At 42.1% G+C, this 55,563-nt stretch overlaps 2 protein-coding genes across 3 annotated transcripts; one reads left to right on the forward strand and one right to left on the reverse strand.

Annotated features, from left to right (window-relative positions):
- Positions 1 to 13,290: 13,290 nt before the first annotated feature.
- Positions 13,291 to 23,880, reverse strand: il17rel (interleukin 17 receptor E-like). 2 transcript variants are annotated; one of them, XM_086146163.1, is made up of 18 exons: positions 23,643 to 23,880; positions 22,405 to 22,432; positions 21,771 to 21,920; positions 20,635 to 20,741; positions 20,355 to 20,469; positions 20,099 to 20,143; positions 19,534 to 19,673; positions 19,170 to 19,241; positions 19,039 to 19,093; positions 16,939 to 17,102; positions 16,510 to 16,554; positions 16,217 to 16,274; positions 15,985 to 16,130; positions 15,387 to 15,449; positions 15,243 to 15,300; positions 14,805 to 14,936; positions 14,471 to 14,530; positions 13,291 to 14,390 (listed from the first exon to the last, which is right to left on the reverse strand). In XM_086146163.1, exons 1-18 carry the CDS (start codon positions 23,763 to 23,765, stop codon positions 14,272 to 14,274), a joined length of 1,680 nt encoding a protein of 559 aa, XP_086002289.1. In that variant the 5' UTR covers positions 23,766 to 23,880; the 3' UTR covers positions 13,291 to 14,271. The 2 variants fall into 2 exon arrangements, with proteins under 2 accessions (XP_086002289.1, XP_086002290.1); XM_086146164.1 differs by having other exon boundaries at positions 13,292 to 14,390; positions 22,408 to 22,432.
- A 4,691-nt stretch (positions 23,881 to 28,571) lies between these two features.
- On the forward strand, positions 28,572 to 44,444 carry LOC147234198 (protein phosphatase 1H-like). The gene is made up of 10 exons (XM_086147011.1): positions 28,572 to 29,305; positions 33,500 to 33,689; positions 35,864 to 36,235; positions 37,766 to 37,878; positions 38,126 to 38,210; positions 40,250 to 40,368; positions 41,521 to 41,584; positions 42,190 to 42,297; positions 42,946 to 43,097; positions 43,188 to 44,444. The coding sequence occupies exons 1-10, from the start codon at positions 28,704 to 28,706 to the stop codon at positions 43,333 to 43,335; spliced, it is 1,953 nt and encodes a 650-aa protein (XP_086003137.1). The 5' UTR covers positions 28,572 to 28,703; the 3' UTR covers positions 43,336 to 44,444.
- The last annotated feature ends 11,119 nt before the right edge of the window (positions 44,445 to 55,563 follow it).

Raw genomic sequence — 55,563 nt, forward strand, 5'->3', positions numbered from 1 at the left:
CTGAGAATTTGGGGGGGGGGGGGGGACTCGGATTTGTATGGTAATGCTTTTGGCCCCCGGCCAAGGTAGACCCTGCAGTTGAGTTATTCCACAACCACACGTACACACAAACACACACACACACACACGCCACGCCTTCACAGTGGGAAAATAGGGATGCCCTTTACTCTTTTGGATGGAAAAAGAAATATGTTTCAATTAGCAACTCAGTCCAAATACGCCACTGTAAACACAGTGTGAGTGTGTGTGTGTATGTGTGTGTGTGTTTGGTGTCTATGTGTGTGAATAAGGGGTTGGGGGGGCTTGTGAATAGGCCCATAGAGTCACTAACCACAGGCTGGCCATTACACCTAGTTACAGTCACCACTGGATCGACAAGGAGACAGACAGTCTGCAACACTGACAGAACTCCACTGTGTGTGTGTATGCATGTGTGTGTCAGTGTGTGCGCACGTGCTCGTGTCTTATATCAGGTAGGGGAACCCTTGAGTTGCCCCCGTCAGAACCACGTTTAATAGAAAATGTAAACGCTCCCAAACAGGGAACAAGGGACTGGACGAGGGAAAGGCGAGCTTTTCTCTTCCAGCAGAAAGAATCCTCTGTGACCTGCAGCTCGGGATTCTAGTCCGTCTCCTAGTCTTTCTCTGCGTCCACTGAAAGAACCTATTCACAAGTAAAGTGGTATGCTCATATAATATGAAGCAGTGAAGATACCAGTCATACTTACTGCTATATTTAATATGAGCGACCGTAAAGCAGCACTTTTTACTGGTATGCTCATCAACGGATGGATTGCATAACGGCCTTTCGGCTGATATTTTATATTCAATATTTAATTTTTCTATTACATTCATATTTAATTTTTGTAATCACTGATAATTACAAATTTCCGCTGTTTTTTTTTTTCATTATTGACATTGATTTTATTTTCATGAAATATATTTTAGAATTGAATTATCAAGCATTTCTATGCACATTTTATGAATTAAAAAGTGTCCCATGTAAATATAAGTGATATGCAATAAGAAAGATTTCAATACGATTCCACATGCACGGGGTTCAATTTGGACGGAGTCCTGGTATTTTGATATTACTCGAGTTTCCCTGCTAACATGAGCTTGTAATATTGCCGAGTAAGATACTAAGTCTGCAACCCGCCAAGGAGGATTTTGTGTTTTTTAAACTGGATCCGTAAACATACCTGTGTCCAAACCTGCTCTACTTCGATGAGAGTCAAACCCTGCTCGGCTCGAAGTGTTTTACTTTTGATTTTTCACCTCGGCGGTCAGGCCGGCCATTTAGACGGGCGGTTTTATTTAACGCAAGTTAATGCCAGTTAATGCTTTCCGCCTCATTCTCAGATAACCCGGCGTCGATAATGCGTCGGGCAACTGAATAAATCCACTGTTAATTGAGCAAAAACCATAATTTGCAAGAAAAAGCCGCAGGCGGAGGGAGAACGTGCACTCTTACCACGGGGGGAGATGATTGGTCGCGAATAGTATCAGTAGAAAATGACTGAATTAGTACCGTGATACGTTTTAATGGTATATAAGTCCACTTTACTCTTGGCTATAGGTTTTCGGCAAGTGAGGGTCAAATATTACATAAAACGTTTTTCCCTTGTCCAGTTATTTACCTGAACGATAACATCGACCGATCATTGATTGACCAAAACATGATTTCTTTAAAAAAAAAAGCCTGCTTTATTCCCTACCTTTTCGCCGTCATAAGACCTTAAAACACTTGATAGCCTTAATCTTGACACTTTATATTTTATTGTATTTCTTATTCTCCCTCCTTCCTTCTATTATCTATTATTGTTAAGTTTTTTTTTTTTGTTTTTGTTTTTTTTTTTGTTATGTTTTTGCTTGAAACTCTGGCACAACAATTTCCTTCGAGATAAATAAAGCTGTTCTCATCTCTTCTCATCTCATTTGAACATTTCAACAATGACCTTTGACCAAGTTCCTATAGGAAACATAGGTGGGCTCATGGTAACGCTGCTCTTCATAATAAAGATGACTCTTCTCCGCCTATATTTATAAACTGTGCATTTGTCCCCCCCCCACCCACCCCTGCATTTATTTTCCAGGCACAATATCACTATTCTTTCTGGTGAGTTTAACTGCTCTCCCCGGCTCTATTTATACACAGTGTTACTGTTCCCTCTCTTGGCTCTTTTAAGAGCCTCTTGCTCTTGGACACGGCCTTAAATGGAAAGTCTATACATGCTGCCTGTTTGTGAGGGCCAAAGAACTCTGTTCAACAGCTGAGCATTTATAATGGTTTGTTTATGTCTAAAAGGGCTTTCCACAGTAACCCACTGTCATGTGCGGAGCCTGGTGGGCAACCGTCGCGACGACTGCACACACACACACACACACATGGACAAATACACACACACGCTGTTTAGCTTGAGAGCCTCTGCGATATGGATTTAATTAGTCTTATTATTCTAAGCATTGGCTGTGCATGACAAGCTGAGCCACTAGAATGGGAGAAGGCGGGAGGTGAATTGGTGAGAGGGGGTCGTGGGGGGTCAGGAAAAAACAATTGGGAGGGACGGCAAGGTTGAAAAGGACTACTTTTTTTTTTGTAGTTGTTGTTGTTGTTGTTGTTGTTGGCTTTTTGCACCCGATCAGGTAGATAGTGAGGTTGTTATTGGCCGATTGGACTTCTGGAAGCGTTGCACGTGTTCCATCCAGGAAAAAGAAGAAAAATCACATTCTTCTCCATGTGCATGTTTGAGTGAAACCCCCATGCATTTAATTGGATTTATATTGTACATTACATTACATTACATTGCATTTGGCAGACGCTTTTATCCAAAGCGACTTACAATAGAGGACATAGGGACTGCAAATACACTTGCAAATACACGATGCACAGGAAATATACAGAACAGTAAGCTTGGGTTAGTGAGTTGTTTTTTTTTTGTTGTTTTTTTTGACAGAGACACACAAACGTACACACACACACACACTGCATAGGCTAACTTGCTGCCAACCAAGTCCTGATATTTATGGAGATTTTTTTTTTTTTTTTTTTTTTTTGGATTGGCAGGTGTTGTTGTGCCTCCCTGCTCTTGTCTCCAGCATCATTAATGCAGCTGTGAACATAAGCGATAAGTGTGTGTGCGCATCTGGATGGAGTGGTCCTCATTCACCCAGTTTAGAGGTGAGTGGCTCATGTGGATGGAGTACCTCCTCCCTGCAACGCCATTAATTGCCCCCACCCTCAAGCCGCCGGGGGGGGGGGGGGGGGGGGGGGGCGACAGGGCACCGTCCGCCATCTGCTCTGACTCCTGACCCCACCCCCCGACTGCATTCGCTCCACGTGTCCGGCCGTTTTCACCACCCACGGAGGGTCGTTTCCTTTATTTCATCGTAACAAGTGTTTTTGTTGCTCGTGAACAACTAGGTCGGGCCTCAAGTACGTCGTTTTCACCACGACGCGCACGTGGCCTCTCGTGGGGTTAATCGGAAAAATAAACCGGTCTTTCTAACGCGGCAGTGTGTCTTTCGGGAGGGGGGGGTTGAAAAGACGGGTGGAAAAATTCATCCCTCGTCGAAAGGGGTCAAGGAAAATGAATGAATGGAGGGATGCGAGATTTGACAAAAAAAAAGGGAGGGGAAAAGTAAGGAGGGGGAAGGCAAGGAAGAAAAAGAGCGGCAGAGAAAGAGGTAACAAGTGTCTGGCTCTTTTTGTCTTGATGTATTGTTCCAGTAGCAGAAGGAGACAGTCTGTCTTGACTGGTGATTGACAACTAGATGAATTGTGAATCAGCCAGAAAATAGGTTGCCCAGCTGTGTGCGTGCACGTGTGCGCGCGCGTGTGTCCGCACACATGCACGCTCCATTACCGAGAAGCCATTCATCCATTATTGACACGGAGCTGTCACTGTGACTTGGTTTTAAAATGCCATATTCTGTCTTGACAATATAGGAAGGAGCAGAATAGAAGGGAATATGATTGTCAGCTGTGACTGCCGGCTCCTGCAGCCCAAGGTTTGATTACTGCTTACGTCCCCACAAAGGATATGACAAGGCTTCCTCTAAGGAAATAGAACCACCAAGTCAATAAATTAGTTAAAACCATATGTCGCAGGTTAGTTCAGATATGTTTTTCTTATTGATTTTCCTTAATACAAATATTGATTCATAATATCAATGTCTTAGCAAAATATATGCCTGCACAGAGTACGGGAATTATCGGAAAATCACTTTAGTACAATGTGAAACATACACACCTGATTTTTAAAAAAAAATTCTAAATATTTTGGGCTTTACGTAATCTGGATGTCAGGTCGAGAGATTCTTATTTTTAGGAAATGTATTTTTTGACATCAATATTATGCCATTAAATGTGACATATTTAATGTCATATATAAATACAATAAACAATATGTTTATATTATATTTATAATATATAATTCATTCTGTTCTACTTCTTCCATCCTTGTTGTTCATTGTGTTATCCATTCTTGTTGCTGTCATCCTGTTACTTTTTATTTTATTTTATTATTTATTTATTTATTCATTTATTTTTTTTACTCCTGTTGTTGTTATTACATCCTCATCTGCTGTTGTGACAAATTTCTCCTATGGGGCTCAATAAAATATTGTCTTATCTTATTTTAATATAAGATATATATATATATTTATATATATTTTTCAAATAAAATATTATGAAAGGACACATACTGTACATAGCTTCCCATCTCTATGCAAATACAGTCTGCAAAAAATTAATGAGTCAGTATAAAATGTATGGTCTGTTTTTCTTTTTTTCTTTTTTCAAAATTAAACTAATAACTAGCAAAAAGCTGACGGGCATCAGCCTTGCATCCTTCTCTGACCCCCCACCCACCCACCCGTCAGACCGGGTGTGGGGGTGGTTTTAAATGTATTCATCTAAAATGAAAACCCATAAAAAAAACTGTAGGTACATGACGTATGTGTGTCTAAAAACGGGCCTCTAAATGCAAGCTCAGCATCTCTTTACCGAAGGTGGTTCGTCGCCCCTCCTCCCAAAACCTACGGCCCTCCAAAATGGCAATTACCAACAGTCCATCAGCGCTCTGGCATTAATGGGCAAGCCGGTTCACCCCATGGGTATTGTAGTATAATTACAGGGCATTCACCCTTAGGGCTACTTCTGATGTCTGTGCTAAGAGCGTCCCCCAACAGCGGCATTGCGAAACACGCTGACGGGCCTTCCGGCATCCGCCCGACGCCCTCGGCATCAGTCATACGGATTTTTCTTAAACTAAACAGCGGTGAATTGGACGTAGGAATTACCGCAGGAGCCGCGGACGCACGCATTACAATGAATTGTACGAGTTGTAGCTCTGCGCTCCCCGGGGACGCACTCCTCGGAAAGGTCCGAGGGCCAACGGGGCCAAACGCGGCCCCTAAGGTGACAATAATAATCAAAGCGCGGAGGGGGGTTGTGTGATATGTGCGATGGGGAAGGGGGGGGGATCCAACTGTCATGATTACAGCGGGACTGAATTCCCACGGGGGCCCTATATGCGAGGGGTTGGAATATAGGCCAACCATATGGATACGCTGCGATGATGAAAGACATTACTTTGGAAGTGTACAATGCATCCCTCCAGCAAAACAATGCAACGTTTCCCTTTTTTTTTCCATTAGTCATTTACTACATAAAGGCCAACGGGTTCGCGGGCCGTAGCGCCACGGCTGCTGTGTGACTCCAATGTGAGGCGGCTGTCCAGGCGCGCTGCCAGCGCGGATTGTATATCCTCATGTACAGAGAGGACGGAAATATTGGATGCATTCCAGGCTTTGGTCGCGAGTTTGATTTGCCTCAAAGAGATGGACCTCGGTGGGCAGGCGCATTTTTCATGTCTGATGGATAGATAGATAGATAGATAGATAGATAGATAGATAGATAGATAGATAGATAGATAGATAGATAGATGGATGGATGGATGGATGGATGGATGGATGGATGGATGGATGGATGGATGGATAGATAGATAGATAGATAGATAGATAGATAGATAGATAGATAGATAGATAGATAGATAGATAGATAGATAGATAGATAGATAGATAGATAGATAGATAGATAGATAGATAGATAGATAGATAGATAGAATGGTTGGTTGGTTGGTTGGTTGGTTGGTTGGTTGGTTGGTTGGTTGGTTGGTGGATGGATGGATGGATGGATGGATGGATGGATGGATGGATGGATGGATGGATGGATGGATGGATGGATGGATGGATGTGTCTTTTCTGAAATGGCTTATAATTGTTCCAACACTGTCCTCCGCCCTTTTTCTCATTTTCATCACATGGGTTGAACCCAGTCACCTCCTTTGTTACTCGCTTACACACACACACGCGCACGCACTCACACACACACACACACACATACACTTATCTCTCATCTTTCGATGAAGATATCCTGGTATCTTGTTTAGAAAATTACCAAGGCTTGATGCAGTGGGCCTGTTCTGACAAATGCCATTGTGCACAGTGGGGGGTTGGCAGATCCCTCTGAAGCTATGCCAATTCCTGTGCCAGCCGTGCACGTGCACACACACGCACAAACACACGCGTACACACAACCACTCACGCACACCCCCACCAGTGATTATGAAGCAAAGCCTGACAAGTGGGGAGCTTATAGAACTACAGGAAGGGCCTGGCACTCATCCACAGGCCTCTTACCCCCCTCCCCCAACCCTCACTGCTTAGTACACAGTGGGGGGGGTCATCTCACACACACACACACACACACACACACACACACACACACACACACACACACACTTGCCATCCATCCATCTATCCCCTGCAGAAAAAGGCGCATCTGTATTGTTTTCCTGTCTTATCACAACCACCACCCTCCACCCGGCCAATCACAGCTCCACAGGAAGAGCATGTGTGATTCAGCAATGCTTTCACTCCAAAAAAAATAATATTAAATAAAATTAAAAAAAACACATCAGAAGGATCATGGTGACTCAGGCGTGCAGGAAACATACGATGCTGCACTCGTGCTGAATCACAAACATATGCTCTTTCTGGGCGACGCGATTGCAGTCCAGCACAACCACATTTGGTTGTGCCAAAAGACATTCTATGTTACTCACAAAAGGAAATGTAGATGTTTTTATTTACTAATTCTGGAGTTTAAATTCAGTATCGGAACATGTGACTTGATGAACAACCAACTGATGATTACGATTCAGTCACGATCCCGGAAAAACAAATCAAGTGCTATTTTGATCATAAATTGTCCCACCATTAGCATTTCAGCGGCATCACCGAGGGCTTTTTGAACTATTTATATCAGTTTCTAATAATTCATGCACTTGTAACAAATCAATGAATCAATTCAAATGAAGCATGGATTGATCGATGATGCAAAGTAATCATTTGGACCCGGAGGGTTATATTGATATTGAAACTGAAATGGGTACAATTTACAGTTCAACGGTTGTTTATCTTTTTTGGAAGGTTGTGTACGTTATTCAATTTTTATTCTTTTTTTTATATATATTTTCCTTTTATCTCATTCAAGAATTTATTCTTATTTTATTTAAAGGTATCTCATTTATCTATTTTATTTGCATTATTTTTATTCATTTATAATTTCATTCAACAAATAAAACAAACCAAAAAAAACAACAAAACCAAACACGGAAAAAGGGCAGTTGACACTGAACAAAAAGGACAACAAAATGCAACACTATAAATAATAAATGAAAATTCATTTTTAATCATATTTATATATTTTGTATTTTTTATGTGTTTCTACATATATGGGTATACAAACATGCATACATGCATACATAGATGCCTATATTTAAATATACAGGTATGTATGTATGCATGTAAGGATGTATATATATTTGGGTACAATAATGCAGTATTTCGTAAAAATATCTGGCCTATTCTGGCATCACAGTGAAATTGTGACTCCTGTCAGCCATATTGTCACCACGCTCTTTGCCCTCTCTTTTAGCAACAATGCTTGTGCTGAGTTGGCTTATTGTATCCTGCTGCTGCCTTTGACATTGTTTTGTTTGTCTTTATAGAGCCGTACTGTCACTCTTACCCACCTGCCTATTTCTCACACATGCACACACACTCACGCACTCACACACACATAGGAGCGTGGAACCATCGCAGCTGGGCGGTTGGCACATGGCTTGACCTTCAGCTATTGAAATGTCAAGGGTCACAGGTTGCCTTCCACCAGATGACTTTGTGAATGTGTATGTGTGCGCCTGTGCGTGCATGTGTGTGTGTGTGTGTGTGTGTGTGTGTTTGTGCGTGCGCACACTGCAGGGTTGATTGTTGGTGTGTACTCATATGGCTTTAACGTGACAACAAACACAACCCAAATTACGCACTGGGAGTTGGGAGCGGGCCTGGCGTGTGCCGGGGTCACAGCGGGTCAAAGGTCAACAGAGCTGACAAAGGCCAGCAGGTCCACAGAGGTCAGGAGATCAGGGCGCCTTTCGGCCGTTCTCCGTGTTTTATTGCTGAGCTACCGGCGACCCGGCATTTACGGCACAACCCCCGAAGATTTGATCCGAGCGATGTCAGAAAAGGCAGTGAGGCTATTAATTAAAAAAAAGCAGAAAGTATTGTAATGACTATGTGTGAGGTACAAATCAGATATAAACACTGGATTAGGGATTTTGTGTTTAAAAGGAGGTCCCATTTGACAAATATTCTTGTATTTGGGGGATTCATTCACTCCGATACATACCGTTCATTCATTCATTTATGTCAACTACACCGCTAATCCTGCAGGCAGTGACACGGTGGGGGCGGAGCTTATCTAGAGGGATAGATGTCAATACATGAAGAATTAAAGAAACTGATGGAAAACTCTTTTGCCATGTGTAGGTTGAGAAAGAGTTACCGGTGTGAGAGAGAGACTGAGAGGGGAGGATTTGGAGGGACAGCGGAGGGGTGACAGAGATAGGAGGCCATGGAAAAGGACTTGTTTGCCAGCTGGGAGAGGCATGAGATCATTGCCCCGTGCTACTCCGCGCCATTATCCCCTTAAACCCTGCACTCCTCCTGTCTCTGCCTTCTATTATCCCCCCCGACACACACACACACACACACACACACACACACACACACACACACACTCATCTGACTGTTCTGTTTATTGATGACTCAAGTTTGCCGTTTCTTTCCGGATACACAGTCAACACTGGAGCTCCGCACCTCGGGGCCTAATAGACTGATTTCGACTGTTTACAGCTGTGCCCTTTCTAGAATGACTCACAAAGGAACAAAGAGGCCTCTGTGTGTGTGAGAGAGCTTTTCCTATTCTCGCGAACGGGACCCACCGAGGCGCACTGTACTTTTCTTCGAAAGTCCTCCCGCCTCTGTCTTTTTTTTTTCCCCCCTCCATCCTTTCAACGTGACAATCCCGGCATGTCATCCTTTCATCCGCAGGAGCTTCCCTTCATCCGTCACCGCCACAACCCACGGTTCCACCACCCCCTCCCCCTTATCTCTTTATCCCTTCACCTTACTCCTTCCTCCCCCCACCTTGTCATCTTTTTTGTTTGCTTTTTTTCCACCCCTGTTAACAAAAGTATCTGCTGAGCATACAAGTCTGGCCCTGGAGTCTCTACTCAAATCGTCCTATTCATTTGCTGATTCAAAAACGGGGTGATTTTTTTTTTTTATGGCCAGAAAGAAAAATAAGAATCTTTCTCTCGCCCTTAAGCCGGCTGAAAATCCCCCCCATCCCCTTTTCTCTTTCAACCTTGAACCTTTCACCTTTGTCCCCGTTACCAGCTCCCCCTCCTGCACGCTTTCAGAGATCTTTCCACGGGTACGTAGGTCCGTGAGTGCCTCGCTGCGTCGCCGGCTAACGTAGAATTTCCACTCGCTGCTGCTCTAAAAGGCCCGTGTTTGTTTGTTTAGCGCAAAGCTCGGGCGCGAGCTCCGTGTCTAGCGCTCACCGATTAACCCGCCCCGGGAACAACACCCCATAGGAATGTCTGGAATTCTACACAACAAGGATTAGCTCATCCCTGTCTGTTGTCTCTGGCCTCTGTGTTTGTCATTCTTTCACCGCGCAGGCTTAGAGACGGATGGACTGATAGATAGACACAGAGATGGAGGGGAAAAGAGACAGCGGCGGCACCTGAAGGCCCCAAAGCGTCCCTCCCGGTCTTAACAAGATTTCCCTTGTTTCGGTGCCCGCCAAATTTCCTGTTGTTTTCGGGAAAAAAAAAATACCGGCGAAAGCGCTCCCTGGCACTCTACCTGCCTGTTTATCCTGGCGGATAACCGTTCCGGCTTAGGCAGCATGACATCACCCTCGGATCTTTCCAGCGCAACTACAATAGAAAAAAAAAAAAGAAAAAAAAAATTGAATCGGAGGCGTCATCTACACGATCGAAAAGAGGAGAATTCATAAGAAATAAGAAAGTCCCGAGGGGAGGTTTTAGTCTTCCCACCTGTCTGCCGATAGCAGCCCCGCCACAAAGGCTGTTTACTGAAGCCTATCTAGAGGTCAACAAGAGGAACTCCAGGAAGTCAAAGTCCAAAAAAAAAGGCGAGATCATCGGTTATAAATCAAAGATTATATCCCTGTCCGTTTTATTGTTCAGTTCCCGTTATTGCTTCTGGGGATCGTTGCCTCGACGATGTGTTTTTTGGATTTTGGTGTGTCATCAGTAGCAGCTCCACTCGGAGCCAGCTGTCATACAATACTTTAATATAGTCACCACTCTGGCTTCTCTCGTTTAAAATTCACTGCTGTCATCAGAATCAGATTTTCCACTGACTTTTTCACCATTTTTTTTTCTCCATGAGCCTGTTTGTCACTCCCCCCCCCAACCGCCTTAACTCCGAACCCACAAGCCTTAGCGGAGAGCGCCATCCAGTGGTCAACTTTTTTTTTTTGTGCTCGGAGCGTCTGTTGAGCCGTGAGTCACGCAAGACAATGTAAACAATGACACCATTTAGAGGCAGCAGAACATGTTTTAGATGCAACAATGCTAATCTGTGCGGCTTCAGTTTCCTTTAGTGAACTTTACAGCAGTTCTGTTAATCGGGAAGTCATTACTACCCTTCTCAGTTCCTGATCCTGACCTCTGACCTCCCCATGACTGAGGCAGTGACACATTTTCAATTAATTCAATATCATTGTTTTCGCCTTTGGAATCCTCACTGTTCCAACCGATGGTATTTCTGAACGTTCTCATTCACCCTCTCATTCACACATCATATTGACGTACAACCATTCACTTTCTCACTATTGGTGCTTGTATTTAGATGGTGGGAGGAAAGCAAGGAACATACAATCTCCTCACAGAAAGGCTGGAATTGACCCTGTGGCCTTCTTGTCGCAGTATGGGTTTGAATGTATGTACACATGCATTTACGCACGTATGTATACAGGGCTGTTCCCGAAAATTAGAATATTGTGATAAAGTTCTTTATCTTCTGTCGTGCAATTAAAAAAACAAAAATTATTCATTCATGATATTCTATGATAGGATTTTTGAGTTTTTTTTTAAGATGTAAGCCATAATCAGCAATATTAAAATCATAAAACGCTTGCAATATTTCAGTTGATTTATAATGAATCCAAAATTTATGACGTTTTGTTTTTGTAATTGCATTGCAGAAGATAAAGAACTTTATCGCAATATTCTAATTTTCGGGAACAGCCCTGTATGTATACATGGACATGTATACGTGCATGTATAACTTTATATATAAAATTGATCACAACAGTGCCGCCCCTCGCATTCATTTAAATGAAAATAGTTCTCCGATCTAAGATCAACACTTTACAGTATTGATACATATATTCTATATTTTTTTTTTTTCATTTATTTATTTGTATTTTTCTATTATTCATTTTCATTTTTTCAACCATGCATTATTGTACTTCACCCTATGTTTCCAATGACGCTTATCTTCTAAATGCCTGACGCGACATGGATTCCATTCGTGTGTGTGACGCAGTGAGGTATGGCGGGGAAACCCCATATGTCATTTTCTTTTATTATTAGAATAATAATAAAGGATAGCATCATAGTCTCCTTATGTGTCCTGTGTACCAATAAGGAAAAGTTTAGTCATATTTAGCAGTTTTAAAAAATACCTGATGGATGTTTCTTACATCTACCGGATGGATACGCTGATGTTTCTAAATATTGGAGCCCTGTTGTCTGCAGGGACGAACGTGCAGAAAGAATAACTCAGGTAGTTCTGAGAGTAGCGATTAGCCATCTAGCTGAGAAGGTTAGATTTTTAGGATAAGTACGAAATGTAATCTCTGATTGGGGTTTTGCTTCGTGATCGTGAGTAACACTAGTGAATGACATGACAGAACTTTGTCCTCCATGAGTCATTTACTTATTATGTCAAGCTGATATGAAGATCAATAGCTCATTCACATGTGCTCTGAATATATGTAAACACAGTTTGCTTATTTTCACTAAAAGGAAGTCCAGTGTGTGTTTTGGAAAGGGTTACGCCAATCCACGCCTGTATACTGAAACCTTTAAACCGACGCTAAATTTCCATCGCACCACTTCCTGTAAGGCGACTATTAGCATTAGTTTCTTTTCACCTTTTGCTTTTGACACTCCTTTTGCCCGTAGACATTATTATATGATTTCACACCGCGCACTCAAAACAAAAGCACAAGGAAACGTTTGGTATTGTGTCCCTCATCCTCATATCGTAGAACTCACTCATACATTTACAGCTTTGCAGTAAAATTCCTTGAGTTCCTTGTTTGTAAAAGTCACGTGTTTTCCGCGTGTTCCTTTCCTTTGCTACACTTGACCATCGTCGTTTCTCTACGTCAACAAAGTGGAGGCTCGTTCCACAGAAATACCTTGAGAAAGCCACTGAAGTCAGATGGAGAAGCGTTGATTGGGTCATTCTTTCTGTCTAAGACATTGCTTAAAAGTTCTGCCCGAAGGCACTGGACTAAAATCAATGAGAACAGCTGTCCCGGGAAACGGTAGGGATGAGCTTGCACAAGTCGGCTCGTTCATTTTTGTTGTAATAGTATCTTGATCCACAAGATGCGGCTCTTGCAGAGCTCCGCAGGTAAGGATTAGGAGACTATCCCCAGACGTCATTGGGCGTTAGGCAGGATTTCCCCCGGATCGATCACGAGGCCACATATGGAGACATACAACCATTCCCACTGTCATTGGCATGTCTGAAAACATTGTGTAATTTTTTTTTTTTTTTTTGAGTTGGAGGAACCCAGAGACGTGAAGCTGCATGAGTTTGACCCACCTTGAATTTTAACATGAATTAATTTTTCATTATTTTATCAATTTAGATGTGAATTAAATAATATTGTGTGTTTGTGTGTGTGTGTGTGTGTGTGTGCAGACCCCTAGCCCCAGCATTACGACTCTGCCTCAGTACCTGTACAGATTTATTTCAAAAAAATAGCAACTATATATGTAGCGTCACACAAATATATGCAAAAGGATCAATGTAAGGCTATGATAACAGAAAATAAAACATCCTGTGTGCCATAAAGTGATGTGATAGGTTTTCAGTCTTTAGACTAATTGTTTTTTCAGTTTGTTGTTGCTATTATATGAGCCTCAGGTAAATGTAGGCCCTTCCAGTAAATGAGTGTGTGTTTCTGCTCCAGAGCTGCCATAACTGTAAAAGCAAACAAAATGTAGGTGGAGGATGTAAAAAGACATATGAGAATTTTGTAAAGGGATAAGGAAGTGAACTTTTCATAGAAGGAAGTTCGCAAAGGGAAACACATATTTCTTTGAACAAACATTGTGGTATTTAAAAAGTCACACTAAAAATACAATAGCACGCCAAACTATTGCAGGTTTCGGTGTTTGAAGAGAAAAAAATAAAAAAACCGCAGATATTAAATATACCTTTGTTGACAATGCATCTAAAAATATATATTATGTATATTTAGAAGGAATGAAAAACAGCTGAAAATCTTTAACTGTGTCTTAAAGATGCCTTTGGACATAAAGTTGTGAGAGAAGATAGTTGTTGTGTATTTAGGGTTTTAGCTGCAAGATTAATTCACATTGTCAAATTAAAATCTGACATGTTCTCACTTCTATTCAAACAAATGCTCAGAAAAAAAATCACCACACATATGCTCACATGCATTCATGTTAAATATCTTAAATTTAACCAGGACGGTGTAACATCCCTAAGGATGGGCATAGCTTTGGGAATTTTTTTTTTTTGTTTTGTTTTTTTTTTGTTTTTTTGTTTGGGGGGGCAGTTAAGAGAGCAAACTGTCCTTTTCAGATTTTCCACACGGCGGGGAATCAGGTATGATGAGTCCGCTGCCAGCCGCAGACTGCTGCGGGAACACCGGGACCACAAATTCTGGACTGGAAACTGCAGAAGTAGAAGAAATGTAGAGGCTGAATTGTCACCAAATGTAAAAGATGATCCATAGTTAGTTATAATAATCTCACCTCCTTGTTCCTTTGCAGCACAGCCGCTTTGCTTTCTCGCTTGTTTCCTCCTCTGATAAACTAAGGGCAGAGGCGGTTAAAGTAATGAGGAAATAGCTTGAAGAAAGGCAGCCACCCAATATTGTAAGCCAGTCATGCAAATCCACTTGACTGAATAACTGAGTCTCCTAAAGGCTTTAATTGGAATACGGAAAAGGCGCAACACCCAGCCAGTTGCGTTGGATTGGGAGTTTCCCAATCGAGAGCGTGAGAAAGGTGTGTGAGGGTGGACGCGCGATTCGTTACAAATAAAAGATAAGTGTGGCCCTTGACCTGATTGTGATTGTGTCCTTACCGGTTAATACTATGTGCAATACTAGAGCAACAAAAATGAGGGCAGACAGGATAATGCCAATGGGCGTGATGACCCAGGTCAAGTCTTTGGCGGCCCTTGAGGAAGGCAGAGCCTCCATCGCCGGCGAGAAATCTGCAGGGAGAAATGGCAGAGCTTGAAGATGTGTGTTTGCAGGAGTCAGAGAAAGACATCGGTTAAAAAATACTAAAAATCATAACTCTGATAACCTCGCAGCACAAGTGGATGGTGATGGTTTTGGAGTATTTTCGTCGCCCGATATGAGGTTTTATGTTTTCATGAGCTCTCAAGGCTCACTTGAAAAAAAGAACAGAAGGTTTTGTTCTTTCGCTTTTTTTACAAGATCCTCTTTTTTTAAACAGATATAAACAAAGTGTACTTTATTTTTATGAGTGTTCCTGGAAAAAGAAGAGAACTCACCACATTGCTCAACACAGTGAGTGAACGTGGCGGCGTACTTCACGTCCAGCCTCTTCACCTGCAAAATAAACGAACGTCAGCGCGGTTGGAAATGTAAAACCCCCGCAGTGAGCCTCTTGGGGTTTATTTACGTGGCAAACTCACATGGATGCAGGAGTTCTCCAGGCACAGATCCGTCAAGTTCAAGGCAACAACTGTATTTCCCTCCTGAGAAGAGATACAAGATTCAAAACCCTGAAGGCGTTGTTGTCTTTTGTCAGTTTTATACCTGTCTTGCAGGAATACGGGCTAGGTTTTGACTGACAGACGAAAACTAAATGCAACAAGAAGCAACATTTTCTGTTTTGGACACCTGTGCACCCTGACATTAACACAGAGGCGTCAGATTCCCGTCAAATTTCCTTCAACTGCAGGGAATTTAGGATCTCCAACAAACCTCTGGCATGCTTTTGGGACTGTGGGAGGAAAATGGAGAACCCAAAGGAAACCAATGGAGACAACGGAGAGAACATGCAGAAAAACACCCCTGTCAAATTTGAGGCCAAGCCCTTCTTGCTGGGAGAAAGAAGCGCTAACAACCTTGCAACCCAGCAGATTTTATGAAATACCGCAAAGGCAACCATCTACTGCTTTGACTGCTCTAAAATTATCTCTAAAAGACTTCTCCAGTGACAGTAGTGACTCCCGGACCATCTTGCGATCACCTTGTATTGACTTTTCCCGCAGAGTTTGCTTCACCTACCACTTGGACGATCCGTGTTTCGGTAAGATGGCATTCGGGTCCCTCCGCAGATTTCACGCACAAGCCCACCGAGAACGTCGCAGCCACCTGGGACAGCATTGTCAGTTCTTCGCGGCCCTCATGTCTCTCCGAGGCCACCTCCCACACTGTGAATGATATCGTGCCGCTGTCAGTCTCCACGGTCTTGTCCAGCTTTCAAAATCATGTCATTCTGGCGTGAGAGAGGCGGCACCTTGGAATTGTCCACCGACGAAGGGGCACCTCGTCCAGAACTGATGACCTGCTGTGAACTGAACAAAATATTAAATACCGTTTAAACAATGTCTCACTTCAGGATGGAACATTCATTCGATGGCCACTGCTTAGCATGCATATAGCATCGCTCTAACTAAACGCTTAAAATTCTGAAATGAGTTTTGAAAATGCAATGCATATACTTTCTGCAACAACAAAAAAAAAGCCCAGTGACCCCCGAACACATTAATCTGAGAGGAAATGATTGTGAAATACAAACGGGGTCAGTACCTTCAAGCACAGTTCGGGGTGGGGATCCACTTTGCTGAATATTATCTGCGAAGCGAGACAGCATTCGTGAGAGAAATGGCCTCCTGGATGGCGAACTCGAAACATGACGCCTCGGGACTTTTTGCGGTTTAGTGACATAACAGGTTGCACAAAATCAGCACTCAGATTGATGAGACGTGCCAACGGGGGGATTTCTACACACAAAATCCTTAAAGGCCCCCGTATTGTCTTTTGGACTCAGCCGCAGATGTCACGATATGTGGGATAATATTATTTTGTACTTACATCAACACAGTTAAGAGTGATGAGGTGTTGCCTTGAGTCGAATTAGCATCACGATCTCACGTATGCGACGGGCTGATCGTTTTGTTCCGAGACTATTCTTTATGATTTTAGATTCACGATCATGATCTCATGAGGTGCGTTTACCTTTTCTCTGCTGACGTTGTGCAGGGAGTCGGGCAGATCCACACAGACGTCGTCTTTTCCTTTCTGACACATGGTCACCACCGCGTCCACCGGGCATAGAGGCTCCCAGGACAGCGAGGATTCCAACGGGTCGAATGCAATCCCGTACCAGAGCTCCTCCAGACCTGCGGGTCAACGCCGGTGAGTCCCATCGAAGTCACTCATCTGATTTTTACTTTAATCGGGAAGACGTTGATGTGGCAATCTCATAAACAATGTAGCGGAAGTAGCCTATTTGTCATTGGGCCAGAGACGGGATACACCTTTGACCGGTCGCCAGTCGATCACATGGTCAGATACTGAGACAAACAACTATTCATTCAATCATATAAACCAGTGGTCCCCAACCCCCGGTCCCCATTTGGTACTGGTCCATTAATAAAATTTTTCTTGATTCCAAGTTTTTTCATTAGACCTTCCGGATCTTATTTTGAAAGACAATTGCTTCTGCCTTCGCCTTACTGCTGCAGCTAATATTGTAATTGCCTAATATAAAGTGTTATCATTGTATTCAGGTTTTGAGCCCCAGCGCCTCTAAACGATCAGCGGAAACATTTTCATGTATAAAACCGGTCCCTGGTACAAAAAAGGTTGGGGACCGCTGATTTAAATATCTAATAAACATACAACTATTCACCCTCTCATTCATATTTCATATAGAGACCTTCAGCCATTCACCCTTTCAGTAGGGATAGACCCTAAACCGGTCACCAGTCAATCTTTGGGCCATTTATTGACACAAACAACCATTAATTCACTAATTCACACGTCATTTTGACATACCACCATTCACTCTGTCATTGATACTTCATATAGAGACATACAACCATTCATCCTTTTCATATGATAGACCCTTGACCAGTCACCTGTCAATCATGGGGCCATTAAAAGACAAATAAAGCCTGTCACCTGCTCCTCCAGACCTCCCGATCAACGGCGGTGAGTCCCTTCAAAGTTACTCATTACTCTGTCTTCGCTTAATTGCAGTACGCTGACGTAGCAACCTCACACACAATGTAACCAAGTCAGACGTCATCGTCATTTACTCATTCATTCATTGACAAAATTGCTTATCTTGTGCTCAGGGTAGCTAGAGAGGCTGGAGCCTATCCCAATTGTCATTGTCCGAGAGGACAACTTACATACAACGCTGCAATAGGATCAATAGATAAACACACCCGGACAATGTGCACCCTAAATAACCAGGAAGGATCCAAGTTGTACCTTTGTTCCCACCATAGGTGCAACTCCCCCCCCAAAGGTACAACTTTTGGGGATTTACTTAATTGGAATGTAAGAAGGTGAAGCCAAACTTCTCAGAATGTGACACAAAGGAATGAAACCTGTTGGATAACATGGACTCATAACATGTTGGATGACATGGACTCATAACATGTTGGATAACAGGCTCAAGTGGAACCGGGGACAAGTTAGGTGCTGGAGGGTGCAGATGGGCCTGGTCCATCTTGATGTTGATCCCAGTACGTTGTTGTATGTGGTTTATACAACGTCGTACAGGGCGTTGCATGTATGTTGTACGGTGGTTCCTCAACTAATAATCAGCATAACAACTTCCTTTGACCTGGTTTCTGCAAATCAACTATCCCATTAGCATAAATGGGTATCGTAATCTACACCTGCCCACAACCCCAATGGTTACATTCAGAAACTCCCAACAGGCCATTAGAACTGAAGGAGCCTCTCAGGTGAGGGGTGAAACATCTTCAAGTGATGAAAATCAAGCCCAGTTCACCCTCTCACTCGCACATTTAGAGTTTCCAATGCATATTTTTGGACAGTGGGATGAACCTCGAGAACCCCTCGGAACCCCACATAGACACATGGAGGCTCCACACAGAAAGGCCCCCTTGTCCAACCACAGATTTTGTTGCAGAAGGGCTAACTGCTAAGCTACCTTAAGTATTAATGTCTTAGACAGAAATAAAGGCCATCCATATTTAAAAGTTTCCATCAGGTGGGTCTAGTATTTAGTCTTGAAAAAGCACATAAGAAATAATTATGACACTTCTACTGGTGACGGAGGACGGTGGAGTGACTCACGCTCTCGGAACGGGCAGACCTGGATTCTGGAGGCGTCCGTAACATCAGACCAGCCCTGCGGAGAATTCACTGATGAACTCATGAGATCATCTGCGCTAGAACAAAACAACGTGCGATTTGGAAACACTTACCTGTATGCAAAGACAGGGAAGAGGCCTGGAAAATGACAGTGTTGCACTTTTTATCTCCTGGTCCATCTTTATCTGCATGGTAGAAGAGCAGGTTTCACAGAACTTTACCTTACTCAGTCGCTATCAAAATGTGGCCTGGAGATTCCCAGGATTCCACTGGTCCAACACCTGAGCGTTAGCTACTATTCACCAAACTGGATGACTCATGGAATTTACTGAGACAGTGGAAATGAGTGGTATATGTCAGCCTGACTCACACATACGCACAAATACATGGTCAGACACGCAAAATATAATTGCATGCTTGTATCTTGTCATTTTCTTTTTTTTCTATTCTGCTAGGCTTTGTAGAAGCAAGGGTTACCAAGGCATTTGCATCCGCGCCAACACAGATGTAGTCGTTGTAACACAGGCGGAGATAGTAGTTGTGATCTTCCAGCATGTCCGTCACGGTGACGCCTATTTCCTTCTTCTCCAGGTTGACCTCATATGAAAGCCTGCCAGCTGGAAGAGGGGAAAGATCACAGTGGGTGAGAGGGGAATCATCTGAAACCCTGTGAATTAAGCTCAAGTCAAAAATAAGAAAGTGTCTGACATTAAATGATTAATATTTAATGTTCCCTGGACTTTGGAGCTTTGATAAAACCATATGTTAGAGCTAATATCATAAACTGGCGTATGGGGTATTATCTAATTTTATTTTATTTTATTTTATTTTATTTTATTTTATTTTATTTTATTTTATTTTATTTTATTTCATTTTATTGTTTTTTTGCTTTTAATTGTTTTTAAATTATCTCTAATACATTCATTAAAAATGAATGTATTAAAATTCCTTTTTATTCGAATGTACCTCAGTGTTTCGAAATGGTCTACTTTGATAACAAATACATGCTTTTTTTCATTTTGAGAAACAAAATTTCACCTACTGATGCATTCCGGGACGTGGCTTCTCAAATCATCGCTGCTGCAGTCTGTAATGAGAAATTACAATGGAAAAACTGCATGTACATTTTGAATATAAGGAAATACATGATGTATTCCATGACCAGAGAGGGTTTTTTTATGCTTAACCTTCAGTGACAAGGAAGTACTTGATGGATTACACATTGCCTGCCACAATTTCTGCAGTCTCATATCAATGACTGTGTTAACATAATATTCAGATTTGCTCGGCAGTCGTACCCGGGGAAAAATATGTGCTGGACAAAGTTCCGCCACAATAGTTTGGCGATGTTTGCACTTTTACTTGCACTTGTTGGTTGGGAGAAATACCCATGCAGTCATTTTCGATTTCAACCTATAGAAAACAACAAGATTAGGTGTTACTACGTCATTGAGATGGATTTTGTTCTTATTTTAACACAGAATATATATGAAGAAATATAGGATATGTGCAAACTCCGGCATTCACTCAAGTGAATTATACAATTATGCAATTGTATAGTTGTAGTACTGTATGCACCTGCATCTCAGACGAATTCTGTCTTAATGACTTGGAGATGCTGAAGAGCCGGCATTTCTGCAGCATCATTGGCATCTGCGTACAGATGAACAAGCCCTGGATGGACTCTGCAAATAAATGGGTCAGGAGCACAAGAAAAACAAACTGTCAAACAGCCCTGAAACATATTAATCTTTCCACGTTTTTATATTGCAATCATTTGACCTTGTTTCCAACAAAGGAAATGAAATCAAAAATGATGAAATGAAAGACACTCCCGTGGATTTTTACACAAATTTCAGTGTAAGATAGAAAGATTTTATTTAAACAAACATTAAGAATGTGTGGAAAAACCACATATGTGCCATTGATAATGTTAATTTTCATGTCCAGTCACGGCCTGGTCCGTGCCTTGCATGGCATCTCTGCAACCATCATTGCGTGAGTGTGTGAGTGTGTGTGTGTGAATGGGTGAATGGAATCAAGTGTAAAGTGCAATGAAACCGAAAGGTGTAAAGGCATTTTATGAGTTGGGACCATTATTATTCTTTTATTGGTGTTATTATTATTGTTGTTATTACTGCTGCAGTGATTTTTATCATTATTGTTATTAATATTGTTGTTGTTGTTTTTGTTGCTGTTGCTGTTGCTGTTGCTGTTGCTGTTGCCGTTACTGTTGGTGATGGTGGTGGTAATGTTATTCTTATTTTGTTGTTGTTGTATTTCATTTTCGTTAATGCTATTATTATTATTCTTGTGTCTTTTGTGTTAACATGCTTGCTATTGTTATTATTGTTGTTGCTGTGGTTATGATTGTTATTTTTGTTATTTTATCTGCGTTATTGTTGTTGCTGTTTTTTTTATGTTATTTGTATTAACATCATCGTAATTGTTCTTATTATTATTGCTGTTATTGTTATTATTTCATTGGTGTTAATGCTATTATTATTATTCTTGTGTCTTTTGTGTTAACATGCTTGCTATTGTTATTATTGTTTTTGTATGACTGTTATTGCTGTTATTTTATCTGTGTCATTGTTGTTGCTGTTGTTGTTATGTTATTTGTATTAACATCATTGTAATTGTTCTTATTATTATTGCTGGTTTTTTTTTCAGTTTCAATATCTCCGAATGAAGTGTGGCACAAAATCACGTACCAGTAATGCGTAATGTGACTTTCACTCTGAGGTGGAGGAAGCACCTCTGCCGGCCCTCACACCTCATGACCGTGGAGAGGCTGATGTTCTGGAGCGCAGACAAGGTGTTCGAGATATCAGTTGGCTTCTGACATTGAGGCAGGAACCAGACTGCAGGGGGGGGCAGAAGAAAAAGAAAATGTCAAAAAGTTATTTTTACTTTTTAATGTTGAAGTTGCACCCAAAAAAGCATACAGTCAGACAGTATTCAGAATATCTCAGGAAAAAATCATGACCTAATCACCAGTGATTTGGATAGCATTGACACGAGACTCCAAAAATTGAAACCCCTCAAACCATTCGTCATCCGTTCACATTTTTGCATCACATCAGTATGACATAGAAATATGTGCCGGGTGCCGTAATGCAAAACCTGAAACATTGTTACCACCCTGACATTTGGGAGTTTCAGACATGCTTTGAATATTCAAAACTCTCAAATGCATTGTAGAGGCGTTTGGAATTATGATCGCTGCAACGGTTTCCTCACGTCAGGCTGTTCAAGTGTAATCCGGATGAGATTGAGGAAGTTTGTTTTATGTGCTAAACCCTATCCTATCTGGATGCGTGAGTGCAAATGTGTGTTTACTCTTACAACCTGGCCTGGTCCTGCAGTGGAGGCCCTGTGAGGAGACAGGAAGCAGAAAGATAGAAATTCAATTATTTGCTGTAGATTCACTTATCACATGATATAAATGGCATTAGTAAGGATAATGTAAATGAAAATAATTTCAGAAAGGTCCAAACTGTGTTTATTGCTCTCAAACCCATCATAACAGTGGAACAATCATTAAAAAAGCCCTTGAAATTAACCAGATAAAATTGATTTCGTTGAATAAAATCATCCTAAACAGTTTAAGGTAAACACCAACTCCTCACCAGCCAGTACCGTTAAACGTTAAAGCCAGTTTCCTGTATTGCATCTGGGATATCAGCTAAAGGTTAATCTGAAGTGATGTGTTGTCATTCTAGATAAAGCGGCTCTTAATTAGCGTCAGGGAAACAAAATCTGATGCACATAATGCTCACGAAGTTAAGAGTAGGAGTGATCTCAGTGGGGAAAGAAGTAAACACAGTTAATCGATGTTATATCTCTCAAATGAGCTGCCTAGATTTCCTCTTTAGCTGTGAGTCAACAATGAGATAGACGGACGCGGTGGGAACTGGAAGATATCTGCTTCGACATATTCCTCAGTAAAGTGAGAGTTTCGTCGTCACGGCAATCCAAGTTGTCGAAGATGGATTTGGACGCAAGTAAAACCAGACTTGTTTTAACCAAAGCTAAACTGAATAAATAAACTGAAATCCCACAGATTTCCTTATCTAGAAAAAGCATTACAAAACATAAATAGAATCACTCTTGGGGCAATTTGGATTGCACTTTATTTAAGCAAAATGGGTCAAACTATTTATATCATCTTCAGTTCAAAGTCAGCTTTATTATCAATTTCTCCGCATGTACTGGACGCAAAGAAGAACCCAGAAGACGTTTCTTATAATCCCCAGTGACATGAAATTAATAAAATAAGAGTGCAAATTAACAGTAGGGCGCACTGTTGCATTCAACAGTAAACATTGACGTAGGAAGTCTAAAGTGCACGTAGATACAAACTGATATTCGAAAGCATGAGATAGTAGCAGCGGAGCTTTTTGGAAACAGACGAAATCTGAAATTAAAGAGTAATAGCGTCACTAATAATTGAACTGTAGTATGGTTGGACTATATTGCAGTTCTATATAGTCATACTATACTGCACAGGAAGACTTCAAGTGTTTTGTTTTTTTTGTTTTGTTTTGACCCTTTTTGTTTTGTTTTGACCCTTTCGCCCTTACCTGGGAACACTTGGTGCTGCACGTCTCTATCCTCTCCAGCGCCGCCGGTTCATCCAAAGCTCCACCGTAACCGAAGCAACAGGGCGCCAGCAGCAAAGCGGCCCACAGGATCATCTCCATCATCTTGAAACTGCTAACAGACGTCTTTCTTTCCTTTCCTTTTCCTCGGCGGCCGTGTTGAAATGCAGGGTCGGAGGTAAGATGCCGGGTAGCTTCCTTTGCCCTGAATGCAGCTGGATCCAGTCAAAGAGTGATGGGGAAGAAACCAAGCTCACCAAGTGCGTTTATCTAAGAGGGTGGGGCCTCCAGGCAGAGAGTATCACTGGATGAGGGTGGGAGGGATTTTCCTTGTCATCAACATTCCACTCAGTCCTGATCGCTTGACTAATTATATTTTTATCTAACATTTAATTTCACTGTGCCGAGAACTAGCTCCTTGCTTTACCCAACAGCTCAGGGGACTAATAAATAAATATGGAAGCTGCTTTTTTTGAGCTTCAAGGAAGCTTTCGCTAAGAGTCAAGCGCCTGGTTTTAATCTATTTGTTATTCAGGTGGCGTAAATCTATTGCTGTAAAGTCAATTTATTTAGACTCTTAGCTCTACTATTAATTCATTCATTCTGAAAAAAATACATTTGTCAAGAGTTTTAGGAAATATTCAAATGTATTTTTTTTCCAAAAGGGAACTGATTACCATTAAGAATTTAGAGTAAAATAAAAGTGATCAAAGTTATACTATCATAAATAATTTAGTTGAGTTCAATAGAAATTTTCTTTGATTCTAACCAAAAGGCATTTACCAGTAAGCTGCTTAGCCCTTATAAAGTTCATTTTTGTGATTCAAGGAAGCCTTTGCTCACAATCAAGCACCTGGTTTTAATCTGTATTTGTTATTCAGGTGGTGTGAACACATTACTGCAAAGTCAATATAGTAAGCAAGTTAACTCTAAAATTAATTCATCTAAAAGAATACATTTGTTTAAATTTTCAGAAAGTATTTAGATTTTTTTTTTTTTGCAAAAGGAACTGGTTGCTGTTGAGAATTTAGAGTAAAATGAAAGATATACCGTCATAAATAATTTAGTTGAGTTCAATAGAAATTTTCTTTGAATGTAACCAAAAGCCTTTTAACACCTTGAAAATACCAGTAAGTCACTTAACCCTCATAAAGTTCATTTTTGTGATTCAAGGAAGCCTTTGCTAAGAGTCAAGCATCTGGCTTTAATCTGTATCTGTTATTCAGGTGGTGGAAACTCACCACTGTAAAGTCAACATATTAAGCAAGTTAGCTTTACTATTGAGTTCTAAAAAAGTAGATTTGTTGAGATTTGGGGGAATTTTTTACATAAATATTTAAGATAATTTCCTTTTTTTGTTTTGCAAAAAGGAGCCTATAAGAAGTTAGAATAGGACTCAGAATTATACCTTCATAAATGATTTAGTTGAGTTCAAGAGGTTTTCTTTAATTCTAACCAGTTCTAAACCAACTTACATGATCCCTTTAACCAGTAACTCGCTTAACCCTCATAAAGTCTGTCAAAGTTTACAGTATAGTAGATGTGAACATTCAGATGCCTTGTCACCAACATACTCGATACCTGAAAAATCAGAATTGAATTGAATTTTACCATCCGCAAAAATAAAAATTTGAGATAAAACAAATACACTGAAATGTTGACATCTCAAAGGTTGAAAAAAACTTTTGTCACTGCTGAAAATGACCTTTTAAGATCATCATCATCATTGCCAGAGGGACTTTCTGGAACTGTCTGGAAAGGAGTGAGCAATCTTTTATGGGTAATCTTTACTTTCTCTGTTGTTTTTCCAGTAACAAAAAGTTTGAGTATTTGTTCCTGGAAAATGCTGTTTTAAAATCTACAGTCTACTTTAGTCATTTCAAAACTGGAAATACCATTGGTGTGAAACACACACGCTAATTTAGCTTATAGATGTGTAAATTCTTATCATTATCATGTCTTTTCCTGGTGGGAAATAAGATAAGATAAGATAAGATAAGATAAGATAAGATAAGATAAGATAAGATAAGATAAGATAAGATAATACTTTGTGTTCCCCATCGGGGAAATTTGTTTGTCTCAGCAGTGCAACAATAACAATATCAAGAATATAGATAAAATAAAATAGTAAATACCATCAGTTACTAGAAGCAGTTTGCACAAGTCAAAATGTTAAATCCCATATACGTTGTGCTACAAATCGACAGAACTAAAAAAAAAAAAAATTGTGGCAATGTGTGAATTTCCCAAAAGCCTAATGGTGGAACTCAAGAGTGGAAAACATTCCCGTGCAGATTCCATGACTAAGATTCAGCACGGGTTTGATATGGGCGCTTAAAAAGTCAGCCAGGTGTGAGTCAGCACTGGTTGGAAATTTAATTAACATAGAATGAGAGACAGGAAAACTGCAACTACTTGTGTGTCATCCTGTAGTTTAAAATTGCGCAAAAGCATCAATGCAAAAAATTGGCACACAAGCTGACTGATGCTAAATATTGACGTTCGTCTGTGGCTGGAATGTGATCCTTACCAAGGTGATACAATAACCAGTAGAAAAATAATACACACTGTGTGAGTAATATGCCATCTTACAATAACTCACACACCCTTGCGACGTATTGGCTTTTGTTGGTACAAACAAAGAAACTCCAACTGCGTATCAATGATGATAAAGACGAGGAAACACGTTAATTTGAATAGAAAATACATGTGGGTTGACTCTCGCCACCTTATCAGAACACCCTAAAAAAAAACCAGAGGGCTACGGGAATAGAACACTGTCATGAAAGTTGATCGAAAGTTGATGGTGAAGGAATTGTGCAAAACTAAGATGTAAGAAATACATATGTATATATATATATATATATATATTAACTGCAAAATCTTGTTTGCAGAGGACCTCGTGTACTGAAGTGATTCTGCGAGGACCAAACAGATTCCCTTGTCAAACACTGCAAGAAAAGTCCTTTCATTTGCAAGCAGTCAGACTTTTTGATGCCACCTTCTGGGATTCAGGTGCGTTGCAGTGACTGTTGTTAGTTTGTGTGTTCTTTTGTGTTGTTTGTTTCATGGCAGTGGATTTACTCACGTAAATGAAACATTGCATTATAATGGCTCAGTAAATCACACTGGCTGTTGCTAATCGATGTAAGAATGCTAAATTAAAGCATTTAGATGCAAATATTTCAACATTCGCAATTTATAAACTAAAAGCAAACTATTAAATATCCTAAAAGGCCCTTGGAACGGTTGCAAAACATGCAAATGTTGTCAGTAAAACCGGACATCCCGGTTCATTCAAAAAACAAAGAGGAATCTTGTGTAGACAGCACTCTAAATAATAACAGACGTAAACAAGATCTTCAAATTAAAATGGAAAGGAATTTGGATTATTTTACCGCCCGTGGTTATTAATAGCATAATTTAAGTCAACAAATAATAAGGAAGTTGTGCAGGTGAAGGGCAGGTGAGGTGAAGTGCATATTCAATCTGCGGATGATTGATGAGAAAGACAGAAAGAAGGAAAAGAAACATGTTTTTTTTATGCAATAAAACAAGGACATTTCAGCAATTTGTTCACATTTTCTGTAACACCCTGAATATTTGAAAATGTAAATAATTGCGAAATTACAGCCATTTATCAAATGCAATACTAGGAAGGGATATAAAAATAGGGAGTCTTTACACACAGAAGAAGGACGTTGTCTAGTGCTCCCCGATTGCGTTTGTGATGAATTAATCTTATGTCTCCCACTCTTGGAGGTTAAAAGACTAACAGGCTTATAATAATGATGCTTTATTTAAGAGATGCAAAGATAAGATGAATCCACTGGACCTCTCTCCACTTAATTACAGCGCATGTAAACGCTGAGAGTCTGCTCAGCAAATTATTTGCATATACTGATCAAATCAGATTTTTAATCATTGAAGTCCTTTTCCTGTCTTTTTTTTATTTCTCATTCCTGCAGTTGGATGCTAAAGCTTTCCTTTGTGGACTGGGTTGTGCAATACCCCCCTCACCACTAGCGGGCCCCATGTCAGCGGTAAGACAGGGTGATGAGTCTGAATTTTTTATTTTTACAGAAAATGTGTCTATGTAAACATGCAACAAACGGTTTGTCAGAATACTACCCAACTCCATTGCTCTGGTCAATAACACAGAAACAAGAAACAAGGCGTCTAATACGGCATCAAAAAGAATAAATCCATCTGGGTAAGAGAACAAAATAATAAGAAAATACACAGGGAACCGTCGCAGGGTAGTTAAGGGAAGTTTTACTTTTTTTAATGATGAAAATATCTTGAATCTTATCTTAAATTTTCTCTAAAGGTCTTGTGTTACATATAAAGGTTCCTCGCCACCTAAACGGTAGCAGTAGTGTAACCTTGTGTTCCAAGTATTCTTGGTGCGAGTCTGTTTTCATTTTCATTTTAAGACCTTATTTACATAATTTAAAATAAACATATTTGAGGAACGCTGCTTCACTTTGGTTTATTGACACATAGAGGAGCCATGTTGTTTACCTTGTATTATCATCGCTAATACAAAGTCAGTAATGTTTGATTTTAATATAAGGGGTGGTTTCTGTGACTTTAAACCGCTTCCCTCTAAAAATGCATCCCATTATAATGATAATGATAACATTAATGATAACGCATTTTATTTAAGAGGCTTTACTCGACACCCAAGGTCACAAAAAGGGACACGTATACAAAACAATACAGATTTTAAAAAATGAAAAAGTGACAAAGTGGTAAAATAAATAAATTGTAAAAATATTGCATCTTTGTGGATGTATTTAGGAACCTATCCCTTTTAACTCTGCAAAATAGGGGCCCCCGGAACAGCATCTTGCATTGGGCCCCCCACATGGCTAGAAACTGCCCTGGATATCAAGGCGAATGGGGGAATATTTTTCTTTTTTTATCATGTTATCATTTTTCTCAAAATGAAATGAGGTAATAAAGTGCATTTTAAAAGGAAAATAAAAATAAAATAAAAACGATCGGTGTGTATTTAAAAAAAAAAAAAGCGTTTAATCCATGCTTGTTTGTATGCGGGGGCGCTCGTGCAATCACTTTTTGCAGCGTGCCTCCGCGGGCGCGTCACGTGACCAGTTAATCGCTCGCGCATTTCCGCGTTCACGCGGGCCGAGATGTCGTCCCTCTGCGGAGCCGCGCGGGGCCCCGTCGCCGCTTTCCTCCATCCCTCCGCGGCCGCCCAGCGCGAATGAGTCGGTGACCTCCCGAGGGCTCTCCTCCTCCTTCCCCAGCCTCCGCCTCCTCTTCCGCCGCCGCCTACTCCTCCGTTCGTCGAGCACCGCGGCCGCGCTGGGGGGGAATCCGGGCAAAGGTAGCCGCGGCGCCGCGCACAGGCCGACGGACACTCCGCCGCGACGCGCCACCAACATGCTCACGCGGGTCAAGTCCGCCGTGGCCGGCTTCATGGGCGGCATCATGTCCGGCGGCGGTTCCGGAGGAGGGGGGAACCCCGGTTCCGAGCTGCCGCTCAAATTCCCCTACGTGCGGCCGGAGTTCCTGGGACTGTCTCCGGATGAAATCGAGTGCTCGGCGGACCACATTGCGCGGCCCATCCTCATCCTGAAGGAGACCCGGAGATTACCCTGGGCCACCGGATACGCCGAGTGAGTATCCCTCCGCGGTTCGGTTCGGTTCGGACCACCGCTTCCGCGGGGAAAACTAGTGCGCCGCCGCGGGTGAAGTCCGGCGATCGAACGGCCGCTCGGAAGATAAGCTGCACCTGTTGTTTGACCTACATCCACCGACCCCACCCCTCTCCACCCTCCGCGCATCGCATCCGGGGCTTTAACCGTTGTCTTGCGTGCACCGGTCTGTTGCGTGTTTGGGTTGGTTTTTTTTTTAATCTCACGTTAAAAAAAACGAGCTTTGTTTGTTGTTGTTGTTTTTTTCGCATGCAACCGTACCGTCAGCCGGGCGGTGCCCGCGGGGGTAACGCGGAGATTTTACCGGAAGGCACCTGAGACCGTCCGGTGACCGGAAGGGATGCGGCCCGGAACCGGAGGGATCGATGAGATCATTTGATCCGTGGTAAAATAGTTCGTGTTACGTTCACGGACCCCACCTTTGCGTTCTCCCGAGCCTTTTGTTAGATGCAGACTGAATTAAAATGAATTATTGATCAGCAGATTCATGAAAGTGCGGACGTTTATTACTTGCAGGGGGTTGGTTTGAATGACCGGTTGGATGGATTTGGGGATTTTAATTTTGTTTTGTTGTTAAAATGACATTTAACTCACAGTGCTCAGCATGGGGGACTTTGCTTTCTACTGACACTTCAGACACCTCTCCCCGCTTATTGCCTTCCAAGATTTTATTTAATAAAAAGATTCCAAAGGGGATTAAACCAACAGCAAAATATATATATGAGTAAAAGGATGCACAACAGAATGTGCCAGGAGCTCTGGCCGAGCAGAAGTTGTCTATCTCGTCCAATCTGAAATATATTCCATATATGAGAAATATGTTTCCAGGGAACCTGCATGTTGGATGATTTTCAGAATTTTCTGCAGACATGCACTCCCTTTTCACTTTTGTTTTTCTGCTGCAGCTGCAAAACCGATTCAAGTTTGTGTGTTTTGTTTTGTTTTTTAATTTCTCCTGAAACGTCCAGTTGAAATCTAACCGCAGATTTCAGGATTAAAATCTAGGAGGCGAGTAAGAAACTGACGCAAGCGATAATGTCGAGCCGCGCAACCGGCCAAATGCTGCATCATCAGGATCTGAAGCACAACAGATGATAGACGTGTAACATTTACATCACAGCTTCTCAGACAGGATGTGATTTTTTTTTTTTCTTTTAGTGAACTCGCTGAACGTGTCTGTTATCAAGGGAAAGATCAATGCAATCCAATCAGGCGGCTCCACATTTCCCACTGAATCAGCTCTCGTGCCCCGTTAATGCTCCTCTTTGTCCATTTCGCTTGAGAATCTTTCCCTCGGCAACAGCCCGTCCTTAAGAGCTATCATATGTTTTTCAAATAATTGAGAAGGAGACTCGGTACACAGCCCCTGCAAGAATGAGGACATTTTTTGATTGCTGTGATAGTGTTGCGTCACGTATATTTCATTTACAGCTATTATTTATACACATTGTTAACACCATTTGAGCTTTGCGGTTCTAGTAAAGTTCACACGTTTGTAAAAATAAAAGGAAAACCTTTTACACTCATGTAAATAGTCTCCCCTTAGGCAACATAATTGCAGATTAAAACAAATTAGAAATTGCAATTACATATATTGCCTTTGGTCTTTTGATTTTGCTGTTGGGCCGACAGTCGAGTCATATTTTTTTGATTCGGTCCCAATTTTAAAACGATTTACAGAAAGACAACATTGAGCAGAGACCTCGGACCGATACCGGCAGGGCAGCCTTCTGCCTCGACTTGAAATGCAAAGAGAGAGAGAGAAAGAGGGAGAGAAAGCAATAATGCGATGGAGACAGGGGGGAGGTTGGGGAGACACAAATGATCTCTTTCTGCTAACACCGGTAAGCGCTGGCAGTTACACGGCTCTAGCTGACGTGATATGATAATAGCTTTAGTGTTCATAAAAGAAATAATGGCGGGTGCCTGGCAGGAGCGCCGTAGAAGATCAAGCAACCACCACCCCCACCCCCGGGAAGCTGCGAAATGAGAGCAAGTCCCATCCCTAAAACAGACACACACATTGACAGAACGGAGACTCTCTTTGGGAACGGTGAGGCTAATGAGATCAGCCCTTCGATGTAATTAAAGCCTGCCATATTGTAATTACGCCGATGGTTGTTCCTCACCTCTCCTCCTGCTCGCTCCTGGGAACGATAGTGTAGTGAGTCGCTGCCCTACAGGTGGGGCGGCCCCGGGTCTGGACATCAGACCTGAAGCCGCATAGACCTGATACTCGTGTCTGTCTAGGCCGATTACGCTTTTGGTGGCCATCGCATATTTTCAATTTGGCCTGGATTTGCATGACACAACACTGAATATCACTACTTCCAGCTATTTAATCAAATGTTGTGTTTTAATGCTCCATTTAAACCCCATCGTTTTAGCCCAAGCTGTCCAGTAACTCTTCTAAACTAATGAAAACAGTCAAATGAAAAATGTTTAGTTGTAGCGGATATATTCACTGATCAGGGTCCAAAATAGAAAGCTAGGCCGCAGGGCTCAACTGAATCAATGTATCTCTGTTGAGCTTGTATTTATTTTGCGTTTTGCATTCCAAAGTAAAGTAATTTCATTACTTTTATTTGAAACCTATGACAACTCCCCCCCCGCTCCAGCCGCCATTCTCTACATCACTTTTAGCTTATTCCACTCGTTTTGCTAGGAAATGAGCGCGAAACCTCAGACTCAACACATTTTAATGCAAAGTCACATTTGGATTTTAGCTTTTATTTAGTTCCAACAATTTTAGACAGTGAGTAGGACAGATGTTTGGCAGCCATCATATCGTGTTGAAAAGGAAACATGCGCAAAGCTTGCGTCAATATTATGTCTGTTTGTGTTTTGGGAGCATTCTGATCTCAAAGATTTCAGATGTTGAATAATTCTGTGAACATTTTCCTTAAAAAAAAAAAAAAATCCCAGCTTGGAGGTCAGCAATCGTGTGAGAATCAATAGAGCCGCCCGGCAGAAAACAACCCACGGTCTGCCTCTATAAATAGTCATTCCAGTTTCTCCTCTCTCTCACACACACACACACACGTCACCCTCAAGAGGTATCTGTCAGACTCACGGGAGATTTTTCCCACAGTTTTTTTTTTTCCCCCCATCATTTTATGGCATATTGAGGTCCTTTCTCACATTCACTTTCTCATTCCAGTCTTAATGTGAAAAATATTTGTTTGTTGTTAATTTTTAGGTTATTATTACGCTCATTCATTTGAACTGACATGTTATCGTGACTCATTTCTCTGCAGCATGTGCAAATCAACATGTTGTTTGTGTTTTTTTTCACCACATATCACATTGATATACCCCGAGACATATGAGCCACATTTTCATGTATCAGAAATGCATGATAAATACATCTCATGTATATTATTCCCTGATTTCAGTGTCATTCACTACTCAGTATATTACATTGCTAACACGTAGCAACAGAGGCATCCTTGCATTTTTAAAACTGAGAATAAAAAAATATGAAAATATTATAATTGATTAATTTCATTTTCCTTACCAAAATCTTCACTGATTCAATAAATACTGCTTGTATTTTTCTATTATTATGTTTTTTTTAATAGTATCCATCTCACTGCAGATACCTCTGACTGCAGCCGGAGGATCCTTGAAACCAATGAAAATGGTGTACTTTGACTAAAATAAACACAGATTACACAGTTTGCCAAATAAAATGTAATTCAGAGAAGTGTGGAGAATTTTAATCCCCTCTGACCTCGATACATCCAGTGCCGGTGCACTTCCCCTCCTGCGGCAGAATACCGGAACGGACATGGCAACAGAGAGCTTTGCATGATGATAGCGTGTTGGGGGGGGGGGGGGCGCAGTTAAAGATCTGAAAGATCTGTTCAGTTTTGCGTGTACCGTAAAGAATTATATATCGGTCACATATGAATCAGAGACGAAGGATTCCCCCTGAAGATCTGGATGCCCCCGGTCTCTGAAACGTCAGGCTCTGACTCATCGAGTCGTAACGACTACGAAAGTGCATTTTGACCTGGTCAAAAAAAAGCATCTGATATCGGCTTTCCTTTCTGTCGTCAGACTGCAAAGTAACGTTTAATCCACAGAAGATGAAGAATCTTTCAATTTTTTTCAACCGCATTTATGACTCGGTATTCCCTTGTCCTCCCGCAGGGTGATCAACGCCGGTAAGAGCGCTCTGAACGAAGACCAGGCATGCTGCGAGGTGGTGGTGGCGAGGAGGAGGCCCATGAGCTACTGCCCTCCCTCGACGCCCAGCAAGACCCCCACCGCCAAGAGACGCAACTCCCTGCCCAACGGAGAGAGTCTTGGGTTGCGCATGGAGCACGGCAGGCTGGGAGAGGTACACCGACACCACCCGCACATGTAGCGCACTCAGATATACACTAGTCCCTCGCCATGTTGCGGTCTCACTGTGTCGTGGGTTTTTAAATCTTAATGTATGTGATTTTATATCAGATTGCTCGCTATACCGTGTGTTTTTGGGGCGTAAATATTTTTTGAAATATATTTTTATTTGAATTAATTTGATGGTAAAATTAAAAAAAACCTACGGTTGCAACCAACCAGAGCACCGGCATAAATGTATTTTTATATATTTATCATTTAAATGATTGTTAGGGTAAAATATGCATTTTTTTATGCTGCCGACCAACCAGAGCATGGTGTTCTGCACCCTGGGCTCTGATTGGCTCAGTGACTGTAGCATCATTCTGTGCATCTCGCGCACATAGCATGCTTTCAGCAGGTGTTGTATTTGTGTGAATTTTATAAGACTATGGGAAAGGTTAATAAGGTCTGGGGAAGGTCGGGAGCTTGTCAGCTGTATGATAAGAACATGGAAGTGTTTGGGAACGACAGCAACTCAACCATGAAGTGGTAGACCACGTAAACTAATGGAATGGGGTCAGCGGAAGCTGAGGCACATAGTGCCAAGAGGTCGGCAGCTTTCTGCAGTTAATCACTAAAGACCTCCAAACTTCATGTGGCCTTTCAGATTAGATCAAGAACAGCGTGCAGAGAGCTTCATAGAATGGGTTTCCATGGTCGAGCAGCTGCATCCAAGCCACACATTACCAAGTGCAATGCAAAGCATCGGATAAAGTGGTGTAAAGCACGCCGCCACTGGACTCTAGAGCAGTGGAGATACGTTCTCTGGAGTGTGATGAATCACGCTTCTCCATCTGGCAATCTGATGAACGAGTCTGGGTTGGGCATACCAGGAGAATGGTACTTATCTGACTGCATTGTGCCAAATGTGAAGTTTGGTGGCGTGGGGGTTGGTTTTCAGGAGCTGGGCTCAGCCCCTTAGTTCCAGTGAAAGGAACTCTGAAAGCTTCAGCATGCCAAGACATTTTGGACACTTCCATGCTCCCAATTTTGTGGGAACAGGTTGAAGCCGGCCCCTTCCTTTCCAACATGAGGATGAATTAGAGCGGAGACTGAGAGCCTGGCCGTCTCGTCCAACATCAGTGTGTGACCTCACAAATGCGCTTCTGGAAAAATGGTCAAAAATTCCCTTAAACACACTCCTGAACCTTCTGGACAGCCTTCCCAGAAGAGTTGAAGCTGTCAAAGCTGCAAAGGGTGGACCGACGTCATACTGAACCCTATGGATTTGGAATGGGATGTTATTGAAGTTCATGTGCGAGTAAAGGCAGGTGAGCGATTACGTTTGGCCATATGGTGTATATATAATTCCTCAAATATTTAAATATGCTCGCTGCTTTGTGGATTTCTGTTTATAGCTGCTGGCTCTGGTGCCATCTTTAGTCCCAGCGTTGGTATTTATTCATGACAAATAATGTCAGAGGGTCACCATGTTGAGTAACAGACATTTTTATGGCTGTTATTTCCACCGAACTGGGGACCCTCAGGGGAATTGACCAGCAGTCATTGCAGGAGAGAAGGGGGTTCAAGTTCACAGAGTACATATTTTCCTCTCAATAAAGAAATGTAGGATTAGATAAAACTGCATAAATAAAACGTTTTGTACTTCTTAAACCTCCTCTTACCCCAATAGCTCTGCGCCGTATTTTGCAAAACTGGGACGGCATTTTAATGGTGAAATGAAATTGGAGCTTAGAAGATTTGTCTTGGTTGTCAGGCTACCACTTTCACTAATTGTCAACAAAAATGCAAAAATCTACTGCTGTAAGTTTTTACTATTATTGTTTTGGTATGTATATCACTTTACTGGCCAATCAGAGGAACCTCCTGATCTCAAATTTGATGATACGACATAGAGAGGGAGCACCTGGTGTTGGTTTTATGAAAATATCAATCCAAATTAGTGAGACATTAGCCCATCTGCGCACGTGTGTGCATGCGTGCGTGCATGTGCCTCTAGCTTTTGCATGTCCCTCTGGAGGACTGTATGGGTTCTGAGTTGTTTGGCGCCTCAATTTTGGAGCTCAGCATCTGAAATTTGGGAGCACAGGGATTCTATTGGCTGGGGATGTCAGGATGTTTAAGTAAGACAACACACATTTTTGTTCCTTGTCACTTTGTCTGTAGGACAGCGAGGGACTGGTGTTCCACTACTGGGCCTTGTTTGATGGCCACGCTGGTTCCGGCGCGGCGGTGGTGGCCTCCCGCCTGCTGCAGCACCACATCGCCTGCCAGCTCCAGGCCGTCATCGAAATCCTGCGCAACCTGGCCTCGCCGCCCCCGACCATCCTGGGGGAGGAGCCCGACTGCGTCCCCTACATGCAGGGGAGCACCCCAGGCCCTCACCGCGCCCTGACCAGGGCCGCTTCACTGCGCGGCGCCGCCGGTGCACCGGGCTCCCCGTGCAGCACGCCACCCCCACCTCGCTTCTTCACGGAGAAGAAGATCCAGCACGAGAGCCTGGTGATCGGAGCCATAGAGAACGCCTTCAAAGAAATGGTGAGGGTGAAGGTCACATTGTAAGTGTCAAACAGCGGCCATGTGTGGCTCTCATAACAGACCACATGTTTGCAACATGACGGTAAAAAGAGTCTTCCGTCAAACCCAAAACATGCAGCTGGTGGATTCGATACTATAAACTGCCCAGACGTGTGAATTTATGAATGAATTAGTGAGTGGTCGCATGTCTCGACATGACATATGACCTGTTACATTCATGAATACGCAGGACAAGATGTCACTGACCTTTGTGCCAAAATCCAAGGCACGACACATCTAGAGGCCCCAACTCAGATCTTAAAGAAGCAAACGAGCACCACAACAAATAACAGCCACACTACCAGCAAGCTAACAACCTCATAAATAATATTCCATCACCAACGACCGACCGCAGCCAACAGCAGTCTGAAGTTTGTCGTTGGAGTTTTCAAGTGGGCACGTCCTTTCACCGACGTTTTCATTTAGCCAGGCCCAACACCTCAAGAAGGCGCAACGGTGAAATCCGGCGTCCTGAAAACACCCCACTTCATGGTACACAGCCGATCTTAATGGTTGCTTGTCTCTATATATGAACCTGTGATTGACCAGCAACAGATCCAGCGTGACCCCTGCCATTTTGCCCATGACAGCTAAGATAGGCCCCACCCTACAAGCATGAGTGCAATGTAAGCGGTAGATAATGGATGAATGAATCCCTCTTGATGTTTCCAGGTCTAATCGCAGCGGCCACTAGATGGCGATAGGAGCCCCTGTGGAAGCCGGACCCTGTTGGAGGGAAACGATAGTTTCTCCCGTCAGATCTTTTTTTCGCAGGCAGATTTTGTCGTCACTCCCGCTAAGCAAAGCTTTAAACAGTTTCTCAGCAGCACGCGACCCCGCGGGAGGTCTAAGAGCATGTCTGAAACGGGGGAAAAAAAACCTCGCGATAGAAACGTAAAAGGACTCAATAGATGCCGAGGTAGTGAGTCCATACCAATGCATGGGGTCGGGTGATCCACGGGTCAGGGAAATGATTTTGTGTCCATTTATGAACTGTAAAATGTAACCTTTTAACACAGGTACCGATGTTTACATCGCAAGTTGACAGTCCATTTTGTATCCGTTGGAACTTGGAATTTTAGCCGTAAACAAAATAGCAGAATATAGGAAAAAAAAGAAATGAATGAGAATAGAAAACCCGATGATCCGCCAAGATGTATACGTCTCTATGTGGTGTGAATGAAAGTTGCATGAATTGTTGCATATAGATTGCAACATAATGAATATAATTCCATAATGAATATAATTTTGCCTATCGGGTCCCAATAATTCTATAACGCCGAGTGAGTCTTCGGACAAGATGCAGACATACGTGGACACCCGGTCCGTATTTCCATCAAAAGTCAGCCCAGAATGTGAGGTCCTTGGAGGTCAAATAAGTCTTTCCTCACTCTCCCTTCTTATTGTCTCGCCCTTTTTGTCTCTCCATTGCACGCTTGCATGAGTGTTCCTGTCTCGCCGTCAGCAAAGCTTGTCTGTCTGTCTCCTAAGGATGCCCAGATTGAGAGGGAGAAGCACGGCTACAACATCACTGGAGGATGCACCGCTCTCACTGTGGTCTACTTGCTGGGGAAGCTGTATGTGGGCAATGCCGGCGACAGCAGGTGTGTGTGTGTGTGTGTGTTATTACATCTCTCTCTCCTTGTGTGGAGTATAGTGATAATTATGCATCAAAAGCCTCTGGGATCCTGACGTACGATATCGACATGCTGAGACAGACTCGACTCAACATAAATGCAGGGCAAGCTAACAATTCTCACTTTGTGTGTGTGTCTGTCTGTCTGTGTGTGTGTGTGTGTGTGTGCGCCCTCGCACATGCATGCCTGTGTGCATGTGTGTGTTCCTCTACAGGGCTATCATTATCAGGAACAATGAGATCATTCCAATGTCAACAGAGTTCACACCGGAGTCTGAGCGACAGCGACTGCAGTTCCTGGTGAGGAGCCACCATTTGCTTTTTAGACGACAAAAAAGAAAAGGAATCATGCCTGTGGCCTGAAACGTGACTCCGGACAAACATTTCGTCCGGAGTCACAAAGGAACACAGACAAAACATCTGTAACTTTAGATCTCAGGCTGTGAGTAATTTTGACCGACGTTTTTTGGGTTGTTGTTTGGTTTTTTTTTCGCCTTTACATTCACATGACAAGCTACACAATCAGCAGCGCCTTCCCATGTTTAGCCGCGACTAACGTGAGAGGGCTCACCAAGGGACAGCCGGCCGGGATCTTTTTTACATTTATTTATTTTTCTCCTCAACGGCGCCCCTTAACAGCAGAGCAGCTCCCAATGTTTCCCCTTTTCACCATGAAGAAAATGTTTGGAAGCTGTTTGGATAAACAATTTAGTCTGAGGCCGGAATTTCAGTGGTAGCTGTTGAGAGATTGTTTTCTTTATTTTCTTTATGTTTTTCCATAATGACCGAATACCAGATACTGTGTGAAGGGAAATGGGACCCGAGCATTCCAGCTGCCTGACTCATGGTTTGGGGTTATCTCTGATATATCGTCAGCAGACACAATGTTTTGCATCGATTGGTCTGAAATCCAGTTTTCCAGATGTCTTTTTCAATGAAACTTCCCGTTTACGCTGATCAAAAGGGGTTATTTTTTGTTTTGTTTTGTTTTTCCAAAACCAAAAGAGGATAAAAAGTCATTGTGAAAAGTGGATCGCAATGAGGATTCCAGCAACACTTAGTGGTCCGTGTCAAAATAACCTGTAGGAACCTGGTTTGCATGTCCAAGGGTTCCCGACCTTTTTTCCTGCAGAAAAATAAAAGCCCGATGCAACAAAACCCTTTTGACATCTAAAATAAAGATAAGATTGCATATATCATTTTATCCCCCTCTTATGCTATGTATAAAAAAAACGAATTGAGAAAAAAAAAATTAAAGAACAGTGTGCTGCAGTTATGAAGTCAATGAGATGCGAATGGGGAAAAAAAATCTATTTCTACATGTAACAAATACATTTTGAACTGGAAAAAAAATTAGGTTGAAGGTTATGTTGGAATAAAACACCAAAAGTTTATTTGAGTCCTACTATATAAATAAGAAATATGAGGACAAAGTTAGATGACCCCCTGCAGCAAAGCAAAAATGCCATCTGCGTCCATGTGCACCGCATCTTTTTATCACATGTCCAGTGTAATGCAGTCAGCTGTCACTGCAATAAAAAAAAAGTCTATTTCACTGAACGCTGCAAAATACATGGTCACAAATTAAATAGCCGATTAAAATATTTTACCTGGTTAATGTGACGGCGTTTGCACATCACGGCTGTAAAAGCACATCGGCAGGTGCGGCTCATATAGAGAGCGCCAAGAAATTAAACAGTTTTTATTTAAATGTTTAAAAATCACAATAATCTTCGAATTTAGAACTACAATTCAAATAAATGACCTAAAAATGTAATTAATATAAATTAAATGCACATTATTTATTTTCCAAAGCCGCATCAGAGGGTAGAAAGAGCCACGTGTTGCAGACTCCTGCGCTAGAACCATTTGATTGAGAAATTGTTTAGCAACAGCAGCAAGATATACAAGGACAAGACAGTGACAAGCTAAAAATAAATACATTAAAAAAGATGAATAAATAAACTCTGAAGTATAAAAGGATAATCATAAAAAAAAAAAAAAAAAATTTATTTGTGTCTTGAGAAAGCACTGGAACCAGGCACCTCAGGTCCTGGATCCATCTTAGCTTCTACTCCGAGGCAGGACCTTCTTACGGTTCCATAGGAACTCATATGACGTAAGTGATTGGTGAAACTCACAAGCCAACCCCATGGCCAGATATTTTTCTATGCACCCTGGACCCCAGTTTTAACTTAGCCAACAGGCAAACCCGGGAAAGTGTTAATTTTTTCACACCAGCCTTCCCGTTATCCCACCCGAGGCTCAAAGGCCAACTGGGTTTATAACATGCCATGCATTCTTGGTGACTGAAGGCAGCGGTTGTCTTCTTCCCCCAGGGTTTCATGCAACCTCACCTGCTGGGGAACGAGTTCACGCACCTGGAATTTCCCCGGAGAGTCCAGAGGAAGGAGGTGGGGAAGAGGATGCTCTACAGAGACTTCACCATGAGTGGGTGGTGAGTTCCCCCGCCCACCGTCTCTTTATGGTCCCCCAGGAGGACACGGCTTTTGGGCGAACCATTTCACCGAAGACGCCCCCCCCCGCTCCACGAGACTTGGTACCTTCCTATTTTTTATTTATTTTTTTGCTTTAAACATTTTCAGGAAGACCGATCACATTAGCTGTTGTTTTTTTTCATGTAATTCCATCCTTTCCGTACAATATTATTCCAAAAAGAAAGCACAAGTCTGCTTCAGATAAGGGAATGGCGAACTTCCTGATTAGCTGGTCTGCTAACTTGATTTATTTTTTTTATGATGTTGTCACATGAAAATTCAAAAAGTTACAACCGTTGAGTCATCTCACATGGATCAGGATGCAGATTTTATCAGCTTCTTCATTTCTCTGCAGTGTAAATAAAAAAAAAAAAAACATTGCGGACAGAGAGACAGTCAGCCAGGTGTCGATGACCATTATCAAATCTCGTTTTTTTCTTTCTTCTTAAAGACATTCCTCCTCTTTTCCTGGAAGCTTCTTTGCGCAGTTTCCGGTTTATACCCGTTGGGCGATGGTACAAGTTGGGATGGTTCGCGAGCGAGTTGTCGTGCAGCGACCAGGCCGACTTGGGTTGTTTTGTTTAATGTTTGCGCGTCATTTGGGGAATGCAGGTACAAATTCTAGGTTTGAACCCGAACGGGTGTGGGTTGCGTCGAGCTAAAAGACGCCGGTTGGCCGGTTTTGGTCGATCTCTTCGGACAAGTTGCACAGAGTGGACATCACTGAGCAGAGGACTGGATGCTCGCCGTGTTGAGATCCGTCCCGCTCACCTCTCACCCAACGCCTCCCGGGTGAGAGGTGAGACGTCTCTGAGGAGACGAATTAAATTCCAGTTACCACGACAGGATTTGACCACAGTCATCCATATTCCCTGAAATTGTTCGACTGCCGACGTCACCGACCGTCTCTTGCACTTCCACTAGCCGGAGAAGTTGATGGATGGCAGTGTTAGGGGAAATTCCATTTCGTCCTAAGACACAAAAAACTGCCGCCTGTGACTTTTCTCTCACACACACACACACACACAACCACACACACATCAATCCCATCCCCCTGTGCGTCGTGTTGAAAACATGGAGTGATCTCCTTTCTCCTCCCCCCTCAAATGCAGGGCGTATAAGACAATTGAGGATGAAGATCTCAAGTTTCCACTTATATACGGCGAAGGGAAAAAGGTAAGTCGTCTACTTCAGGTTCCACAAATCACAGCGACAGAGGAAACTGTAAATGACATTAGAATGGAGAAATACATACATAAATTGCACCGATTGAGAACTTTAACTGAAAGTGACACTTAAAGTTAACTGTGTAATGCAAGCAAAAAATGAAATATGTAATTTGATATTAGTTTTAAGGACATTTCGATTTTTTTTTTTTAGTTTATCCAGGAAATTTTAGTCCCACTGTCAGATTTGATATCTCAAAATGAATTATAGGTTAATGTTTGGGCAATGTATCTTTACAAGTGATTGACAGATCCATTGCATTCGTTTTGCGTTTAGAAATTTGGATGATCGCCGCACCCGCGAGCCACCCCATAAATAATTACTTCCGCGTATTTATCTTTTAATGTATTTTGAAAATAAGCCTCTTTCTGCAGCTATGCAGGTATCAGACCTGCGGAGGCGGGAACTTTAAGACTGGGAATTTTACATTTGTCCATTTCGGGTCTTAAGTCGTACACAATGTTCAGTTTATCACAAAGGAACCCGGCCATAATGTTAGCATCATGCGCCGCCTCCTGGAAAATGCTCTCCGGTCTAAACCTCCGTGTCTCCAGGCGCGCGTGCTGGCGACCATCGGCGTGACCCGCGGCCTCGGCGACCACGACCTCAAAGTCCACGACTCCAACATCTACATCAAGCCGTTCCTCTCCTGCTGCCCCGAGGTAAGGGATTCACGCACATCCAGGAAACGGGGGGGAGCGGGAGGGAGCTTCGGGGAATTCCCAGCGCGTGGCCCGCTGACCTCCGTTCAGCAAATGAGTGAATTCAAAGCAGCTCACCAAAGCGGGAAGTCATATTTGTAAAGGGGACGGCGCCGGGTTTATGGAGCGTCTCCAGGGTTCGGAGGCGCCGGAATGTGGAATTGTTGACTTTTGCCGGGCTTCCGGCACGACCGATCCCCGTGTAAATAACCAGGGGTGAGCGTCTGGCTTCCCCCGCTGCTCACACATACACGCATGCGAAGAAGGTGGCTCTGCAAGGGGGCGAAGATCTCTGCAAACAAGCAGAATTCCCCAAATAAATCGATGAATCTTTAAAAAAAAAAAAAAGGTTTTGAAAGCCGCAGGAGCCGTCGATATTGAGTGTACAGAAAACTGCAGAAAACCAATAAGCAATGCTACTGTATGAATTGCTAAATATTAAAGCCTCATGAGGAATTCAAACTGCATGTGATATCTTTAATATTTTATTTCTTTTACTTTTTTGGAGCCTTTTGTGTGATCATAGGATAAACCCTATGGATCTATATATTTGGCACTGGAAGGGTGAAACCTGGGTTTGCGTGTGCGTGTGTGTGTGTGTGTGTCCAGGTGAAGGTGTACAACCTGACCCAGTATGAGCACGGCGCCGATGACGTGCTGGTGATGGGCACTGACGGCCTCTGGGACGTTCTCTCCAACCAGGAAGTGTCAGAAGCCGTCACCACGTTTCTAGCCAACTGCGACCCCGACGACCTCCACAGGTGGGGAGGCTTCCTCTCTCTCCATCTATTGGTTCTCGCTCTCCTTCCTGAATGCCTGACCGCCATCTCCCCCCTTCCCCTGTTGGGCAGGTACACCATGGCGGCGCAGGACCTGGTGATGCGAGCGCGCGGCGTGCTCAGGGACCGTGGCTGGAGGATCACCAACGAGCGCCTGGGCTCCGGGGACGACATCTCCGTCTTCATCATCCCGCTGATGTACGGCAACCGGCAACCCTGAGCGCCCCGCGGGCTCGGCAAGACCCCCCCCCCCCATTCCCCTTTTATTCCCCCTAAAAAAAGAAGCTGTTTGCACATTTTTTCCGACTTCGACCAAAGTCGAGAAGAACGTTCACGCGTCGGTGTTTGGCGTCCCTGCCGGAGTTAAGGGGGGATCAGGGGGCGAAGCGGGAGCCTCCCGGGGCAACGCGTTTTTTTTTTTTTTTGTTTTTTTTTTAACCCCTTGAAAAACCTGCAGCACGAAAAAAAACAATCCAGCCTCCGTTGTAGATTTGATACAAATTTTAAACAAAATACTATTGTGAAAACAACCCTGTTCAAACAAACAGAGCGCAACTAGAGTACAATCAGTATTTTTTCAAGCTTATCTATTAAAAAAAAAAAAAAAAAAAAACCAATCATCTTACTCAACATGATTCCAAAATTTGGACAAAAAATTTGCATTATGCTGGATATAGAATTTGAATGTATATATAACTGTTCCCAATCTCAAGAAAAATGTCATTCGAAATTTCCAAAATTTTGAAACGACTACAATGGTAGAATATCACAGTAAAACAAAATTCATATATATATATATATATATATATGTATGTATATGTACGCATGCATATATGTATGTATGTATATGTACGCATGCATATATGTATGTATGTATATGTTTGTATGTATATATACATATATAAGTATGTATATATGTATGTATATGTGATTTTTTTTTATCACAATCAAAACGATCATATATACATATGTATTTTTTTTTATCACAGTAAGGAAAAAAATCATATGTACACATATATATACATTTATGATTTTTTTTACTGTGATATCCTACTGTTGTAGTCATTTCCAAGTTTTTGAAATTTCTTTGGAAAGATTAAAAAATATATATTAATAGATACAATATATATAGGTCAATGCCCAAAATTCTTCATATCCCTGTGTTATGAGTGATTTCAGGCTTGACTATATATTCAGATATACATAGATCTAATGCCATAGCAACGCAACGGTATCTTTGATATGAAAATCAGCGCTACGTATGTGGTTCCGACAGAGGAACCGTGCTGCAGGTTGTATTCCCGCGGCGCCGCAGGTTGACCGCTCCTGACCGCCATCCCATCCCACCCTCCTACACCGTACGGTCGAAACTGTTTATAAGAGAGAAAAATACCTCCTTTCGTCTCGTCCTCTTGGACCTGAGCTGCGCCAGCGGGACCGAGTTCCCCGGAGACTCCGGCGCCGTTCGTCACGCCAGAGGGCAAAAGCGGGGACTTTTACCTCCGAGAGGCCGTCCGGTTTAGGAAGAGGGACCTGAAGTCTGGAGGTCGAACTCGCATCTGGGTGATGTTTGGACCTGCTCAGGCCTTTTTTTTTTTTTTCCCCCCCAAGATTCCACCCGGAAAAAAGCCATTTTGAGTTTAACGTTTTACATTCAAAATCTAGCGAGGGGCCGTTGACGTGGACGTTTTCCAACCCGCCTCCCAAATTTCAAAATTGGCAAAAAAAAAAAAAAGGAGAGCGAGAGAGAGACGCGTTTGCACCGAAATCGAAGTAGACTCAGAATGTGCGCGCAGCATTGACGGGGGAGGTAATTACCGTGTCGTAGCGTGTAATAGGTGCTGCACAAACGCCCGAGGGATAAATGTGGCTCCTTTCTTCTCCGTTCGGTCGGAGAGGAGCTCATTTCATCGGGACGACCCCAAACACCCCTCCATCCCTCGTATCAACCAATGATTGTTTATGGAAGTCATTCCAGCCACCCGAAGGAAGGAAACACTAAACTGCCATGTGGAACATCGGCGGTCGGCTTGCTCGCACTTTATATAACAACAAAATAAATTCAAAAACACGGAGTACAATCCAGAAAATTTTGAATCGGCTGGACTGAAAGAGAGGCTCGTTCCTGCATGGTTTTTGTTTTTTTTAACAAGGTGAAGACGGTCGACGGTGCGGCGGTTTTGTACGAACCCACTTTGTACTTCTGTAACTCGTATCGTCGCAGCGCTAGTGATGTCATTTACTCGTGAACGTGTAGGGGAGGCCGCGTGTTTTTGGTTCAAGCGGCTGTTTTTTTTTTGTTTGTTTTGTTTTGTTAGCATCTTAGCATACCGGGGCGCTTCCATGACAAAGGAAGGGAGAATCAAATGAAGGACAAATCATGCATTTTTCTTTTTTTTTTTTTCTTTCTTGTTTTAAGAGTCAATTCTCTGACCTAAGAAAAAGAAAAAAAAAAAAAAAAAGGATCCGCTTGTGGGTCTTCACCTCTTCCCCGAATTATTATTCTGTATCCACGCCGCCGGCTCCTCCAGTCCAACCCACTTAGGATGCAGAGGACGAGGCTGTTCGGAGGAAGAGGGAAAATTGTGCTTCAGTGAAATGGGTTTCTTTAAGTCACGGGGGGTTGAAATTCAAATATATCTTTTGTAGAAAATCCCCTCGTTGAAAAATACATTGTCCACTACGCCGATATTGAGATTTAGGAGGGGGAAAAAAAAAATCAAATGTTATGTTGAATGTTGATATTTTTTTTATATATGTTGGTAAATAATAGAGGTGTCAAAAGCACAAGTTCCCATGTACTGTTTGATAGTTTCTATATATATGTATGTGTGTATAGATATACATATATGTATATCTATACACACATTCAGTTCGCATAGCCGTTAAATGACGCAGTTAGTTCCCCTCCCTTCGGTCTTGTTTAATAGCTGGCATCCGTTCGCATGAGATTTTGAATTGCACGTCCGAGTCGGTCGGCGGCAGAGGTCAGAGGTCAGAGGTCACGGTCGCTGTTGACGTTGACTGTCTGAGCCACCGATCCAGCCGGGTCCAAGGCCGCAGACGCCGTTGCCGCAGCCAGGGCGTCACATGACCCTCCCTCCGGGCACTGGTCGTCCCAGCCACTTTCTTTATTTTCACTTTATTTATTTATGTATTTATGTTTCAGTTGACATCCGTCTACCTGCGTTTTCTCAAGGCGTTTACTTGAACACGGTGCAGTCGCCCTGTACATTCCACGAAGGCACTAGTTAACTTTATTTAATGGATTTCTCATTGCTGTTACCGTGACATTTTTTTTGTTCTTCTCAGATGAATGTCAAGAAAGAACATATATATATTTTTTATTTTATTTAATTTTTTCTCTCATCGCACCACCCAACGTCCGGGCATCAGGGTCGCTGATGACACCCAATGAACCCGGACCGTGGTGGTTAAGGAGGTCCGCTCAACATTCAGAAACACATGAAGGTGTGTGTGTGTGCGTGTGTGTGTGTGTGTCCGTGTGTGAGTGTGTGTGCGTATGTGGAAGGCTCTTAGACTTGAAAGTTTACTGTTTTTCAGATTTACAGCTGTGAGCTGTCGGCTGCTCTCTTTCTTTCTATTTCTCTCCCTCTCTCTCTCAACTTGCTGTTTAGTAAAATAATCACCGCCGTTCTTTCTATCGAATTTCGAAACAGAAGAGGACTTGGGCCCGCGTGTCCAATCGTAGTTATTTATTTAATTTATCATTATTTATTATTTTGCAATTTTGAGAAATTGAAAATTCAAATCATTTTTTTTTCCAAAAAAAATTTGAATAAAATCAGTTTTATTCTAATAATACCTTTTTTATTTATTTTCCATAATTATAATTTTGTTTGTTATTATTTTAATGTTGCCCGATTCCTCCTCTGTAATGATGGGATGATGAGAAGAGTTTTCTGTAGCAGTATAAAAAAAAAAAATCCTTTTGGGGGGGAAACCGTCTCTAAGTGACCGTCGTGCTCCGCTCCCCCGCTCGTGAATGTGAAATATACATTTTCTATAACTGATTATGTAACTGACCGAGAGGAACAGAACTATTTTTAATGTTTCATTGTGCAAAAAAAAAAAAAAAAATGTGTACCCTCAGTGTTTCTTTTCCAATAATAAAAAGAAAAATAAATGTTCAATATTCATGTCAAATGAATGTCAAATATATTTATTTTATGAGACTTGACAGAAAAAGGCTCCAGTCCACAGGTTGTCATCCACGATCAAATCTGCGTTCATCACAGGGAACTCAGACGGAGACGGGTGAGTTCTGGCTATCAGCTGGTTACTAAGGTGACGATAGTTATATTGATTTAAAGCCGATAGCACAGAAAAAAAATACTCAAATCTGCCAGAGGGTTTCATTCAGCTTTTCTCTATCTCTTCCCTTCTGATCATTTGTAATTATTTTTTATTGAGGCTTTTTAAAATTCGTTTTCTCGGGTTCAATCGCATTTTTAGCATTCTTTTTTTACAAAAGAAAATGTAAGAGTCCTCAATCGTCTCGCCTGATTATTTTTAATTTTATTTTGAGGGCTTTCCAAAATTATTTTTCTTGGGCTTAAACACTTTTTGAACAGATTTTTTTTTTTTTTGGCAGGGGGTGTAATGTAATTTACATAAAAAAAATTCCAAAGCAAAAAAATTGAAAAGTTTACATCCATATCTATATCTATCTACCTATATATATATATATGTATATATATATATATGTGTGTGTGTGTGCATACAGTATGCAAAAAAATAAAGGGAACGCTTAAGCAACACAATCTAAAGCAAAGTTTATTTTTTTAACAGTACATATATATATATATATATATACACATAATATACTCGTGTGTGTGTATATATATATACAATGCTCAAAAAAATAAAGGGAACACTTAAAAAACACATCCTAGATCTAAATGAATGAAATATTCTTATGAAATACTTTGCTCTTCACACAGTTGAATGTGCTGACAACAAAATCACACAAAAATGATCAATGGAAATCAAATGTATTAACCCATGGAGGTCTGGATTAGGAATCACACTCAAAATTAAAGTGTAAAAACAAACTCCAGGCTGATCCAACTTTGATGTAATGTCCTTAAATCAAGTCAAAATGAATCAGTGTTGCTTCCTGAGTGGACACTATGATTTCACAGAAGTGTGATTGACTTGTATATATATATATTGCTTAAGTTTTTTTTTTGTTACTTTGAATTTTTTTTTTTTTCCCCTTATTTGCTTTTTTCTGAACTCAAAACTTCACAATCTTACTTAAACATATCCATGAACTAATAACTCTTTCCCACCTGGCCCTCTCCTATTGCAGTTTCCCAGGGATTGGCATGATCCATTGCAGCCACCATTACACCATTATTTATTTTACACATACGTTTATGCCCTAATTATATTGTTAGCTATTACCATTGACACTGGCAGCGCTACTGCTATTTGCAATACAGTAAACCCTCGCTATAATGTGGTTCACCTTATGTGGCTTCACTTTTTTCACGGATTTTTTAATTGCATTTTTTCAATGCTTTTTTTTTTTTTTTTACAGTACAGTATGTTGTATTCTGCGGCCTAATTGGCTAAAGGACGGTAGACCAGTGTCATCTCCAGGCCTTGTCACTGTACAGCTTGCCAAATTTACGTTTGCAAATTTTCTCCGTGACTAAACCCACAATGTTGACGAAACTTTCTGAACCGGCAAAGGCACCGGAAGTTAAACATCTGGATGTGGTGGATGAAGGTAGAAGCTATGTGGCTGTAGGGTGGCATTATGGAATAAAAGAAAGTTTGGTTCTTTACACGAAGAAGGAAAATAACCTAAGGATGACAGCGGCAATAAGTTTTTAAAAGGATGCAAAAAGGGTTGTGACTGTTCGCAATGAGACCATTGTAAGGATGGAGTCTGCTTTAACTTTGTGGATTAATGACTGCAGGAAAAACAACATTATGCTGGATTCTAACATTATCCACACCAAAGCTAAAAACCTTTATGAAACCTTTGTCGACGGCGAAGAGGAGGATGATCTCGGGCCATCGACCAGTGCTGTTCACGCAATATTGCGCCCATTTACTGCCAGCAAGGGCCGGTTTGAGAAATTTCAGAAACGCTTTGGACTTAAATATTTCTCTGTATGGAGAGGCCGCCTCTGTGGATACCGCTGGAGCAGAGGCATTCGGGAACAACAAATTTAAAAGCGATCATCAAGGAAGGGGGATATAAGCCCGAACAAGTTTTTAATATGGATGAGACAGGCTTATTTTGGAAACGAATCTTTATCATACAGGAAGAAGCTAAAGCCCCGGGATTTAAGGCCCAAAAAGATCGTTTGACTCTCGTTCAGTGTGGAAATGCCTCAGGTTTTATGATTAAACCAGGGCTTTTTTATAGGTCTAAAAATCTTGGAGCCCTGAAAAACAAAGATGAGGATGCGTTGCCCCGTTTACTGGATGCAAAACACAAAGGCTTGGATGACAAAAGGGCTCAATCTGGATTGGTTCAAACAGTGTTTCATCCCGGAGGTCAAGCGTTATTTAAGAGGAAAAGGACTAAACAGCGCCGGAGTTCACGCTGATGATTTGTCGTTTGATTAATCGTAATACTACGTCGCTGATTCAGCCTTTGGACCAAGGCATCATCCGTGCTTTCGAGGCTCTCTAGACGCGCAACATCTTGTTGAGGCTATGAACTCGGATCAAGATTTCTCACTAAAGTACTACTGGCGTGGATACATCATGTCTCCAAAATATTCAGAGGGCCATTCAGGAGATGAAAAATGAAACTTTTGAATGCCTGCTGGGAAAAAAAAAAAACTGTGGCCGGAGGCAGTGCCAAACCCCGACCTTTGATGAGATCCATTGCTCCGCGGTCGATACAAATGCAAATCTTGCTAAACAGCTCGGAGGAGACGCCTTTATGACAAGACTTCTGCTGACGTTAATGCCCTGATTGATGCACACACACACACACACACACATCCGCTGACTGATGAAGATCTGGCAGAGATCACAAAGCCACCAAGCGAGGATGAGGGTCAAGGGGAAGAAGAGGACACGCGTGTTTATAACGATGAGGAGGATGGACTCACACTTGGTCTCTTGGCAACCACGGTGAGAATGACCTCTGAACTTCAGCGAGCGGCACGAGAATGGGACCGTATGATGTGTCGTTCATTACGGTTCTGAAATATTATCAAAGGCGGCGTGTTTGTTTATAAGAGTTGTCTTGCCCAGAAGAAAAAGAGTGCCAGCAATTATCCATAACTATGTTCTTCTCTCAGAAAAAGACTCCTGCGCCACAGCCTTCAGTTCAAAAAGACGCCGCAGCGGAGCAGAGTCCGAAGAAAAGGTAAATTGAGAGCAACTGTGAAATACGAGTGAGTCACAATGTGTCTGTATTGACTATTAAAATTATTATTTTACTGCAGAGTATTTCTAAAAATTATCATTGTTATTTGTAAGAAGGTGTTTATATACAGGACTGTCTCAGAAAATTACAATATTGTGATAAAGTTCTTTATCTTCTGTGATGCAATTAAAAAAAACAAAAATTATTTTTTCATATTTTAATATTTTGAGATAGGATTTTTGAGTTTTCTTAAGATGTAAGCCATAATCAGTAATATTAAAATAATAAAAGGCTTGCAATATTTCAGTTGATTTGTAATGAATCCAGAATGTATGACATTTTTGTTTTTGTAATTGCATTGCAGAAGAACTTTATCACAATATTCAAATTTTCTGAGACAGTCCTGTATATATATATAACCCATAAACATATATATATATTTTATGCTTGGGCATGAAAACAGATTTTGATCTTTAGTTTCATTCTATAGTACAGAATTGTATTCTATTAATAATTGTAAAAAATAAAGCTGACTACTTTACGGATTTCGCCTATCGCAGATTATTTTTAGAATGTAACCCCTGCAATAAACGAGTGTTCACTGTAATAGATCTGTGCCCGGTCACTGTCTCACACCGGTCGAGGCAGAAGGCCGCCCACGTTGAGCAGGAATCTGTCCGAGTTCCTGCACCGGCAAAGTTTCCTTATCCGACGTCTGGTTTCTGCAAATCATTTTAGAAAGTGCGGTCCGGACCTGGAAAGCGGCGTATAAACACAATCCCTAAAGATTACACATCTCCCATCTGGTGGAATAACATTCTTTACCCACCCCCTGCGGCCATGTTTGTAGTTCTTATCCAAGGTTCTGGATTTGAGTCAAAAACCATCCCAAGTTCCCAAACTTAAACAGCTGTAGAATCAAGAGCAGGCACACAGAAAAGTGAATTTAAGGGGTTAGTTTATTCATAATTTAAAAAAAAAAAAAAAAAAAAAAAAAAAGACTTTAACATACATCATGGTTTGAGCGGTGGATCTTGCTGGAGGTGAGGAGGTCGGTCGCAGGTGGCCGGCGCCGGCAAGGCAGTAGATTGCGCAGTCATCTCCACAAGGGTTAAAGTGCCAACCCGACCAACAGCACAAACTACTACCTCAGCCGGGGCTCGGCCTCGGAGTGGGTGGGTGGTGGGGTCTTCGTGGGGGAGGGGGGCGTCTTTTCTGTCTCAGTTGCGCCACAGTTTCCGCCCGGATCGCTACGGCTTCGTCGTCGCTGTGCGTAAAAGCGCACGAATATGGCGCGCGTAAAAAAAAAATGAAAAAACATAAATTTAATGAAAGCGGTGTGGATGAAGGGAAAGAAAGACAAAAAAAAAAACACGTGTATTTTTTTTTTTTTTTTGCGGTGGTGGTGGCCGTGGGTGTGTGGGTTACGTTACCTCCTCCACGCGTTTACCTGCATCCGCCCGCGTTCCACGGGTGACCTTTTTTTGATGGAAACGTGGCAGAACCACCGGACGGATACACGGGGAACCGATCGAGACGTGGAACCGCGGGATCTGGACAACACGTGAACGCGGATACGCGGGAAATAACAATAAATCAAACTTTTTGTTACAAAAAAAAAAAAAAAAAAATCCAAACACTAACGCCAAGTTGATATTTCCTGAGGGGAAAAAAAAAATTGCGGACATTGAACGCCTCACCGGTTTCCACCCGATCGCTCCTCTTCCTCCCCTCACAGCGCCAGACGTTTTATAACCCATTGTTGTCTCTCTGCCTCCGTGTCGCCATAATAAAAAAAAAAAACCTCCACCTCCTCCTCTTCATATCCACTCCAGCCCGGTTTCGAGACAAAACATCCGAGATCCGCGTCCCGCAGATCGGCACGTCTCTTCCGGCTGCGGCCCCTCCGGGAAATGAGTGGAGATTCGGTGGAGCAGCGTGGATGATGGGGGGAAAAAAAAAATCGCGGGGAAGTAGCCACGGGAAGATAGGAGGAGAAGCACAGAGGTCTCACCCTGACGGATTTTTTTTCTTCCCCTTTTTTTTTTCTTTTTTGCTGCTTAGATGGCGCCGCCATGTGGCCTCATCCATTATCGGACAGTGAGTTAACCCTAGAGACCCACAGCATGTTAATGCGCTACAGACGCATTACATAACATGTATTCTTACTTTTTTTTTTTTCTATATATTCTTCAAAATGTTATCAATTTGTTACGCTGATTTGAAAATGAATGCCTTCCCCTATACAGTGAATATAAGTTAAAATGGATATGGAAATAATATTTCTCAGTGTGTAATGGAATGCTGTTTTTTTTTGTTTGTTTTTTTGTTTTTTTGCGAAATCCCAAATGATTTAACATCTTTTTTTTTTTTTTGTCTGAATTGCAAATGCAAAAAAATGGCGAGCTTCTATTTGAGGTGTCAAATATCAGCAATAAAAAGCTGGAGTCAAATATTTGACCTCCACGCCAATGGACACCACACACACACACGCACTCTGTCTCCTTTAAATGACTGACATCCATTGTGAATTTCCAACCAAAATTCACAGTTTACATTTAAAACCCGTTTCCTCTGTGCAGAGTCAATCCAGGTCCTGTTGCAGAAGTATTTTTTTTTATTTTTTCTATCGTTGAGTCAGTTTGGATCAGACAGCAGAGAGTTGGGAGTCTGCTGCCTGAGATGCTCCGCTCCTGCAGGCAGGGGCAGGAGAACTGGCTCGCTATTGGTCCGAAGGCGGAGCTGCTACCAGTGTGTGTGTGTGTGTGTGTGTGTGTGTGCGTGCGCGCGCATGTGGGGGTGGGGGAGGGGGCACCTCCTCCCGGCACGGAGCAGGCGGAGAACCCTTCAGAACCCGGAGAGAACACGGTGTTCCTTCCAGCCGGCAGCTGCACACCCGGGCCGAGATGGAGAAATGGGGTATTTTTATGGACAAAACCAACGTCTGCGCTGAGAAACGGGGTGAACCGTGCACTTGGATCGGAGATGTAGGCTAATATACAGCACTGATACGAAGACTGGGATACACACACTTTCAGAAGAGACCGTTGTGGGCTGGTCGAGGGTTTCTGTGACATATTGAAACATTATGTAATGCAATATTAACGCTTGGTTAGCGATGCCTTCATTGTTGTTTCTGCAGCTCTGCAGCTAACAGGCATCCTCATTAACTAAAAAATATGATAATACATTACAATGGCGTTCTAATTCTAAGTGAACATGCGGTATGAGAAGGCCTCAAATAGAGGCTGATGTAGAATCGGGACGTATTTAACAGATGCTGCTGCTTTAGAGGGGATTCTTGTTTTATCAAAAGCAAAAATGTATTTTGTGAGAATGCAAGTGGAAATCAAAGTTTGTTGGGTTTGTATCCGTCTCGCTCACAGAATAGATTCAAACATTGTGGCCCGGACTCACGAAACTCCGAATCCCACTTTTCCTCGGATCTAGTAAATAGGGGAAAGGTGGCGGTAAAAAACTCACGGAAAAAGCTCTAAAAACACAGCATCTGAAATGAAATCTGATCACGTTTGAGACAATTTAGTCGAGTTTTCGCCGATGGGATTTTTTTTTTGTTTAGTCTGAGTAGTGTGCAAAAACCAAGAAGACCCACAAAAAGCTTTACACAACTTTATTGAAGATTGTGTATAAATACACATGCACATTTCAAATGTAAACCCAAGTGAACTCAAGTGCAGCCAAACCTGGAAACCCCGTTATGTCGTCATGCAAGGATATCCGGATCTTTACAAAAAAAGTCCCGTAACCACAGGGCCATCCTTTAAAAAAAAAGAAAAAAACCTCCCTGACAAGAGCGCAGGCAAGACGTTGCAAACAAATATATGTGTGTGTGTGTGTGTATGTGTGTGTGTGTGTGTGTGTGTGTGGACTTGAGCCCCCACCCCCCACCCAGCCCTATAGTTCAGGTCTTGCTGAGGTTTTAAATATAATGTCTGTTTCTTACTAAATGCTTACATATAAATAAATAAACTTTATCAAATGTGCACTCACAGAGTGAACTCTTATTTACAGTATCGTATAAGCCTACAGTGGCAATCACATCTCACGCAGTCAGGAAGGGGTGAATGGCCCGAAAAGGCGAGGCGGGCGCCGTAGCGACGGGGAGCCGACGCTCCGAGAAAAAGGAAAAAGAAAAAAAAAAAAAAAAAAACAACCCGTGCACGTCTAGTATTCTGAGGCAACGACAGGTGATGCGGTTTGTCATGGAAAGCACCGGAAGCAAATGAAAATCCCGCGTGATGATGGTGGGATGAAAAGGACAATTGGGGAGGGGGGGGTAGCAGTGGACGAGGAGGAAAATGTATTTTCACAAAATTGATGAAATGATAGCGGCACATGTGTGATCCAAACAATTGTGATTTTTCGCAGTCGAGTAAGGCAAGGGGTCGGTGTTTTTTTCTCGCAAAGTTGATTCTATTAAAAATGTGCCGCTTTAAAGCTCCTACGTTTGCGAGTTTATTCTTAATAACGCATGTCTTCCCTTTAAAGGCTTCGTAGTGTGTTACTTTAGTCAACATTGGAGCCAATGTGCCGTCGTACTCTTTTTACCTTTTTTTTTTTTTCCTTTTTGCTACGACCTACGGCCGAATGTTTTCCTTTCGTTACCCTGTCACTTCATCGCCTGTCAAAGATGAAAACCCTGAAGAAGCGTCCCATCCCTGGCGTTCAGGTGCACCCCACATAATATCAAAAAAAGGCAAAGAACCCCGTAGTGTCACATTCAACCAAGCCAAAAAAGGGAGCCATTTAAAAAAAAAAAAAAAAAAACAACAACAAAACAAACCGGGCGCTATGAGGAATCAAAAAGGCATCGGACACATACATCTGGTCAGTGTTCATTTCATTCAGCTTACATTCTGGCCCTCTTGTGGATGAAAAAAAAAAAAAATTAAAATAAGTATCTTGAGATGATGTGGCTGCGTGAATTAATAAAAAAAAAAAAAAAAAAAAATGGACATTGGTACTGTTTGCGTGTAGAAGGGGCCGTGCAAGAACGACAGTGTGATTGCAATGTGCAAATTAAAAGGCGACTGGTCGGAGATTAAGAGTTAAGGCCGGGGTCGT

This window comes from Fistularia commersonii, chromosome 5, assembly GCF_037954325.1.
Source record: "Fistularia commersonii isolate RoL2024-O1a breed Wild chromosome 5, RoL_Fcom_v1.0, whole genome shotgun sequence".
Taxonomy (NCBI): domain Eukaryota; kingdom Metazoa; phylum Chordata; class Actinopteri; order Syngnathiformes; family Fistulariidae; genus Fistularia; species Fistularia commersonii.

Excerpts from the sequence above, each read along its gene's own strand:
- LOC147234198 (XM_086147011.1), top strand. The coding sequence starts at position 28,704 with ATGCTTGTTTGTATGCGGGGGCGCTCGTGCAATCACTTTTTGCAGCGT. Across the intron at positions 29,306-33,499 it reads TGGGCCACCGGATACGCCGA|GGTGATCAACGCCGGTAAGA; the intron begins GTGAGTATCCCT and ends GTCCTCCCGCAG. Across the intron at positions 36,236-37,765 it reads AGAACGCCTTCAAAGAAATG|GATGCCCAGATTGAGAGGGA; the intron begins GTGAGGGTGAAG and ends CTGTCTCCTAAG.
- il17rel (XM_086146163.1), bottom strand. The coding sequence starts at position 23,765 with ATGATGGAGATGATCCTGTGGGCCGCTTTGCTGCTGGCGCCCTGTTGC. Across the intron at positions 17,103-19,038 it reads GGTCTGCCCGTTCCGAGAGC|GTCTGGAGGAGCTCTGGTAC; the intron begins GTGAGTCACTCC and ends GTTGACCCGCAG. Across the intron at positions 16,555-16,938 it reads ACAACGTCAGCAGAGAAAAG|ATAATATTCAGCAAAGTGGA; the intron begins GTAAACGCACCT and ends CTCGCTTCGCAG.